The sequence below is a fragment of the Peromyscus leucopus genome, chromosome 2 (assembly GCF_004664715.2).
Source record: "Peromyscus leucopus breed LL Stock chromosome 2, UCI_PerLeu_2.1, whole genome shotgun sequence".
NCBI lineage: Eukaryota > Metazoa > Chordata > Mammalia > Rodentia > Cricetidae > Peromyscus > Peromyscus leucopus.
In genome coordinates, this window is record NC_051064.1 from 54,657,850 (window position 1) to 54,714,227 (window position 56,378).

At 45.9% G+C, this 56,378-nt stretch overlaps 2 protein-coding genes and 3 pseudogenes across 2 annotated transcripts; 2 read left to right on the forward strand and 3 right to left on the reverse strand.

The window, feature by feature from the left end:
- Positions 1 to 7,142: 7,142 nt before the first annotated feature.
- Positions 7,143 to 7,290, forward strand: LOC114703299 (annotated as a pseudogene).
- Positions 7,291 to 9,446: 2,156 nt separating this feature from the next.
- LOC114703278 (olfactory receptor 13C7-like) lies at positions 9,447 to 10,688 on the reverse strand. Its single transcript, XM_028884074.2, has one exon. The coding sequence runs from the start codon at positions 10,622 to 10,624 to the stop codon at positions 9,668 to 9,670; it is 957 nt and encodes a 318-aa protein (XP_028739907.1). The 5' UTR covers positions 10,625 to 10,688; the 3' UTR covers positions 9,447 to 9,667.
- A 9,005-nt stretch (positions 10,689 to 19,693) lies between these two features.
- Positions 19,694 to 20,263, reverse strand: LOC114703193 (annotated as a pseudogene).
- Positions 20,264 to 20,288: 25 nt separating this feature from the next.
- On the reverse strand, positions 20,289 to 21,244 carry LOC114703277 (annotated as a pseudogene).
- Positions 21,245 to 33,953: 12,709 nt separating this feature from the next.
- Positions 33,954 to 35,138, forward strand: LOC114703276 (olfactory receptor 13C7-like). The gene has a single exon (XM_028884073.1). The coding sequence runs from the start codon at positions 33,967 to 33,969 to the stop codon at positions 34,924 to 34,926; it is 960 nt and encodes a 319-aa protein (XP_028739906.1). The 5' UTR covers positions 33,954 to 33,966; the 3' UTR covers positions 34,927 to 35,138.
- Positions 35,139 to 56,378: the final 21,240 nt, after the last annotated feature.

Below are 56,378 nucleotides of genomic sequence, written 5' to 3' on the forward strand. Positions count from 1 at the left end.
TTTTTTTATTTGGTAACTGGTCACTCATGTATCTTCCTTTGGGCATTATCCACTCAGACCTTTTATGTCCATTATTCTCATTCTGTTCCTTGAAAAAACACGTTTTGTTCCTTCCATATTTTGCACCCTGACCTTCTTTAGATATGTGAGTTGTACATGTCCTCCCGGGTTGTAGCTTACGTTCCTTTTGGGTCGGGGTCTTGCTGTGTCATCCGGGCTGGTCTGGAGCCCTTGACTCTCCTGCCTCTGTCACGCCATGCCTGGTGTGCACTCATTTTCTTAATCATGTCTTCTGCTGAACAGATGTCTTGCATTTTGATCAACCCTATTGTTTTTTTTAGTTATTACTTTTCATATCTTCTCTAACAAAAAGTTGCCTTCTCCTAGTTGTAAAGATATTTTTCTATGTTTTAAAAGAACTCCATAGTTTTAGCTTTGGTTTAGATCTGTGATCTGCGTGAATTAATGTCTGTGCATGGTGTGATTTAGGCAGTGAAGATCATTTCCCCAAATGGATATCTAGGCATCTCAGCAACGTTTATTTATTATTTTTCTTTAGCAATTTTTAATTTTTTTTAAAATTAGTATACAAGGTAGGTATGGTGGTTCACATCCTAATCCCAGCACTCAGAAGGTAGAGGCAGAAGGATCTCTGTGAGTTCAAAGCCAGCCTAATCTACACAGCGAGTTCAAGGCCAGCCAAGGCTACATAGTAAAACCCTGAGTACACAAAAGGAAAAAAATCAACATATGGTTATGGCATTTCCAAACCCCAAACCTAAACCATGCATTGTGGTGGATTCCTCCCCATCTCCTTCGCCCCTCCGTCCCACCTGTAACCTCCCCAGTCTCTAATCCTCTTTCATGTCCCGTGTGTCCTTCTGCTCAACCTTCGTCCTTCCTTGTCACCTATTTTTACCTACTTTTCTCACCAGCAGTTTAGAGTTTCAAGTCTTATGTTACAGTCTTCGCTCTGACTGGTCCTGATTTTGCGCAGGGTGAGGGATAAGGATCTTCGGGTCTTCGACCTGAAGAGATCCAGGTTTCTTATCACCACGTGTTGAAGATGCTGTCTTTTTTCCCGTGTGTGTTTTTTGCTTGTTTACCCTTTGTAAACAATTAGATGACTATGGCTGTGGCTGTATGTGCTTATTAGAGATTTTTTTATTCTAGTCCATTGATCTGGATGTCTGTTTTGTGCCAGTACTCTGTCGTTTTCATTATTATTTATCCGTAGTATCAAGTTTGGTGATGCCTCCAGAATATTCTCTTTGCTCAGGATTGCTTTGGCTATGGGTAGGGGGTGGGATTCTTTTGTGCTTTCATATGAGTTTGTACTGGCTACTTCTATGTCAACTTGACACAAGCTAGAGTTGGCTGAGAGGAGGGAGCCTTAACTGAGAAAATGCCTCCATGAGATCAGGCTGTAGGCAAGCCTGTAGGGCACTTTCTTAATTAGTGATTTACATAGGAGGGCCCAGCCCTGCACTGGTGGTCCTGGGTTCTATAAGAAGACAGTCTGAGCAAGCCACGTAGAGCAAGCAAGTCAACAGCATTCCTCCACAGCCTCTGCCTTGGTCATGGTGTTTCATTACAGCAACAGCAACCCTCACTAAGAAAGTTTTAAGAAAGATTTTTCTATTTCTAAAAAATGATGTTACATTTTTTAATCTTTTTTTTTTTTGTTTTTTCGAGACAAGGTTTCTTTGTGTAGCTTTGTGCCTTTCCTGGCACTCACTTGGTAGACCAGGCTGGCCTCAAACTCACAGAGATCCGCCTGCCTCTGCCTCCTGAGTGCTGGGATTAAAGGTGTGCCACCACCGCCCGGCACATTTTTTAATCTTTTAAAAACATGTGAATAAAATAAAATCATGCACCAAATTCATCAGACCCAATATATATCACAATGAACTTTTAAACAGAAGAGCCATTCTGAAGCTGTGAGGTTAACATTGGATTTCACACTTTTCTTGGGAGTCTTGATGGGGATCGCATTGGATCTGTAGATTGCTTTTGCTAATATAGTCATGTTAGCAATGTTGATACTTCCAGTCTATGAACATGACGATCTTTGCATCTTATAATGTCCCCTTTCTAAGCGTTTCCTTCTTTCAGTGTTTTACAGCTTTCGCTGTTAAGGTTTTTTGCTTCCTTGGTTAGGTTTCTTCTACGGTAATTTTTTAGGTCATTGGAAACAGAATTGTTTCCCTGATTTCCTTCTCAGTCTGTTTTTCACGGGCATGAAGGGCAGCTACTGGTTTTGTGTGTTAATTTTGTATCCTGCCACTTTGCTGAATGTGTTTATCAGCTCTAAGGATTTTCTAGTGGAGAGTTGGGGTCTTATTTATTTACTTTTAGCTACATTTATTTATTCTGGGTGTACATATATGGGCACCCCTGTGCCACCACAGGCATGTGGAGGTCAGAGGATAACTTGCAAGCATTAGTTCTCACCTTCCACCTGTGGGCCCCAGAAACTGAACTCAGGTCATCAAGCTTGGCAGCAGGTGGCTTTATTCATCGGGCCTTCCTGATGACCCACACAATGGGGTCTCTTGTGTATATAATTATATCATCTGCACACAAAGATGTTTTGATCCTGCCCTTTATATTTGTATCACTTTAGCTTCTGTCTCTTATTTTGTTGCTGTAATAGAGACTCTTAAATTTTCCTTCTTGGTTTCTTCAGTAATCCAGTCATTACTCAGTAGTGAGTTGTTTAATCTCCATGAGCTTTGGATTTTCTTTCTGTTGATTTCTAGCTTTGCTCCATAGCAGTCAGATAGAATATAAGAAGTTCAGTTTTCCTGTATTGGTTGAGACTTCATTTGTGACCTCCTCTATGATCTATTTTAGAGAAAACGGGCTTCTGGGAAGAATGTGTACTCTGAAGTATTTTGATGGAATCTTCTATAATGTCTGTTAAGTCCATTTGATGTGTGATGTCATTTAACTCCTGATGTCCCTCTGTTTCTTTTTTGTCCATATGACTTGTCAACTGGTGAAATCGGGGTATTGGACTCATCCACTATTACTGCATTGGGGTTCATCTGTGGCTTTATTTCCAGCAGCATTTGTTGATGAAATTGGGTGCATCTGAGGACATATACATTCAAAATTATAGCGTTGTCTTGACTGACTGTCCACTTCATTAGTATGAAATGGCCTTCTTTATCTTTTCTGACTAGTTTTGGTGGGAAGTCTGTTTTGTCAGATATTAGAACAGTGATACCCACTTATTTCCTAAGTCCGTTTGCTTGGAACACCTTGGCCCATCCTCTCACCCTGAAGTAGTGTCTGTCTTTGATGGTGAGATGTGTTTCTCAGAGGCATTAGCTAGCTGGATCCTGTTCCTGTTTGTTTTGTTTTTTAATCTAGTCTGCTAGCCAGTATCTTTTGATTGTAATTGAGAGTATTAATATTCAAAGTTATTATTTAAAGGTTTGTATTAATTCCCATCATTCTGTTGATTTTATAGCAGTTGGCCCTTTCCTAATCCTCATTTGCTTAAAACCATTGTAGCACACCCTCTCCATAGCCTCTTAGAGGAGTTTATTCTTCTCTTTACTCCAAAGAATTCCTTCCAGTAACCTCTACAATGCTGGCTTAGCGGTCATAAATTCTGTGAGCCTGCTTTTATCACAGATATTTTTCTTTCTCCATCAGTGATGACAGACAGTTTTGCTGAGGGCAGCTGTGTGGGCTGTCAGCTGTGGTCTTCCAGAACTTCCAGAATAACGTCTTTCCATACCTTTATGGATTTCATTGTTTCTGTTGAGAGACTGGCTGTTATTCTGCTGGACTTGCCTTTATATGTGACTTTGTGCTTCTGTTTTGTAGAACTCAATGCACTTTTTTGTTGATTATAGTTAGTGTTTTAATTATTCTACTGTGGGGCGGTGTTCTTGTCTGCCATGTGTAATTGGTGTCCTCTGTGCCACTTCTGCATTGATGAGCCTCTCCCCTTAGGTTCGGGAAATTTCATACTATGATTGTATTGAGAATATTTTCTGGGCTTTGGGCATAGAATTCTTCTTCATCTATGCCAATATTTCATAGGCTGGTTTTTCCATGGTGTCTCAAAGATTTTGCCTGTATAATTTAAAATTTTATCAATGTCCTTGACTGAGTTTACTAATCCCTCTACCTTATCTTCAAGCCCTGATATTTTATTTTCTTCATGATCAACAAAATTGGTGAAACTTTCCAGAGGGCTTTAAAACTGACTTTTTGGACATTTTGTTTGTTTGTTTCTAGCTTGTGGTGATTTTTGTGTCCCCCAATATACTGTGTCCCCCAATAAAATTTACCTGAGGATCAGAGAAAAAAGCCAGCCACTATAGTAAACAGAAATCAGGCAATGGTAGCACATGCCTTTAATCCTATCATTCAGGAAGCAGGGATCTGTCTGGATCTCTGTGAGTTCAAAGCCACACTGGGAACAGAGCCAAGTGTGGTGACACACGCCTTTAATCCCAGCACTAACCACAGAGTTCTGGAGGTCTGTACAGACAGACAGGAAGTGACGGAGCTGGGCAGGAAGAGAAAGTGATATGGCTGGGCTGAGAGAGCAAATGAGGGAGCAGAACAGAAAGGCATATAGGTGTGGGTAGACAGGAAGTAGCTCTCTCTTTGGAGACTGAGGTGTCAGTGAGGTAAGGTTAGCTGTGGCTTGTTCTGCTTCTCTGATCTTTTTATCTTTTTCTTTTCTTCTTTTTGTTGTTGTTGTTGTTTTGTTTTTTGAGACAGGGTTTCTCTGTGTAGTTTTGGTGCCTGCCTTGGAACTCAATCTGTAGACCAGGTTGGCCTCGAACTCACAGAGATCCACCTGGCTCTGCCTCCTGAGTGCTGGGATTAAAGGCGTGCGCCGCCACCGTCCTGCTTGCTTCTCTGATTGTTCAGAATTCACCCCAATATCTGGTTCTGGTTTTTTTTTTTATTTAATAAGACCATTTAGCAATTTGTCTACACTAGCTGTTTAATTAATCCTGTTATTGTATCATGTAGTGATTTTCTTATTTCATTCAGCTGTGTTCTCTCAGAGTCGATTCATTAATGCACTAATCCAACATTTACTCAGTTCTCTCTCACTGTTTTGAAAATATTTATCATTATTCTTTTGAATTCCTTGTCTGGGGTTTCTTCTGAGCTACTCTCCTTGGGGTCGTTATTCAGTTGGTAGATTTTGGAGGAGATGTGTCTCTGCTTTTTATGTTGCTTGTGTTTTCATGCTGGGACTTGTGCATCAGGAATTAAATCACTGTTTGAAATTTATTTCAGAAGTTAGGTCATGTTTCTTCTTTCAGCTTGAAGAGTTTCAATGTTTGGGAGAACTAGGTTGTCGTGAAGTTCAAGCGTCATTTTCCTCTGTGAGGTTGCGGTTTAAGACCCCCGGTTGCCGGGCGGTGGTGGCGCACGCCTTTAATCCCAGCACTCTGGAGGCAGAGCCAGGCGGATCTCTGTGAGTTCGAGGCCAGCCTGGGCTACCAAGTGAGTTCCAGGAAAGGCGCAAAGCTACAGAGAAACCCTGTCTCGAAAAACCAAAAAAAAAAAAAAAAAAAAAAAAAGACCCCCGGCTCTATGAGTCCTTCCCTCAGAGGATAACACCGTCTACAGCATCAGTCACTATCTAGGGGCAGACTCGCCGTGAAAATAATACAATAGTCAACTATACAACATCATCCCTAAGTGCAAAGGATTTTAGGGGGTAAAATTGTTAGCACATTGATAGTACTGTGTGAACAAAAAGAAGAAGAAAGCCACAGTAAGACATGGTTAATGTCGGGAAGACAGAGAGAAAACTAGGGAGATATAAATAGAAGCGGAAACCAGTTGAGGTGAAGGAGTGTGGGGGTGAGGGAATTTGGGCTAAAGGCAGACTGAAGACAGGTGAAGGTCAGTTAACAGATAACGTAGACCAGCCCCTTCTCTGAGCTGAGGCACAGACCCTGAAAAGCAGCCCAGACTAGGTTCTTTGAGAGAGGAAAGGAAAGAGGAGACCACTGGGCTGTCCTGCTAAATGACATTGAGCATTAAACAAAGATGGGTAGAGGAGACGGAGAGGAGCACGCTGGGAGGAGCTCTGAGGTGATAGGGTTACTCATGCTGTGCCGTTGGGCATGTTTCACCGGTGGAGTCTGAAATCTGGTCACATCTCTCACTTCCTTCGGGCTCTATTCTGAATGCCTGCTCTCCGCCTGTGCTGACCTTGCCAGTGTCCTGGGCACCACTTGGAGTCACTGTGAAAGTTCCAGGGGTGTGCTTTGGTTCCCACCAAGTTTTTCAGCTTTCTGGATGCTGTGCAGATCGATCTGCCCAAAGTTTCTTGTCCTTGGTCTTTCCGTGTTCAGTTTATCAGATGAGAGCCTACCATTCCGGCCGCTTTGTCTGAGCCCGACAGTGTGATGCCGAGAGAGCCTTGGGTGGCTAAGCCAGCAAAGCAGCAGACTTTTTTGTTGTTTGCTTGTTTTTATGTTTGTTTGTTATTTTCTAACTTTATGTGTATGTGCACTCTTATGTGTGGAGATCAGAGGGCAGCCTGCAGGAGGCCATTCTCTTTGTCCACCTTGTGATCCAGGAACCAAATCCAGATTGTCAGGCTTGCTGGCAAGTGCCCTCACCCACAGAGCCGCCTCAGCTGCCCAGAAGTCTTTTGGAATGGCGTCTTTCTTCTGTTCGGTCAGCCAGTTCCAAGCACCCCGGCCAAGGGAAGAGTTTCCCCAGCCTTGCGGCCCCCCCTCCCCCCGCACCTCTACCCCTTCCCTGCTTTAGGTGTGGCCTTTCCCTGGCAGTTTGGAGGGTCTGCTGCTTTCGGGAGATTTGTTTTTCAGCTTTCCCAAATTATTCTCTTGAGACTCTGGCCACCCGCACCTGATTTTCATCTGTCTTGAATCGCCGTAATTCTTTTTTTAGATTCTGAAAAAATGGCTCCATGGTGAATAGTGCTTCCTGCTCTTCCAGAAGATCGGAGTTCAGTTCCCAGCACCCACATTAGGTGGCTGGCAACCTCCTGTGACTCCAGCTCCAGGGGATCTAGTACCTTCTTCTGGCTTCTTAAGGCACCTGCAGTCATGGGGTATGCAGGTGAGCATGTGCACACGTGACACACACACATATCAATAACATATCAACAAAATGAAATAATACTTATCTGCAGGGGAGCTACCATGATTACAGCCATGTTTGTCCAGGTCGAGGCTCTTCTAGTGCGCTCCGGGTGTGCTGACCCTGTGACAATCGGGACTCAACTGCACAATATGTGATAGTGGGGAACTTCACCTATGCCCCCCCCCAAAGGTTAACAGAAAATAAACCCCTGCTGTTTGTTCAGCATCATTATGATGCTGGGTTAAAACACCCAGACAACAAGAACCTGACGGGACAAAGCGTCTGTTTTAGCTCACAATTCTGGTTACAGTCCATTTTTTCAGGGAAATCGAGGGTGGCAAGAATTTGAAGCAACTAGTAACATCACATCCACAGTCAGGAGAGAGAAATGAATGCACAAACACAAGGTGCTTGTCAGCTCTCTCTATTCTCAGACCGTCCAGAGCCCCGAGCCAGGGAAGGGCGCTGCCCGCTTCCAGACTGGATCTTCTCACGTCCTTTACAGACCTGCCACAGGCAGTCTGGTCCAGACAGTCTCTCACTGAGACTCTTCCCAATTCATCTGAGGCTGTGTCAAGCTAACAGTTAAAACTGAACAATCGCACCTACAAATCAAACAAATGGAGTGATGAATTATTACTGGGAAGACAAGCATGGCTTGATCAAGAAACAGAAGGAGAATTATACCACCCAGGAGCCCCCTGTGTCCCATGCTGACCCCAACTCCTTCCCTCTACAATAACTGATGATTGCTCTGCCTTTGCAGTAGTCAGCTCTTGGTAATTTTAATATTTTAACAATGTCCCTCAGTGGACATCTACAAACACAATACTTTGGTTTTACAGTAGATTTTTTTATTACAATTACATTTTTAATAAAATAATGTTTTACCAGGATAAACCCAACTTGATGATATATTATCTATAAAAATTACACAGATATGAATACATAGACCTTTTTGAAGTCTTACCAAATTCGGTATAGTTGTTTTAAGGTTTTTGTGGCAGTTCAGGTCTGGTTCTGCCTCTTCTACTCTTAACTCCACCTTCTGTCTGGAATTCGGGTTCTTTCTCCCTGAAGTGATTGATATAATTGACCACGTCTGGGCGTGGCGGCACACTGCTGTCGTCACAGCTCTTAGAAGGCTAAAGGAGAGGGTGGCAGCCAAGGCCAGCCTGGATTACAGAGGAAGAACCTGCTAATCATGACAATTACGGCAATAATGCACTAGAAAAACCCATCTGGGCCTGCAGCTTCCTTTGTGGCTTTGTTCTAATAATAAATCCAGCTAGCTTAATAGGTATAGAGTTGTTCAAATGTTCCGCTTCCTCTTTTAGTGGTTTTTGTAAACTGTATTTTTTCAGAGGACTTAAGCATATCACTTAAATTGTCCAAGTTCTAGTCCCTAAAGTAATTCATAATATCCTTTTATTAGTATCGCCTTAATATCTGTAAGTCAGTAGCAACTCTTTTTAACTCTTGATAGTTCATGTGCTCTCTGTCAGTCATCTGGTTATCTGTCTACCCTCTTTCTATTGCTGTCCGAAACATGCTGAGGCTTTATCAACTTTGTTCCCTTTTATAATGCCTATCAGATTTGTTAATGTTTTCTATTGTCTCTTTTCCATTTCCTTGTGTTTGTTTATAGTTTGTATTATAATTTCCTTTGTCCCCACATTACATTTACTTTGTTCTTTTCTTAGCTTGTTAAGGTGAAAAGTTATAAATTCTAGCATATATTTAAAACTTTAACATCCCATTGGAACTCGGCTTTAGATATATCACACACTTGTTAACTTTTTGAGAATTTCAGACGTGAGCACACTGCATTTGCATCTTATCGACTCCTCCCTCTTCACCCTCCCATGTCTTCTGGGCTCCCCTCTGGAATTCATGACCCCTTTTTTTGATATATGTTACCACTGGCTAACCATCTAGAACATGAAAGAGGAAAAGAAAAAAAAAAACCCAGACATAAAAATAAATACACATTCTATTTGTCTGAAATTTCTAGAGAAACAAAACTTTCTAGAAATTACTTAGGAGTTCCCTGGGGTTGGAGTGTGGACTGATTGTAAGAGGAGGTGAGGGAGCCTTTGGAAGTGATATAAATGTTCTAAACGTGGAGGGAGATTGTGTATTCCAGACCACCTTGGGCCACACAGTAAGACTCTTTCTACATCAAAATAAAATAAGAAGTGAATTTTTCTCACACTGTGTTCCCAATTGTACAGAGAATAAAAAAGACCAAACACACTGACCCACACATCCCAACTAGTTTTCACTGAAGAAGAAAGAAACATATTTTTCACCAAGTTTTTATTGCTTTTTTAGGCATACAAAGAATGTTTGATTTTCATAATATTTTTCTTTTTTCTAGGTCATTTAGTGCAACCACTGTCTTTAGTCTAAAGAGTTGATGATCCAGCCTCAGCCACTCAAGAAGAACTCAGTCCAAACTGATCTGTAGGACCAGTGAGCAAGTCTATGCTTAATAAGTGGTCATTCCCAACAGAGCCCTGCTGTGCACAGAACCAGGAAATAACCCATTTCCCTCATATCAATGAATGAGGCATTTCCAACCCACCATGTTCCTTACAGCAACCTTCACATCCTTGTTTCTGAGGCTGTAGATGATGGGGTTCAGCATGGGAGTCAACACTCCATAAAATAAGGACATGAGTTTGTCTGAAACATCCTGTTTGTCTGCCCCCAGTGGGTCCTTGGACTTGGGCTTCCCATACATGAAGAGAATGGTCCCATAGAAGACAATCACCACAGTGAGGTGGGCAGAGCAGGTGGAGAAGGCCTTCCTCCTCCCCTCAGCAGAGGGGATCCTCAGGATGGTGGTGAGTATAAAGGTATAAGAGACAAAGATGAACAGAACTGGGACCCCCAGGAAGATCACATTGGCCACCCCCATGCTAATCACATTGATGGAGATGTCAGCACAGGCCAGTTTCAGGACAGCCAAGATCTCACAGGTGAAGTGATTAATGACATTGTCCCCACAGAAAGGCAACTGTACTGCCAGAGATATCTGTACCAAGGAGTTGGCACCACCAGCCACCCAGGAGCTGATGGCCATGGGCACATAGGCAGCCTTGCTCATGACCACTGGGTACCTAAGGGGGTTGCAGATGGCCACATAACGGTCAAATGCCATCATGCCCAGGAGCACACACTCTGTGGCTCCCATGGCAAAGGAGAGAAACATCTGCACCACACAGCCTGAGAAGGAGATGGTCTTCCTGGGAGTGAGGAAACCATCCAGGACCAGGGGAATTGAGGAGGTGGTGTAGCAGATGTCCAGGAAGGAGAGGTTCCCCAGGAAGAAGTACATGGGCGTGTGCAGGTGGGAGTCGAGGATGGTGACCAGGATGAGGACCCCGTTGCCCAGCAGGATCACCAGGTACATGGACAGGATGAGCAGGAAGAAGGTTTTCTCCAGCGTTGGGTGATCTGACAAGCCCAGCAAGACAAATTCAGCTACCATGGACTGGTTGCCCACTTCCATTTCTCATATTCTCTTTCTCTTTCATGAAAACAGGAGACAACAAGCACTTACGAGGACCAGTATAGGGGCACGTTTCTAGAATGTATAATTAGATTTACTCTTTAGATACCAGTGTGTAAAATCAGTGCTGAAGGGATAAAATTCACTATCAGGTCAGGATGCATTGGTTCAAGCAGGAAAAAGCCTCTGATAGAAGCTTAACCAAGCACGATCCATGGAAAACCATGATATAGCCAGGCCAGCGGAGCCGGCATGCCTGAAGGAAGGGATGTGTCTCTTTCTGAGTGCAGGGCTACATGAAAACCACAAAGAGGAACCTTTAGAATGCTACAGGGTTCCAGAAGAGGGCAGGGACATGGACTTCTCTGCCTTGGTCCCAGATCCCTCCCTCTATTCTCCTAGTCTGCTGTCACTCCTGGTAATGTTAGCTATTGGCGTCATCTCTCTCCTCTAGCCTAATTCTGTACCCTTACAATAATGTTATGATAATAATTTAGCTCCACAGAGACAGACCTGAGATTCACGTAGGCAGCTCTTTTTTCTTGCTTGTGGTTTTTGGAGACCCAACTGGGTCAGGCAGCTGGAACAGCATTCCAGAACCTGGACTATTCTGTTATGTACAGTGAGTTTTTCCCCTAATAAATCCTTTACCCATTTAACAGACTCTGTGGATTTCTTGTTATAACCTCAGTTTGTTCTTAGGACCCATACGATGGAAAGGGAGAATTAACTCCTTCAAGTTGATCTCTGACCTCTACATGAGCACTGTGGCATATGTGTGTGCATGTCACATACAAATGAATAAATGTTTTAAAACAACGAGGAAACCGATGCTCTGAGAACCACAAGGCTGGGACAGAGCCAGGCGGTTCTCTAGTCTCCCCTAGACTCCATCTCATCATAGATGTTCTCGCCTACCATTTGTACAGAACGTGTCTACTGAAGACAAAAGGGCCCAGTTATGATGCTTTGCTCATTCTCACCCTCCCTAGGACACTCACAGACAGTAGATGTATGGCCCTGTCCTCTAAGACAGTGGTTCTCAACCTGTGGGTTGAGACCCCTTTGGGGGTTAACGATTGTCTCACAGGGGTCGCATATCAGATATCCTGCATATCTAATATTTACATTACAATTCATAACAGTAGCAAGATTACAGTTATGAAGCAGCAACAAAAATAGTTTTATGGTCACTACAACATGAGGAGCTGTATTAAAGGGTTGCAGCACCAGGAAGGCTGAGAATGTAGAAATCTAAGAAATCTGCCTTGTAGCCGGGCTTGAGGGGGATGAGTGGGGCCCCGGCTGCACCAACTGTTGCTAGGGAACTGGGTGAGAGAAGCCAAGCCCGGGCTGAAGCTCTCCTCCTGCAGTTATCAGAGAGGCTGAGCTGGAGGCACTGGGAGTAACTGAAGAAAAAGAGATCTGGTTTTAGAGATGTTAGCTCTATGCAAAGGAGATGGAGCCTTGGCCGGGATGCTGGGACGTAACTTCTCGTCCTCAACTGTGCGAATCTTCCAGGAAAAAATAAACCAGACCTAAAACCGTTTCCCAGTCGTCCCGACACCTGATGTGCAGCTCACATCTCTCACCTTTCCGCCAGGCAGCCTTGATGATGAGAAAGTTTGCCCTACATTAGACAGACACTCCTTCTTCTATTGTTGCTCTCCACACATGCCCCCATCCCGCCCTACCCCTGCACCAGCCAGGACTCCCTGAACTCCCTGCTTCCTCCCTTTCCTCTGTAAAGAACCCGAGGGGTGTGGAAGCCAGGACCAAGTCTGACCTTGGATGCCCTCTGTCCTGGAGTCCCTGCTTGGCTCCTCCTCTCACCTACCTGAAGAAGATCTGGCCACAGAGAGAAGCCGGGCTGTGTCCCCCGGGCAGACAAGTCCATGGTGGGGAGGGGAGCTCCCCCAGCAGAAGGTCCCCCGGTGAGGAGGAGGCTGGAGCTGTCTGGGCTAGGAAAAGGATGGTTTCAGCCCCAGCCTGGTCTGTCGGCCTGGGACACACAGCAGTTCTGTCTCGCTGTCTCGGGCACAGCAGAAGGAGGAAAGACACGGTTGGCTGTAGCTGGGGGGGGGGGCAGGGGTTGGGGGGGGCTCGTGCTGCTCCCAACTCTAACTGCCCTTCCCCATTCCCAGGGAAAACATAAGATAAGAGACACCTGGAGATGCCACTTGCCGGCTGCCCGTGTTCTGTGCTTTCTGCCCTCTGCCCTTCACCTGGCTCTCCAGAGGGCTTATCAAGGATCCTGGGAAAGTTTAGAGTCCTCGTTGTTTGGGAGCCGGTCCTAAATCCCAGAGGCAATTTAAAGTTTGCTGGGAGGGCTCCCAGGAGTTTCAGACCTGTGTTCCACAAATCCAATTAGACAGCAGCAGACAGGCCTGTGTGAATCGGAACCCTCACTGTAAAGGAATGTTCCTTAGACAAGGAAGACCCTGCCCTGTGCCCGGTGCTCGCTGGCCTTCCTGGGAATGGGGGATAACAAAGGCCCAACTGTGCTTTGGCCACAGAGGATGATGGTCCCCATAGCTGAGACAGGCACCCTGGTCATCCAATGCTCCCAAGCAGCTGTTGACAGTAGCATTAGAGACTGAGGGTTGTTTTGTCCCAATGTCCCCACCTAGCCTCCTGCTTGCAGGCCCTAGGGTGGCTACCAAGGATTTTGGGGTAGAAAAGAGGCCTTCCCACAGTCAGGGAATATGTGAGTAAGGGCACAGGAAGGCTTGAATTCACGGATGGACACTCCATCAGCAGCCCGCGTCTCCTCTGGAGAACTGTGGAGGTGTTTCACTAGTCTCCCTCCCCATTTAACTAACTTTACCCCTCTCCCCCACCACATGGGGGCTCAGCATCCATGTCAGATGGCTGGCTGGGCGGTGCAGATGTCCTCCCTAGCTGCGAGCAGCACCAAGAGGTCTCCTCAAGCCAGAGGACCGTCCTGAAGTTACCTCAACTATGCAAACTGGAGCTGGGGAGACGGGTTAGTCTATAATGTTCTTGTCTTGCAAGCAACAAGGCCTGCAGAGGTGTGCACCACCATGACCCCGCCTCCTCAGGGCTGGCCTCACAGGTGTGCACCACCATGACCCCGCCTCCTCAGGGCTGGCCTCACAGGTGTGAACCACCATGACCCCGCCTCCTCAGGGCTGGCCTCACAGGTGTGCACCACCATGACCCCGCCCTCACTGCTCACAGGTGTGTATTGATGTAAAACCTCTTATTAAAAAGAAAAACAGAAACAAAAAAAGAAACGAGAGTCAAGCTCAGAGCTAAATCCACCCTTCACCGGTGTCCTAGTTCTGAAAAGGCTATTCTGTCTGTTCGTTTTTTTTATATATGTTGTTCTGCTTCTCATTGGTTGTAACCAAACACATGATGCTCATACTGTCTGAATGTACAGCCCTAGGTCTTAAGGCATATGTCTCTAATGCTGGCTGTATCCTGAACACACAGAGATCTATGGATTAAAGGCATGTGCACACCGCCCACTCTGTCTATGGCTCTAATAGCTCTGACCCGACACTTTATTTATTAACATACAATCAAAATACATTTCAGTACAATTAGAAAAAGTGTGCACCACCATGACCCGCCTCCTCACTGCCTCACAGGTGTGCACCACCATGACCCCGCCTCCTCAGGCTGGACTCACAGGTGTGCACCACCATGACCCCGCCTCCTCAGGCTGGCCTCACAGGTGTGCACCACCATGACCCCGCCTCCTCAGGGCTGGACTCACAGGTGTGCACCACCATGACCCCGCCTCCTCAGGGCTGGCCTCACAGGTGTGCACCACCATGACCCCGCCTCCTCGGCTGCTCACAGGTGCCCCCCCCTCCCCCCCCCCCCCCTCCTGGCCTCACGGTGTGACCACCATGCCCCCTCCTCAGGGCTGGCCTCACAGGTGTGAACCACCATGCCCCCCCCCCCCCCCCCCCCCCCCCCCCCCCCCCCCTCCTCAAGCTGCTCACAGGTGTGACCACCATGCCCCCTCCTCAGGGCTGGCCTCACAGGTGTGAACCACCATGACCCGCCTCCTCAATGCTGGCCTCACAGGTGTGCACCACCATGACCCCGCCTCCTCAGGGCTGGCCTCACAGGTGTGAACCACCATGCCCCCGCCTCCTCAGGGCTGGCCTCACAGGTGTGCACCACCATGACCCTGCCTCCTCAGGGCTGGCCTTACAGGTGTGCACTGCCATGCACCAGGTTACTGGTACACCTTTTTTTTGGAGAAATATTCAATCAAATCATTTGTCCATGGGGCTGGAGAGATGGCTCAGAGGTTAAGAGCACTGACTGCTCTTCCAGAGGTCCTGAAGTTCAGTTCCCAGCACCCACATGGTGGCTCACAGCCATCTGTAATGAGATCTGGTGCCCTCTTCTGGCCTGCAGTCATACATGCTGTATTCATAATAAATAAATAAATAAAATTATCTTCCATTTTTAATGGGACCTCAGAGACCCTAAGACTGAATTTCTTTTTTTATTCTTTAGGATTTTTATCTGTTTATAATTTTATACACGAACACAATGTATTGAAATGATATCTAAGCCTTGGGCTCCCCAGATCAGTTCTTCCGGGATTCCCTGTACCATGTATCTTCCCAATTTAACCTCTCTCCTCCTCTTCCTTCTTATTCTTCTTCTATAACCACTCGAATCTAATTAGTGCTATGTATATGCCGTGGCTGGAGGGACCTTAGGAAACGTGCCACGAGCCACATGGCTGAAGGAAATGATTCTCACTTCAGCGTCACGCTGTATCAGATGTACTTTGTGGCGTGGCTCGAGAGCCTCTCTGTGTCCTACGATTGTATCAACCTTTCCACCCCACCCTTCCCTGATGTTCTCTGAGCCTTAATGTTGACGCTGGATGGGGGAGGCCTTGTTGTGGTGCCCAGATGCCTCAAGGTGAGTTCTCCACAGTTCTTTACTCTCTGCACTTTTTTTTTTTTTTTTTTTTTTTTTTTTTTTTTTTTTCGAGACAGTTTCTCTTGTACTTTGCGCCTTTCTGAGCTCACTTGTAGCCAGCTACCTCGAACTCACAGGATCCGCTGCCTCTGCCTCCGAGTGCTATTAAGGCGTGCCCACCCCCGCTACTCTCTGCACTTTAACCAGACATGAGTACTGCATAAATCACCATCGGGTCCATAAAAACACTGAGTCAGTTTTTATTGAAATATTTTTACTAAAGTTATATTTGAATCATACAAAACTATGTAAAAGTGGACAATTTGGGGACATACAGCACATTTACAATGTGGTGCAGATCCCACCTGTGTCCAGCTTGAGACACTTTCATCTGCCCCAAACAAATGTCAAATCCCCAATCAGTTTCGCTTCCTCCTCATCCCTAGTTCCCCAAGAACTATCGATTTGCAATCTGATTTTGTCACATTCACCGAGATCCCACTGGACTGAACCAACTGTCTCAAACGAGCCAATATCAAGTGTGAGGGTGATGCGGAGTTACACAATAGAATGTGTGCAGAGGAGAGATTTGAACTGTCGCTACAAGCGACCACACACACATATGTGTAGAATAAAGGCATGTTTTCTCTCTAGGACATGTGAGCATTTTGAAATAAGTACTGCCTTTAGCAAAGCCTATTTCCTCTTTAACTATGTGGTACAAAGGGGCAAAACCTTCCTTTGAACCATTGCTTCAAAGTCCCCATCTGGGCTCCATTTGCTATGAATGGGAAACCATACTGAGGTGGGGTGGGGAGCCAATCACACACCTCCTCTGGGATTTGCTAATTTGGAACCCTCTGTATCCATGAGTTATAGCCATAAATAAGGCTGAAGTAATATTCAGTCCCTTTTGCCAGCCTTATAGAAGAAGACAATTTGAGATAAGGAATTGGGATAGAAGGCCTAAAATGAAGTATTAGATTTGCAGCAAGGATGAACCTGGATGCCATGAAGTAAAATAACCAGGTAGGAAAGGCAAATACTGCTCTTCCATGTGGCGTCTATAGACCTCAAGTCCATAGGAACAGCACATCCGTTCCTTCTCTTGTTGCTATAGCAAATACCCGACAGAAGCATCCCAAGGGAGGAGAATTGTGCTTTGGTTCACAGTTCACTGGGTCCATCGTGGCAGGAGACAAAGGTTTAGAGAAGCAGTCTAGCAGCTAGGTCCAGGCAGCAGGAGCCTGAGGCAGTTCTCACATCTTAGCAGACCAGGAAGCAGAATTTGGACCAGAGCCAGAAGCAGCCATCACCTCAAGCTCCATTCCCAGGACCCACTCTTGATAGCTAGGTGACAGTCCCAGAGGCTCCAAAATCTCCCAGAACGCAACTGTTCAGACACACGGGCCTGTGGGACACATTCATTCAAACCCCAACAGAGTAGTATAATGACCAGAGGTGGCCGAGGAAGGAGGAAGTGTTGATCAAAAGATACAAGCTTTCCACTCAATGAGACAAATGGGTTTATTTCTCTACAGCACATTATGGTGACCATAGTCAATGACAATATATCGTATACCTGAAAGTTGCTTAAATAGTTCAATGTAGCCATTCTACAATGCAAAGAGATATCATGTTGAGCGACATATAAGAACTTGTCAATTAAATTTTAAATAGGATTACTCCTTGTTATGTCTCTTGCAGAGAATTTAGATAAATCATTTCTCCTAGAAGAAAGAAGGAGGCGGCAGAGGATCCCTGTGCAGCTCTCGTTTTATGGCCCTGTCTATTGTAGGCCAGCATCTCTAACTTCCCACTGTTGGTCACACAAATTAACGAGATTACAATTATAGTTGGGCATCACGATGCATGCCAATAATCCCAGCACTCAGGATGTAGAGGCAGGAAGATGGAGAGTTCAGGACAATCTGGGCTACATAACAAGACTCTATCTCTAATCAAAGAAAATAACACAAAATAAAATAACGGATAGGGACAGGCATGATGGTTCAGTGGGTAAAGGTACCTGCTTACAGGAATCCTCTATGCTAATAACACCTTGGTGAGGAGAAGGAAGGAAGCTGGCATCAGAGTTTTTCATCTCTGTCACCTTGAGAACATAAGTACCACTGCCCACGATGCCACAGGAGAGGTGTGCCGAGCTCCCACAACACTGTGTGATTCAGCTTGACCAGGGCTTGACAATTTCTCTAAAGGCTGAGGAGATGAAGCTCTGAGACCCTCTGACTGGGGCCCCTCAGCCCAGACCACTCAGGCTCAAGCCAGAGACAGCTTTACTTTCTTGGAGGCAAATCTTTCACCCATCTGAGCCCTCACTTAAGCCCAATACAGTAAGGATGTCCCCACATGCAACACATGTCTCCAAGCAAGGTGAACACAAGAAAGTTAAAAGGCAGCATTGGACAAAGGCATCTGGGTGTCTGTAGCATGAATCTTAAAAGCTCTTATTAATAAAAACAAACCTGAAGCCAGGTATTGGGGTGAATGCTGGAAGATCAGAGAAGCAGAACAAGCCACAGCCACCTCACCTTGCCAATTCCTCAGCTGATCTTTTTTCCTTAGACTGGCTGCCTCTCAGGTGAACGGTGCTACTCAAAAGCCTAAAAGCTTAACTAGGCTCTAGTTCCTGGTCCTCATGCCTTATATACCTTTCTGCCTCCTGCCATCACTTCCTGGGATTAAAGGCGTGTAGTCACCATGCCTGGCTGTTTCCAGTGTGGCTTTGCACTCACAGAAATCCAGATGGATCTCTACCTCTGGAATGCTGGGATTAAAGGCATGTGTGCTATCATTGCCTAACATCCATGTTTAATATTGTGGCTGTTCTGTTCTCTGACCCCAGATAAGTTTATTAAGGTGTACAATATATTGGGGGGGGGCACAATATCACCACAGGTGTCTGTCCTAAGAGTCCCTATGTGGGCACACTTTTAAACTCTGAACTGAGGGAGCAGAGGCAAGTGGACCTCTGTGTATGATGGGCCAGCCAGGGTTGTATCACAAGACTCCATCTCTAAAAACATTAAAAGAGGCGTGTGCATCGGAGCAGATCAGGCGATCTCTGTGATCAGCAGCTGGTCCAAGGCACAAAGCTACACAGAAAACGTTGAAAAAAAAAAAAAAAAAAAAAAAAAAAAAAAAAAAAAAAAAACATTAAAAGGATTTAATGCAGTAAATGCTTTTTAGGGGGTGATTTTTTTCTTTAAGCAAAAGGAAGTCCCGTGTTTCTCTCTCCGGGAGCCAGCAGAGGCAATGGCTGTAAAGGGCACACACAGGTGACATGCACACTATTCACACACCTGTGCCGACATGGTTGTTCGTGTCAAAGGCTGGCTTCCCCTGGGGCTGACTGTGATTTTCATGGAGGATGTTTTCAGTGGGAGCTGTTGAAGGCGGCTGAGGACCTGCGCAGAGAGAGAACATGAACCTGCAATGAGGCTTTTAGAGACAACCAGGAGGGCTACGGCTTCATGTCACCACTGGAGGGTTACGGGTGTGGGCTGACCTGAGAAGAGCCTGTGGCATTGGGTGTGGTAGCTCTCCTTAGTGAGGGGCAGTGCTGCAGAGTAATCCACCGATGCTGTCAGCCACCAACAGGCCCGGTGGCTGAGCGGATGAGCAATTCATCTCTGGGCAGGAGTGGGGATCCAGACAACATACCGCAGCATCCATCCACACTCTTTTTTTTTTTTTTTTTTTTTTTAATATTTTGTATTTTTTTATTTTTTTTTATTTTTTGGTTTTTGAGACAGGGTTTCTCTGTGTAGCTTTGTGCCTTTCCTGGAACTCATTTGGTAGTCCAGGCTGGCCTCGAACTCACAGAGATCTATCTGGCTCTGCCTCTCAAGTGCTGGGATTAAGGGTGTGCGCCACCACCGCCCGGCTTGTATTTTATTATTTTTAGGGAAGACACACCATTTTACCAGAAGCAATGATTTTTTTTTTCCTCACACAGTAGAAAAGGGGTCTTTAAAAAAAATCTGCTGTCCCAGATGAAAAGTCGATCCAGAGAGCAGGAGGAACCAGTGTGGTGGAAGTTATCTACAGGAAGTTGAGTGCAGAGGTCTCGACAAGTCTTGTTTAGTTCTGTGAGGCCCCAGGTCCTCTGACTAGGATGGGGGCTGGTCACTCCCCAGGTGGCTGCATTTGCTTACAGAACTCATCAAACTGCTGTTGTTCCAGCTCCGAGGACTCTGCTGAGATTACAGATCTCTGCTCTTTGTCTTTGCTTCAGCTCCTGCTGGGCAGATTTCTGCTTAGCCTTCTCCACTCTGAAGACAGGTTCTTTAATTTTGGATTTTTCTTTCTGGCCAGGTGGATCCGTGACTTGGATTCTGAATGCTTCTTGGTCGGCTCTGACCCGGCCTCGGGCCCCTGGCCTCTGCCCCGGTTCAGATCAGCCCCCACATGGGTTCACCCTCCCCTTCCCCTTCTGCAGGACCAGAGCACCCAGCCCCACTGCCCTTGAACTGGGCGGGCCGCGCCCCATTCCACACTCTTAACCAATGCTTCTCCAGGTTTAGCAGGCAAATAAGTCCCCAGGAGAATCATGTTAAAATGAGGGTTCCCAGTCAGTGAACCTGCTGTGGGCCCCAGCACTCTGTACGCCAATAAGCTCCCAGAGGATGTCAGTCTGTGGACCACACTGATTGGCTCTAAGGCAACTTGTCCCTCAAGTGAGAGCCATCGGAACATGTGGGCCATAGACTATGTTCCTCCTTCACTGGGTGCGGCATCTGTGACATGCCAGATCCCTTACAGCAGTCTTAACATCCTTGTTCCTCAGGCTGTAGATGATGGGGTTCAGCATGGGAGTCAGAAGTCCATAGAAAAGGGAGATGAGCTTGTCTGCAAGGTCATGTTTGTCTGCCCCCAGTGGGTCCTTGGACTTGGGCTTCCCATACATGAAGAGGATGGTCCCATAGAAGATGATCACCACAGTGAGGTGGGCAGAGCAGGTAGAGAAGGCCTTCCTCCTCCCCTCAGCAGAGGGGATCCTCAGGATGGTGGTGAGTATGAACATGTAGGAAACAAAGATGAACAGAACTGGGACCCCCAGGAAGATCACATTGGCCACCCCCATGCTGATGACATTGATGGAGATGTCAGCACAGGCCAGTTTCAGGACAGCCAGGATCTCACAGATGAAGTGATTAATGACATTGTCCCCACAGAAAGGCAACTGTACTGCCAGAGATATCTGCACCAAGGAGTTGGCACCACCAGCCACCCAGGAGCTGATGGCCATGGGCACATAGGCAGCCTTGCTCATGACCACTGGGTACCTGAGGGGGTTGCAGATGGCCACATAACGGTCAAACGCCATCATGCCCAGGAGCACACACTCCGTGGCTCCCATGGCAAAGGAGAGAAACATCTGCACCGCACAGCCTGAGAAAGAGATTATTTTCCTGGGAGTGAGGAAACCATCCAGGACCAGGGGGACTGAGGAGGTGGTGTAGCAGATGTCCAGGAAGGAGAGGTTCCCCAGGAAGAAGTACATGGGCGTGTGCAGGTGGGAGTCGAGGATGGTGACCAGGATGAGGACCCCGTTGCCCAGCACGATCACCAGGTACATGGACAGATAAGCACAAAGAACGTCTTCTCCAGTTTGGGATGGGCGGAGAGGCCCAGCAGGACAAATTCTGTCACAATAGACTGGTTGGATATTTCCATTTCAAACTCTCTTCTTTCATCCCAAGTAATACTGAAGGCAGAAAATGCATGCTAATGATTTGACTTGCTGGATTTAACAGACAATGCCTTTAATAGCGTCCAGAAACTAGCCCCTGAAGTAGGTATGGTGGTGCAGACCTTTAATCTCAGCACTCAGGAGGCTGAGGCAAGACGGCAAGTTTGAAGCCAGCCCAGACACCATAGTCATAGTCGTCCCAAACCAAAACAAAAACTTACCCTCTGAGATTCAATTGTAAAACCACGTTATCTAAAAGCCAATCTGTGTGGCAGACCTGGAAAAAAAAGAATTAAATTTAATGACGTAGATGACATATTTCACTACAAGCTAAAGCAATGTGATATGTTGATGTCCGGTGTTTCCGGCACTTTATAGGAAAGCAGGACCCTGTGAGTAATTCTATGTGCCACATAGTTGGAGGCTTGGGCGATCACAGCTCAGTGACCTTGGTCATTACATAGCTCATCGCCTATTCTTCTGAACCTGGGTCTTTACCACCCACCAAGTTTAATTGTAATTTTAATTCCTACATTGAGATGTACTTGTTTAAAAACATAAAGTTTCCTACCTTCTTAATGGTTTTATTTCTTGATATGTGTGCGCGTGTCTGTGTGTCTGTGTGCATGCACGTGCACACGCGTGCACATGGGTGCCTGTGTACATATACCTTGTGCCACAGAGGCCAGAAGAGAACATTGGCTCTGTTGGAACTGGAGTGACAAGCAGTTGGGAGCTTCCTACGGTGCTGGGAACCAAACCCAGGTTCCCCGGGAAAGCAATACGCGCTCCTAACCATCGAGTCTTCTCTCCAGCTCTTTTACCTCTTAGTCAGTGTTTGGCTTCTATTTCAGTCTCTTGTGAATTTAATTACTTTATCTGACCATAACTATTTTTTCTGCACTTGTGAGTTTCTGAAACTTCCAACACAGAGTCCCCACCCTCATCTCCAGAAATGCAGTCTGGAGAGAAGGAGTCTCGTGTTTCCCCCATGACCATGCCTACCTGTACCTTGGCAGCTCTGAAATGTGGCTGGAGATATAGAATCTTACCTGATTGTTGGGGCCGTCTCAAAATTCACATTTCCAGCTTTAAAAAGGTGGGGCCTTGAGTCACACTCCCATCAAAACTGGGGAGAAAAAGCTCAAGCAGGCCTATCCACGGCATTTGGAGGTTTGCAGACACATCCATGTGCAAATCTGTTCTGCCTCTGGGAGCCAGCGCCTGTTCCACAGATGGTCACAACCCTGCTTCCAAAGAGGTTCGTAGCACCAAATGTCATAAGACCCTGCACAGGATAGACAAAGTGACCTGTAAGCTGGCTGCCTCGGGCTGCCTAGTACTGATTATATGCACTGATTTCAAGCATGGTACATGCCTGTAAACAGCACTTGAGAGATGGAGGCGAGAAGCTAGCATGGTCTACATAGAAGGTTCGAGGCCAGACAAGGCTAGTAAGACCCTGTCTCCAAAAGGCTAACCAATAACTAACTAAATAAATACATTTCTGAAAACTGATGTTAATGTGGTACATACATATAGTAGAATTTTATTCACGCATAAAGAAAAATGAAATTTTCAGGAAAATTGATTAGTGCACAAACATTATTTTAAGCATGGTAGCCTAGGCTCAGAGGTAAATGCCATAAGTTCCCTCTCATATTTGAATACTGGCCTCTGATTGTTAAATATTCATGTCCAGCTGAGAGCAAGCATGGGGGAATGGCCAGGAAGCCAGAAAGGGGCCCCTGCAACTTGGGGTGGGTGGGTGCTTGAAGGGCAGAGGCCTGGGGTAATGGTAGAACAAAGTGGAAGTGGGGAGAGTGTAGGGGTACAGCGTGGGAAAGGAGACAGGGAGATGAGTGGGAAATGGGGGGGGGCAACCAAAATGAAATGTGTATTCAAAGATCCACGTGGAAATCTATTACTTTATTGCTAATTTTAAAAACAAATAAGAAATTAGAATAAAACTGAAAAACTTAAAAGCAAAAGAGGAAAAACCCACCTGGTTGCAGGAGGGTATGGTGGCACAAGTTTATAATTCTAGGGGATGGAGCAGGCAGAAGGATCATGAGTTCAAGGCCAGGCCAGGCTGCAGAATGAGGCTTGCTCTCAACAAACCCAAAGGAGCTCAGCTTGGTGGCATATGCTTTTCATCCCTACACTTGAGGTTTCTGTGAGTTTGAGGCCAGCCTAGTCTACAGAGTGAGTTCCAGGAGAGCCAGGGCTATGTAGAGAGACCCTGTTTCGAAAAAAAACAACACCCACCACCAATTAAAAAAGAAAAACAAAACAAAACAAACAAACAAAAACACAAGAGAAAACAAAGCAAGCAAGCTCACCCAATATAAACAACAAAACTCGTGGCTTCTGTACTTCCTTTACAGGTCATCTATGGCAGTCTGTTTCTATTTTGTTTGCTTGTTTTTTAAAATAAATTTCCTAGCTAAGCATAGTGGTACATACCTGTAATCTCACCATTCAGGAGGCTAAGGCTGGGTCACGAGTTTGAAGACAGCCTGGGCTACATACATGGTGAGAAAGTGTCTTTAAAAAGCATACACAGCTGGGCATGGGTGGTATGCACGTTTAGTCCCAGAACTTGGGAGGCAGAGTTAGGTGGATCTCTGAGTTTGAGGCCAGCTTGGTCTACAGAGCGAGTTCCAGGACAGACAGGGCTACACAGAGACATCTTGTCTAAAACAAACAAACAAACAAACAAACAACCCCACACACTGACAGATACCAGCCCTAAAAATGTCTCCAATCTGTTTCAGCTCCTCTCAGTTCAGAGTTGAAGCAGTTCAGAGGTCAGGAGAGGTTTGAGGTTAGCATGTGGTCCTGAGGATGGTAGTTTTTTTTCCTAGTTGGTTATGGTAGTGTTCAGAATCTCAGAATATCGGTGGTTTGGGGACAAGGAACGGTATCCAAAGAAAAGCTCCCTTTAGTATCAGAGAGCAAAATTTCCTCAGACTGTATCAACCCCGGCACTGAAGCCTCCTTCAGAGGGGCTTCTCCTTGCTGAGTGCTTTTGCAATCTTGCTCAAATGTCTGAGAGGTGAGGTGCAGGCGTGTGGTCAGGCAGTCAGAGTTCTTTGGGGACATGAACTATGCCCTGCTCTAACTTCTTCCTTTCACTGGTCCTACGTCAGCTTCCCAGGCTCTTACAAGCTACCTACCTGTTCCTTGCAGGCTGGAGCCTTCAGAGCTCTGCAAACCGCTGCCTTCTCCACCCAATCCTGTCCCAAACCACTCCATACACCTTTGCTCATGTCCTCCCTTCAGCTAGAAGAAAGTGGACGTCGAGGTAACCTAGAACTTACCCAGTGTGGGATCCAATCCACGCTGTGTCCATTGCTTCCAGGAGCAGACTAGTGGAATGGCAATGTGGCCAGTGTACCAAGGTGAGCACAAGTGACTAGCTCTGGGTCACCTGCCCCTCTGGGAGCTGGCTAGCCATAACCCAGCAGGCCAGGCAAGGCACATTTCTCAGAGGTGTCCCAGCAACAGCTAGCTGTGTGGTTTTATCACAGCGTATACTGCTTAACGACTGTCTCCCCTCCTGATTCTCTACATGACTCTGAAGGTCAGGGACTCCAAGATGCAATCTTAGCCTTACGAGCTCATGCCTGAGCTTAGGGCTCAGCAACAGGGAGAGGGGCATTGATTGTCAAGCCTGAGGCTCCCTGGGATCCCCAGCCCAGAAGAGGCTGTGCCTGGGCCAGCAGGTAAGCCACCCAGAGCCACCATACCCAGCGGCTCTCCTCTGCGCCCCATCCTGCTCTCCAGGGCTCCAGATTCTCCGAGGAGCTTAGGCTGGGGTTGCTGTGGGGCTAGGTCCCATCCCAGAAGCAATTTAAAGTTTAGTGAGAGGCTCCAAGTGGAGACTCCACCCTATAGGCCCAATTAAACAAGGGGAAACCTACCCGGAGCTTCCTCTAAACACAAAGTTCAGCTCAAAAAGTTCGCTGGGGCTATGTTCCCAGAATTCTCCTGGGATTTATCCCAAGGACTGATTCAAGGTGGCTCTGTCACCTCAGAGAAACTACATGTAAGAGAAACTGAGCCTCAGGGATCTCAATCCAGGTTCCCCGGCCACCCAGGCATCGCCTCACTCCATCCACTGACCCACGGACTGTCTCCACTAACCTTCCCATTACCACAGACCGTCTCTGTGCTACAGACACACGAGGAGGGATGGAAGACACAGTGACCGGAAGTGGGTTGCTGTCTTCAGAGAAGGACCAGCAGAGTGGTAGACCAGATATGACTGAGCAGGCCATAAAGCTGCGCAGGAGGCCGGACACTGCAGGGTGTGTAGACCTAGTCCAGGATGAAAACTGATAGGCAGGGAAGCCATAGTCGCCTTGGGAAACACTTGGAAATGAGAAAGGTGAGATTTAAAGAGCCATCTCGGAAGCAGGTACAGGGGAGATATGAGTCAGTGAGGGTTCATATCACACCTGCTAGGTTTAGGACATGTTCCCCAAATATGGCGACTTGGCTGACTGAGTATTTTAAACCGGAGATGGCACTTACAGTTTGGATCTGAAAAGTCCCCCAGAAGACATTGCTGTTAGCTTTGTCTCAGCTTGGTGCCATTGAGATGGTAGAAACCTGAAGAGGCAGAGCCAAGTGGGAGGTGTGCTGGTCACAGGTGTGTGCCTGGAGGAGAGCCTGCATCCTGACCATGGGGTGAATGGCTGTCCTCCACCACATCCTCCCCACCATGGCATGCTGGCTCACCACAGGCCTGGAAGCCAAACAGCCATGGACTGAAACCTGTGAGCAAACACCAACATTTCTCAGGGGCCAGTGATGTGGCTCAGATAGGGGAGTGCCTAACATGTGGGATCATCGCTTCTGGCCTTTTGGCTAAGATCAAGTGTAACATGTAGGAATCCCTGGCTTCATTCTCCAGCACCACCTAAAGGGTCGTGACGGCTCATGTCTGCAATCTCAGCACTCAGAAGATGGAGGCAGGAGGATCAGAAGTTCAAAGTCATGCTTGGCCACATAGCAAGTTCAAGATCAGAACTGGCTACATGAGACTCCGTCTCCAGGCAGTTTTCTCTTTATAAGTGAACCTTCTCGGGCATGTTGGTCAGTTAGTAAAAGCTGATCAACAAGAATTCGCAGGAAGGCATCTTTCACCTTCCCTTACTCTTCCTTCTGTTGAGACACAGGCCTTTGATCCCTGAACTCCAGAGGATGAGGCAGGAGGATCACATTTCAAGGCTAGCATGGGCTACATCACAAGACCTTGTCTCAGAAAAAAAAAATTAAAAAGATAGGGGTGGAAACCAAAAAGATGGCTCAGTAAGTAAAGGTGACCTGAGAGAACCTTCTTCAACAAATTGTCCTCTGCTTTTAGTGAGGCCTGTGTGCGCAAGTGGGTACATGTACACACACACACACACACACACACACACACACACACACACACACAAAAAAAACAAATTTAATAAGAATGCTTTTAGAGAGCCTATATATATAGCATGGAGGCCTAGATGATGTGGATAAAAATTTCAGTTTTACAATTATTGAAAAAAAAAATAGCAATGAATGGAAACACATAACTATGAACCAAAGGCTGAGGCCCAGCTGATCAGCCTCTGATAGGTAGACAGTTGATGGCTTGATCAGTTTGGGAGGCACTAGGCAGTGGGACGGGTCTGTGCTCATTGCATGAGTTGGCTGTTTGAAACCTGAGCTTATGCAGGGACACTTGGCTCAGTCTGGGAGGAAGGGACTGAACCTGCTGGACTGAGTCTACCAGGTTGATCGCAGTCCTCGGGGAGGCCTTGCTCTGGAGGAGGTGGGAATGGAGGGTGGGTGGGGGTAAGGGGAGGGGGGGGAGGGGGAGAATAGGGGAACCATGGCTGATATGTAGAATGAATGTATGTAAAATAATATATATATATAATATATATATAATAATAAATAAAAAAAATGCTTTAGAGCATAGGCTGTGTCTTAGTTAGGTTTCTATTGCTTAGACAAAATGCCATGACATTAAACAAACTGGAGAGGAAAGGGTTTCTTTGGCTTACACTTCCGCATCACTGTTCGTCATCAAAGGAAGTCAGGACAGGAACTCAAATAGGGCAGGAATCTAGAGGCAGGAGCTGATGCAGAGGCCATGGAGGGGTGCTGCTTACTGGCTTGCTCTGGCTTGCTCAGCCTGCTTTCTTATAGAACCCAGGACCACCTCCCAGGGATGGACACACCCAGAATGGGCTAAGCCCTCCCCTATTAATTGCTAATTAAGAAAATGCCTTACAGCCAGGTCTTAGGGAGGCATTTTCTCAATTGAGGTTCCCTCCTTATAGATAACTCTAATTTGTGTGTCAAGTTGACATGAGACCAGTCAGCACAGGTTGCCAAGAGGAATCCAAATAAACAGATCTGGCTGTTTTCCTAATTACTATATTAGTTCCTCTTTCTACCGCAGGGTAACTCGCAACTACTTTCCATTTCTACCAAACTTACTAAAATGAACATTCAGATTAAGTCTTTCTGCCTCTTAGAAAAAGCTCCTGAGGGAAGCAGGGTGGTGGTGTCGCACACCTTTAGTCCCATCACTCGGGAGGCAGAGCCAGGTGGATCTTTGTGAGTTCAAGGCTAGCCTGGTCTACAGAGTGAGTTCCAGGACAGCCAGGACAGCCAGGGCTACACAGAGAAACCCTGTCTCAAAAAAAAAAAGCAAGCAAACAAACAGCAACAGAAACTCCAGAAGGGCTGGAGAGGTGAGGTGGCTCAGTGGTTAAGAGCACATGCTGTTCTTCCAGAGGACTCAAGTTCAGTTCCCTTCATCAGGTGGTTCACAGCTGCCTCTAAGTCCAGCTCAGGGGATTGGACACCCTTTTCTGGCCTCTGAGGGCACCTGAGCTCACATGCATGAGACATATAATTAAAAATAAGGATAAAAGCTGTTTAAAATGTATTTCTTTCATGTGTATGGGTGTTTTGCCTATATCTATGTCTGCATGGCATGCAAGCCTGGTAGCCATGGAGCCCAGAAGAGGGTTCCAGTGCTCTTAAACCACTGGACCATTTATCTAGTCAATAAAGGCTTAAAAAAAACCCTTGTGTGTCAGGAAGTTAAATTTATAAATTAGTGTGCTTTTCTTTCGTCAATCTGTTTTATGCTCTAATAGCTCTATCTGATGAATAGAAGAGGCTGCTTTCTGTCCTCCACAAACCAGACCCTGGCTTAGAAGATAGCCTCAGAGCGGGTGAGGAGGAGCATCTGTCTGGACTGGCAGGGCTGTGGCAGCTACACAGTTGATTCTGACTCTTTAGTACATGATTTCTGTACTTCTGTTGTGCCCAGCCACACTGGTAGCTGTGAATAAATAAACGACTAGTAAACAGTTCTGTGTTTGAGGAGTTTATATACATTGGATTTGTGATGCTTGCGATATTAGTGAAGCATTGGTGTCAGTGAGAGGGACCATTATAATGGTTCTCCAAATCTTGGGGTATCTATTGTTCCCAACAAGCCTACGAAGTGGGCTTGGGGGTTATGGTGACATGGTAAGCATAGATAGATAGATAGATAGATAGATAGATAGATAGATAGATAGATAGATAGATAGATAGATTATAGATAGATAGTTGATAGATAGGTAGATATAGATAGATGATAGTAGATAGATAGATGATAGATAGATAGATAATATTTAAACTCGTAAATGTAAATTTTCCTTGCATTCTGTGAGCCACTCTAGTATACTATTGAGGCCATGATGGGGGTTGTGGGAACACTATACCTTCACAGCAGGCTAATCAGAAGCTGGGGGACCAGGCACCAATAGATGACCCATCTCTGTATTAATACAAATATAGACAGTGTGTTGTACACAAGTTAGCCAAAGATGACTTTTTGTTTTATGTTTGAGCAGGTAAAATATATATTACATGTTTTGTAATTTTTCTAGGTTTATTTCTTTGTGTCTGTAGCCAGGATTTTAAGGGAATCTTCCCTGATCAAATCTGATTCCTATCAACCTGGAATGAATCCATAGCCTCTCATTTCCTGTGGAAATAAAAGCATAACCTCTTCCCCAAAGCAACACACCTTTTGACTTCCATTTTGAAGTCAAGATATTTTAAAATATATATAGGTTGGTTTAATCTAGCAGTTTTCATCCAGTGTCTCTTAGCATCTATCGCTCATTCATCAGCAGTCAAAAAATTCAAAAACAACACAATAACACACAGGACCCAGACTCTCTGTTGTATTTCCCATCTTTATGTGGCTTCTTTTTAAATTTTACTTTACACCTTTTTTAAGGACTTTACTATTGCTTTTAAACTATATTTTAATCTATGATTATATATCTTTTCTCTTTTCTCTCCCAAGCCTATGTATATTTTTTTAAGATGTATTTATTTGTTATGTATACAGTGTTCTGCCTGCATGTGTCCCTGCAGGCCAGAAGAGGGCACCAGATCTCATTACAGGTGGCTGTGAGCCACCATGTGGTTGCTGGGAATTGAACTCAGGACCTCTGGAAGAGCAGTCAGTGCTCTTAACCACTGAGCCATCTCTCCAGCCCACCTATGTATATTTTTAAACACACTGTAACCTGTTTAGAGTTTTTTCCCCCTCTGGATCTGTCTTTCCTCAGCCTCTGTATTGTTTTTTGATCGCATGAGATGAATCTTAAATTGTTATGCGAGTTGCCAGCACTGCTCAGCTTAGTGCATGGTGCTAGTGCATGGTGCTAGCGCATGTCAGTTGGTGGCTGCCTCCATCCCACAGGCAGTGGCCAGGAGATGCCCCTCTGTACCGAGGCCCACATGAGATACTGTGGGAACCTGCCAGGTGGCTTAGTTCATGCCATGCTGGGAGGGCTCACACTGGCAGCTCACACCTGCAGGCAGCGACTGGGAGATGTGTCTCTGTACCACGGCCAGCATGAGGGACACGAGACTAGGAAGCTGTGTTTGGCTCACTTTTGTGTGCTTAGAATTTTTTTAAAGCTTTCTCAGGTTTTATGTGGATGTCGGTGCCATATGCAGGCAGAGGTTTTTGCTGAGACAGCCAGCCGGCTCTTTATTAACCAATGAGAGCAATACACATTTACAGAGTACAAATATTATTCCACAGCAATGAGCCCATTCTCTAGACCCTGTCCTGGGTCACACTCAGTCAGTGACTCCTATAAGGTTAAGGGATATGAGCCAGATGGACAATCGTTTTATTAGACGCCCAGTGAGGACTGAGGGAGATTATAGCTGTTTGTTTCACAGTGCTTGAATCAAGAGGATAAAAATGTAAAGATGTAAGTTTTTCACTCAGACATCTCCCCCAGACCACTGCATAAGCACAGACTAGGTAGGGCTAATAGGACTTGGCCAGAGCCCTGAAGAAGACTAGCTGGGGAGAGGGTCTTGAAGAATCCAGCAATCACTAAACAGCTATGGACACCATTGGTCCAATTATGTTGTTCAGAGAGAGACAAGAGAGGGAAGAAAAGCATGAGAAGAAGCAGTCAGCAAACTTCTAGTTCTTCCGTATAATTGGATCGTAGGGATGATATCCCAGAAGGATAGGAAGTTTCTAAGCTGAGGACAACATACTTTCCTGAGCTTTAAATGACTTCAGGGACTAAAAGGGTCCCAGAGAACTAACTGGAACTTAAATTGACTTCTAAGGGTAAAGTCCCAACCTTTGGAGGTTGAGCCCTGAGCGCAAGAGGTCGGTAGAGGGGAGAGGTCCAGCCTGACCCTTTGGGTGCCACACATTCTGGGCTCTCAGCCTAGTTCTTTTCCACTCTGAGAAAGCAGCTCTTCTTGGTCAACACGTTCCCGAGAAAGGTAAGTGCAAGCTTTGATCAAAGCCACAGCAAACTTTCATTAGCAGGGCAACATTTCAGATCAGCTTGTCTACAACAGAGGGGCCGGAGGCGGTGTGGTGCTGTTCTCACAGAATCACTAAGACCCGTGAAGGAAGCTGCAGGAGTCCCTAAGAACAGAACCCAGGAAAGGGCTGGCCAGCCATCCCCCTCTCCAGCAGGCCCTCACTCACCTACAACCACTGGGCATTTTCTCATTTTGTAGAGTCCACAGTCTGATCGTACCAATGAGCTGGATTTCTCAACTTGGTGCTGGTGACATTAAAGGAAATGTCTCCCTTACCAAACCTGGATTCCTGGGGGAGACATGAGGGCTGGCCAAAGGAGAGAGGAAAACCAGCTGGGCACTGCCCTGCCCAGCCCACATGCGACCCAGACAGCATGCTCCATGCTCCTGGGCTGTCTTCAAGCTTAGAGACTATCCTCACTATCAGCTTCATAGTTGATTCCTGGGCGACATATTGCCTCTAAAAGATATTTTGTATTTCTAAAGCCCTAGGAGAAAAAGGTATATTCTTGCTTATCTTCAAGTTGACACCCAACCATTCATGAATATTTGGATTCTCGGATATTCATGGATGTGTAGAGAGGGATTAAGTGCCTTGGGGATGGATGATGACAGAGCTGGATAGAGGAAATGAGAAGTACTATCACCCTGACAGTCTAGCCTGGGCTCCAGGGTTATCAGGAATGTAGGAAGGAAAAATCACTGATGGCAGGTGAGCAGGTTGCTAAGTACATCCAAGGCCTGTTTTGACCCCCGGGGTAATAAGTTTGATGTTGATAACAATGTTATGGATGGCCATGTAATTATTTAATTTCACAGCTATCTCCCTACTAGAATCTTCCCTTAGGGTCAAGGACTGTGCCTTTTTTACTGCGATGTCCCTCAAACCTAGTAGCCCAGAGGAGGTGTCCAGTAAGTTAACCCAGACTGAGTCGCTGTGGCCCGAATGTGGGGACAGTCACTAAGTCTAACTACAGAGCAGCGACTTGGCTTCACAGTAAAGACCAAGAAGGGACTGAGTCGCTCTCTGCCCTTGGAGGGATGGCTGCCTGGGAAGTTCGTGATCGTTTTTAGAGATGATGGTAATGAGACGCTCAAAGTTGCAAAAAGGTTTTTATTATTGTTTCTAGGGTTCTTTTGGTTTGGTTTGGTTTTCTCTGCTGTCCCAGAACAAATCCCAGTGTTGAGAGGAACTTAAAATTCTGAGGTGCCCATCAAGCGTCTCTAGAATGACCAGCACAGGCCGGGGCTCAGCGGCTTGTCAGGAGGGAAGCAGAGACACTGGTGTGAGCAAAGTGAAACAGAGGACGGGAGAGAATTTGGTCAGAGCTCTTGGGCCAAGGGCTGCCCTCACCGCCCTCCCTCACAGTCCTCCCTCACAGCCCTCCCTCACAGTCCTCCCTCACAGTCCTCCCTCACAGCCCTCCCTCACAGCCCTCCCTCACAGCCCTCACAGCCCTCACAGCCCTCACAGTCCTCCCTCACAGTCCTCCCTCACAGCCCTCCCTCACTGCCCTCCCTCCCCGCCCTCACCGCCCAATGGACAGAACTGTCACCAGGCTGCTGAGCCTTGGCACTGTGGTGTCATTGTGGTCAGGGCTGACCCTCAAAACGGTGTGTCACAGGGCCGTCGTCTTGACTGGCACTGCCCCGTGATGGGTTTCTGCTGGCTTTCATTTGTGTTGTCTACTTAGAGACTTCTCTCCCTCTCTTGTGGTGTGTGTTATGCATGTGTGTTCATGTATGTGGAAACGCATGTGTGTACATGTCTCTCTTTCATGTGCTATGTGTTAAACATGAGTCCACATGTGGGGGGGCACATGTGTGCATGTGTACGTGTGTGTGGAGGCCAGGGTTGACATCAGCTGTCTTCCTCACTCATTGACTGAGGCAGGTTCTCCTGATGAACCTGTGGCATGCCGATTTGGCTAGCCTATCTAGTCAGTTTACCACAGGGATCCCTGGTCTCTGCCTCCTGAGCACTGGGATTTCTGTGGGCCATTGTGAATATCTGGTTTTCTATTAAGGTTCTGGGGACCTGAACTCTGATCCTCATGGTTGCTCAGCAAGAACCTCACCCACAGGACCATCCCTCAACCCACAGCTTTTTATTCTTTTGAAACATATGGCAGCTATTCACAGGAATGATATCAGACCAGAGTGACGCTACCTTCCTTCGGAGAAGTCTGGATCTGCTCCTGTTGTGGACTCGAGAGCACTGAAAGCCTGTGATCTCCTCAGTCCAGTCCTGAGGCTTAGAGGACCCGAAGGTGAAAACCAGCCCTTGTAAATGCCTGCACCCTCCTGATTTTCCTTGTCCTGTGGTGCTGCCCTGGGATCCCGTCACAAAGGGGAGGGAGTTTGCTTTGGACCGGCGCCCTGTACACGGGCCCTTGTGCCTCAAAGCCTGTTCTTTCTCTCCTCTAGGCTGCCAGTGAGTGCCAAGGCCTCTCGGTGACTTCCAGAGGCTGCAGAAGCCTCAAGAGGCAGGCTGACTCCTTTGGATCCTCATTCTCCCCCCAGTCTTACCCGCATAACTTCTCTTACTTGCTCTCCAATGCTTCACAGAGATGTTTAATACATTTTGTCGTTTTCTGAATTGTCCTCCGCGGAAAGGATAGTCCAACTTAACTTGTCACTAAGTTAGGAAGTTAAATATCTATCCCCACTTCATTTCCTAGAAGTGAACAAGGCCACAGAGATGACAGGGCTCTCAGGACATCTCCTGCTGCTTGGCAGGACAAGGCTTTTGCTTGGCTGCCCAGGAGCTTTTGGAGTCAGAGGTTGTTGATGCTCATTTCCGAGTTCCCGCAGGTTTCAGAACAGATGTACCATGGACAGATCCAATGAGACCTCCCCTGTGACCGGCTTCATTCTCCTGGGCCTCTCCGCCCACCCAACGCTGGAGAAAACCTTCTTCCTGCTCATCCTGTCCATGTACCTGGTGATCCTGCTGGGTAACGGGGTTCTCATCCTGGTGACCATCCTCGACTCCCACCTGCACACGCCCATGTACTTCTTCCTGGGGAACCTCTCCTTCCTGGACATCTGCTACACCACCTCCTCGGTCCCCCTCATCCTCGACAGCTTCCTGACCCCCAGGAAGACCATCTCCTTCTCAGCCTGTGCAGTGCAGATGTTTCTCTCCTTTGCCATGGGAGCCACGGAGTGTGTGCTCCTGAGTATGATGGCGTTTGACCGTTATGTGGCCATCTGCAACCCCCTCAGGTACCCAGTGGTCATGAGCAAGGCTGCCTACGTGCCCATGGCTGCCGGCTCCTGGGCAGGTGGTGTCACCAACTCTGTAGTGCAGACATCTTTGGCAATGCGGCTGCCCTTCTGTGGGGACAATGTCATCAATCACTTCACCTGTGAGATCCTGGCTGTCCTGAAACTGGCCTGTGCTGACATCTCCATCAATGTCATCAGCATGGGGGTGGCCAACATGATCTTCTTGGCAATCCCTGTCCTCTTCATCTTTGTCTCCTACATCTTCATCCTCGTGACCATCCTGAGGATCCCCTCTGCTGAGGGGAGGAGGAAGGCCTTCTCCACCTGCTCTGCCCACCTCACTGTGGTGATCATCTTCTATGGGACCATCCTCTTCATGTACGGGAAGCCTAAGTCCAAGGACCCACTGGGGGCAGACAAGCAGGACCTCGCAGACAAGCTCATCTCCCTCTTCTATGGGGTGGTGACCCCCATGCTGAACCCCATCATCTACAGCCTGAGGAACAAGGATGTGAGGGCTGCTGTGAGGAACCTGGTGAGTCAGAAACACATAACTGAGTGACGGTCACTGAATCCAGGTTGCCACAACACAGGACTTCCAAAGCCCTCACTGTGTTCGTGGGGAAAGGGTGAGACAGCGAAGAGGAGTAACTTCCCCAAGATCTAGTCAGGACCTCAGGACCGACACTAAAAAAAGAACCCACTTTTCTGTCAGTGTTCCGTAAGCATTGGAGGCGTCTTTTGACAGGCTGGAAGGAAAAGCCTTCACATCTCTGGAGATGCTGGCTGGCTGGCGGGCGGCTCTGTGCACAATCTCAGTGTCGTCATAGCACAACTCTTTTAAGACCGGAAGCTGCTGCACATCTCTGTAAAGACATTGACGTGCACAGTTAGGAGACAGATGCCGAACCCGGTTCTTACTGTCCAGCGTTTGCCCTGCATGGAACTGCTGACTGTGATGCGTGCCTGGGCATTACCCATGAGCTTTGGTCTTCTGAATGCTTGTGTTTGACAGGAAAAGGGCCAGCGAGATGGCTCAGGGGGCAGAGGGGCTTGCATGCAAGCCTGATGACATGAGCTTGGGCCCTGGAGCCCACCAGATAACAGAAAGCCATCTCCTAAGAGTTGTTCTCTGACCTCCTCAGGCAGGTTGTGACATGTGTGTACCTGTATACACACACACACACACACACACACGCACGCACGCACGCACGCACGCACGCACGCACACACGCACGCACGCACACGCACACACAAACACAAACACAAAGTAAACAATTTTATAAAGACAAGCTTGCAAAATGCCACACATGCCACCACAGTGACCAATGGCACCACTCTCACAATGCGTCTTGAGGCTCAGCATCAGGAAAAGAAGGCTGCCCCTCAATGGTGGGACTTGCCTGGGAGGGAACACGGCAAACTGTGTGTCCTCGCTCTCTCTGGCCAGGCTCCAGTCACTCAGTGGCACAGGTCTGCATATCTCGGGCTAGCAGCTCTTACTGCGTTCTTTCCCATACAACCCACAACACACACGGCCTTAGCATCTTCCAGCAACTCCGAGGTCAACCAGGTGATAAGGAATGTTTTTATAGTGTGTGTGTGTGTGTGTGTGTGTGTGTGTGTGTGTGTGTGTGTGTGTGATGTATATATTATATATAGAATACTTATATATAGCATATACTTATAAAGTAGGAGAAAGCAAATGGCTGTAATAATCCTCAGATCAGTCTAGCACTCTCCCCACTGGCTCCAGCACAGATGGGTCATGGTTTGCAGGTTTGGATACTTGCATGGTCAGCAGAAGCCTCAACAGCATTAAAGATGGGATCCCATGACAACCAGGAGATCTTTGGTAGGAAAAAGAGAGAACTCTGCTCAAACTCATTTAAAAAAAAATCATTCAGCTTTATTCAAAAGCCAGGCCAGACTCCAGCCTGCTTAGCAGCCACAGCTGCTCAGTTCTGAGGTAATTTCACACTCTCTCACATCGATCTCTTTCTCAGGTTGGCTCCTTGTGGCTCTTGTCATCTGTGGGGTTTCCATTTCCAGACTCACTCATGAGATAAAGCCTTTGGTTCCCACAGCCAGAGAACAAATATCTGGAGTTCAGGGACTGATCTGGTGGGACTCCTTTGAGTCCCGAACCAAACGTAGTGGCGGACGAAAGCCTGGCTGTCCGGCAGGGCTCGCCTCTGATGCTGAAGGCGGGGCCAATGTCACCTGAGCCCTCTGGATGCTGTCCTAAAGGGGAAACTTAGAGTTGGGGACCACAGTGAAGAGGCCAAGGAGCTCTGAGAGGACAGTGGAGGATTCAACATAAAGTTTGGGAAGGTCTGGGTAAATCTTCCTGAGCTATAGAAATCCCTGGAAAGACAGTTCTTGACCAAGATTGAAGATTCCCACCAGCCTGCTCTGATAGAGCCTGTTCACAGGTATTCCATTAAAGAAATGAATGGATTTTTTATTTTTGTTCAACTGAGATTTTTTTTTTCCCTTGGGGCAGACTGGATGTCCTGGAACTCACTATATAGACCAGACTGGCTTTGAACCTACAGAGCTCTACCTGCCTCGGAGTCTGAAATCAAAGTTGTGCACCACCCCACCTGGTCTTGTAATTGTTATACTTTCTTTTCTGTTTCCCCTTCCCACATTTCCTCCCCAATCTGCCTTTACTTTGGGGGTCTCAAATGTATTTGGGGATAATCTTAATCCTTTGCTGGATGAATTGTGGCATAAATTGAAATAAACAAACAGAGCCACAAATAAGAGCCAAGGAAACAGATGGGTAGAGAGGAAGTAAAGGAACATGCCGGACAGGAAAGCAGGAAGGGAGCTGAGGGGAGAAGGAACCAGAGGGAGAAGGGAGGAGCCTGAGGGAGGAGTGTCGGAGGGGACAAATGAGACAAAGTATAATGAAGCACATACAGGACTGAAGATACCACGATGAAACCCACGCTAATCTAAAAAAATAACTTGAAAAGTAGGGTATGGTGGCACACATCTATAATCCCAGTACTCAGCGGGTAGAGGCAGGAGGATCAGGAATATAAAAAAGGCCACTGTCTGCTACACAGCAAGTTAGAGATCTTGTCTCAAAAAACAAAAACCAAACTGCACAAAACCCACAAAGAGACAAGTGAAGGCCGACAGGATGGCCCGTGTCCGTAATTCAAGCATCGAAAGGATTGATGCTAGATGGTTACCATAAATGTGAGGCCAGCCTGGTCTCTATAGTCAGTGATAGGTTATCCTGGGCTACAGTGTGAGAGCCTATCTCCCAAAATAAACAGAAGAAAGAAAGGAAAAGGGAAGAGAAGGGATCCAAACTCATGAACTCAGTTATCCCCTTTATAAAGCACTCAGCTCTGTGTATTTCATTATAGCAATGGGAAATTGACTGAGACCCCTGGTGTGGGTCCAGGACTGAGGAAATGGGACCATGTGAAAGTCGTCTTCGAGTATGATAGTCACTAAAGCATTCCTGACCTAAGGTGCCTGCACAATTCCTCATCCCCTAGATTTATCACATGTATTCTATGTCATTCATACAAGAGACAGGAATTATATTTAAGTACAAACTTATTTTTATTTTTTTTCAATTTATTATTATTGTTATTGTTTGTGTGTACACATGCCATGACATCTGTGGAGGTCAAAGGACTTCTTTGTGGAAACTGATTCTCTCCTTCCATCTTTATGTGGGTTCTGGGGGTCCAACTCAGGTCTCCAGGTTTAGGATTTCGTGGCAAGCACCTTTACCCACACTTGCTGGTTCCTGAGAGCACACTTCTGTGAGCAAATCTCTGGACCTCCGTCATGGACACCTGAAATGCATGCCAGCAGCTGCTTCCCAGGAGTCTGCTGTGCTCAACCGGATGGTAACAGGGGATCTGCTCATGTGGAGTGGCTTATGATACACTAAACGGTGGAAGATGAGGACACCATGTGGACTTTCCAGGGGGAGACAGGAAGGAGAAAGGCACGCTGTACTGAAATTGTCACCTGTCTCTGAACATGAGATCCACCAGAGCTCCCTTCCTGCGCTGGACCTCACTGTGTGGTCCAAGCAGACACCATCTTCCTGTCTGTTTCCTGAGTGCTAGGATTACAGGGATGAGCCACCACTAAAGCTCGAGGAAACTTTTTATTCATTCATCCATTCATTCATTTGTTTATTTGACTCGGGGTTTCCCAGCATAGCTCTGGCTGTCTTGGAACTCTCTCTGCAGACCAGGCTGGCCTTGAACTCACAGAGATTCATCTGCCTCTGCCTCCCAAGGCATGCATGTAGCACCATGCCCAACATGCACAGGGTAATCTTTAACACGAGGCCCTTGCTTTTCGAGATTGGTGATCTAGCATAGTCCTAATCACCTCACCACTGAGAGGTGGCCCGAGGCCTCTCCGAAGGCGAGGAAAGTGGTCATAACTCAGAAGCGAGCGAAGGGAGGTAGGAGGGCCTGGGCTCTTTGCTGGTGTCCTTGCACATCCGAAGTTCTTTGCTCTGTCTCGCTCCTACCTGTCTTTGCAGGCTCAGCTTCTACTGACTTGCTGTGTTAAGGCAAAGTCTTGAAAATAGCTCCTTTCTCCTGGCTTAATTGACGAGTAAACACTGTGTCTGTCAAATGTGTTACAGTAAAGAATGGAATCTGCAGGGCAGCAGTGGTGCACACCTTTATCCCAACGCTCGGGAGGCAGAGGCAGGTGGATCTCTGTGAGTTCAAGGCCAGCCTGGTCTACAGAGTGAGATGCAGGACAGGCACCAAAACTACACAGAGAAACCCTGTCTCAAAAAAACAAAAAAGATGGGGGGGAAAAAAAGAATGGAATCCACACCTCTAGGTAGAAACAGACCCTTGCCTCCTCCCTAGTAAATCCAGCTGGGCTAAGGGAGTGAGTCCTAGGAAGGCAGATTCCCTGCCCCGCCCATGATATTATCCTTTCCTTCTCCCAAATTCATGCCTCCGAGAGCCGTCCCTAGGAACACCATTGGCTGAGTCTGCCTGCTCTGAGTCCTGACTCAAGAGAGAGTATTCCTCTTCTCTTTTCTTCCGATGTACTTTACTAAACCCTCTGATGCTTTGGGCTTTCTTACTTCCTTTTTTTTTCCTTGGAGATCTATTCAGAAACATTGCTGTGCTGTACGGTGGCTCTCTCTTTAATCTGAAGAACTGTCAGCACTCTATATGAACAGAATCTCTGCTACCATCTAGATCTGGGCACAGCAGGCTCCTGGGATGCGGCTGCTGGACAGCACAGACATACCTTTTCGGGTGTCTGTGATATAGATCTGGAGATTTGCTCACAGAAGTTGTATTCAGGGACCAGCTAGGTGACTCCCCTCTCTACCCAGGCGACCTGAGCACATGGCTAACTTCCACAGGTTTATCTTCTCCAGCACAGCTCGCCTGCCCTTTAAATTCATCCACATTGTCCCAAATGACAGGGTTTCCTCCTTTTTAGTGGCTGCGTAGTATTCCACTGGGTGTATATTCCTCCTTTTCTTTAACCGTTCATCATGCCTATTGTGAATAGAGCTGCAGTGAGGAGGAAGCGCTGACTTTGTTTCCTTGGAGATCTACTGAGAAGCATCGCTGCATGTTTGTTTGTTCTCTTCTTCATCTGGGGAGCTGTCACAGTTTTGCACAATGACAATTCTAATTTAGCATTCCTCCTAACAGCTGGCAATGGGATAGAAATGAAAAATGTAACTTTCCGCTTCACTTCTGTCTTAGGGTTTCTATTGCTGTGAAGAGACACCATGACCACGGCAACTCTTACAAAGGAAAACGTTTAATTGGGGCTGGCTTACAGTTCCAGAGGTTTAATCCACTATCATGGCCGGATATGGTGGCATGCAGGGAGACATGGTTCTGGAGAAGGAGCTGAGAGTCCTACATTTTTCTTAAGCAACAGAAAGTGAACTGTGTCACTGGGTGTAGCTTGAGCATAGGAACCCTCAAAGCCCACCCACACAGTGACACACTTCCTCAAACAAGGCCACACCTGCTCCAACAAAGCCACACCTAATAGTGCCATTCCCTATGGGGGCCATCGTCTTTCAAACCACCACCCCTCCCCAAAACAGTTTTAAATTCTTATAGTCTGACCATATATTGTTCAGACTCCACAGCCTCAGCTCCAATGAGACCTATACGATCCAAATGTACTCTCAATCAAGAAAGGAGAGAGAGAGAGAGAGAGAGAGAGAGAGAGAGAGAGAGAGAAAGAGAGAGAGAATTAACTTGTCCTTGTTTAAGTGACTGTTTTTAGAGTTAAAAGAGGAAATCAAAACATGTTGAGGGGGAAGCTATTGAACAGTCAGGAAACCTCGGCCAGTGTTAGCCATTGACTCAGAGGCCATCAGGATGCCCGGAGTACTCCTTGGGAACCAGAGCTGGTCCTGTGTGCTCCCCATTAAGTCTGATGTTTGGTTCCCTTAGAGACTAAGTCCAGGGCCCTGAGTCCTGAGCAGCCCATTAGTGGTCCAAATTGAGTGAATGTCAGTGCTTCCAGCACGCCAAGGAAACGAGAGAGCTGTTCAAAGAGTAACTGGGAGCTGGGAGAGGTAGGCAGACTGCCTGCAGGAACTGTTAGTGCATGCCTGCAGCCAGACACCCGCTCTCCAGGTCTGTCCAACAGTATTTCCGCTCTGAGCACGTAGCGGAGTCTCCTGTCTGGGGGCCTCAATTTCTGTGTAAAATGGGGGGTGTATGGCTATTCCACGCACTACACAACGCATGGGGAAAATATGGAAACTATCCACACGGGGAGAGTTGATGGGGGCGACCTGCCTCTCGTCGATTAGGGTTTCCTGTGCACATCCCCATCTCATTGGTTTCCCAGAAGTTCAAGGGCATGTTCACACCAATTCCACGATTGCAAGGAGCTTTGGCGCCAGCTAAGGGTTGCCTGCTGCAAACCTGCCACCTGGTGGACATTTTGAAAGTTGCCGGCCGGGAATCCTGCAAGCTCCTTTTATCAGCATCTCAAACTCGGAGGACCTTGTGCAAACCCAGATCGGGTCTCGGTGAATCTGACATGGGTGGGATCCAAGATTCTACATCTCTAGTACGTGTCCGGTCAGTGCCCATCCTGCTCCGCCTGCAGCACTCAAAGGGTGGTGGAGAGAGCCAGGGAAGACACTCCCAGGTGGACGTTTCCTACCGTGTGCCAAGCCCCAAAGCTTTGGGATCTAGATCCAGATTTTGCTGTGTGTGGGGCCTCCTGGGATCTTTTACTTACATTTTAAAAGATTCAAGCATCTACCATCTCTCTGCACGGAGTCTGGTGTCCACACTGCCACACAATAACTCTCTCACCGGGCTGGTTTATGTTTCTCAAATCACGTTGTCCAGTAGCTCCCCCTGTTCAGTCAATGAACAACGGGTTTTGTTCACTCTTTAGGGTGGGTAGATCTTGCCTCAAATAAACCATTGTTTTTCTCTTGAGTGTATGAGGACACTAGCACTACACAATAGGCTTTCTGAGGGCGAAAGGAGGTTTTGTTGTGTTGTTTGTATTTGTTTAGGTTTGGTTTACGGGTTTTTGAGGCAGGGTCTCATATGGGTCTAGGCTGCCTTCAAACTTGCTCCGTAGCTGAGGCTGGCCTTGAATTACTGAGCCTCCTAATACCCCCTCACAAATGTCAGTCCATGAGCCTGTCCTGAGCCATTATCCTGTACTGCTTTGAATTGTATGGACCACAAAAGCCCTAATACAGTCTGGTGATCCCCCCCCACTCCTGCTTCTGACTCCTGACCCAGCCTTGGTGCTCTCTTGCCCCTCACCCCATCGCTGGCAGTGGGTAGTGTGGTGCCTTCCTCTTGGGAAATCAAGTAATAAAAAGCATCCTTCAATAGCATTGGCAATCGGTGTGCCATCATCCAGGCACTTCTGTAAATTAAAATGCCCAGGTACACCGACGTGAGTACTCAGCCAACAGAAACGGCCAAGCGTGTCCTCACACATACTCAGGAACAAAGGCGCAGAGAATCTTCAGTCATAACAGCCATGGCTGAAAATAATCAAATGCCCATAGGTAGGTCCAAAGAGACTGGGCATGGGTGGACGCTCTGTGCCCCTAGCATCCAGGAAGCTGAACTTACAGGGAAAGTCATGAGTTTGAAGCCAGTCTGGACCAGTGTGAGATTCCTTCTCAAAAAACATACTGGGGACCGGTGAGATGGCTCAGTGGGCAAAGACGCTTGATGCCAAGCTTGACAGCCTGAGTTCAATCCCTGGGACTCACGTGGGAGAAAGGGAAGACAACTTCTACCAATTGTTATCCTACCATATGAGCTCCCAGTCTCTCTCTCTCTCTCTCTCTCTCTCTCTCTCTCTCTCTCTCTCTCTCTCTCACACACACACACACACACACACACACACACACAAACACAAGCACACATACACAAACACAAACACACACACATACAAACACACACACTCACACACATATATACTCAAACACACACACAAACACAAGCACACATACACAAACACAAGCACACATACACAAACACAAGCACACATACACAAACACACACATACACAAACACAAGCACACACATACACAAACACACACATACACAAACACAAGCACACACACAAACACATATACACACATTCACACACACAAACACACTCACACACATACAAACACACACTCACACACATATATACTCAAACACACACACACACACACACACACACACACACACACACACTGTTTAAGTTGGCTGTCCATGGAGCGGAATGCTACTTAGCAAAAGAACTGATGAAACTATCCAAACAGGCTGTAAAATGAGATTCTCTCAAGGATATTACACTAAGTGAAAGAAGCCAGACACACAACAGTGCATAGTGTGACTGGAACCTAAGAAGTCACAACCAAGGCACAGGAGCAGGAAGCCCTGATGCTGCTGTCTGGAGCCGGGCTGACTGCTGCAGGACCGCAGGAAGCTTTGGAGAATAGCAGGAGTGTCTCGTATCTTGGCTTTTGTATACTTATTTCTTAAGACCTGGAGAATTGTACCTTAGAATGGTCTACTTAGCCGGACGGTGGTGGTGCATGCACCTTTAATCCCAGCATTTGGGAGGCAGAGGCAGGTGGACCTCTGCAAGTTCGAGGTCAGCCTGGTCTACAGAGTGAGTTCCAGGAAAGGCTCCAAAGCTATACAGAGAAACTCTATCTCAAAACACAAAAACGAAACCAACAAAAAGGTGCTATAGAATGGTCTACTGATTAATTAATTAATAATTTATCAATGTGTATAGAAGGCTGTAGAGATGGTTCAGTAGTTAAGAGCACTTGCTACTCTTGTAGAAGGTCAAGGTTAGATATCAGCATCCACACGGATGCTCACAACAATCTGTAACTCCAGTTCCAGGGGATTCAGTGCCCTCTTTCTACTTCTGCAGGCACCAGGCATGAACACAGTGCACATACACACACAAAAGCAAAACTTCAGACATAAAATCAATAAATTTAAAAATATTTTTAAATAACATGTGCATGGGTGTTTTGCTTACATGTATGTTTGTACACCACATGTGTGCCTAGCACCCTCAGAGACCAGAAGATTCGAGGGCCAGATCCCCTGGAATTGGAGTTACAGACAGTTGTGAGCTGCCATGTAGGTGCTGAGGACCGAACCTGGGCCCTCTGTAAGAACAGCTGGTGCTCTTAATCTCTGAGCCATCTCTCCAGCTCCAAAATGCTCTTTTTTCATGCAATTTATACCTAAAAGAGTTGATTTACAAATAAAATAAGCAACTTCACTTTTCAATTCTAATTTCTTTTCTAACTGGTTATGTACAATTGTGGGAAGGTCATTGTGATCACAAGCTAGACTCAAATTTGTTATGTAACCAAAGATGTCCCGGGAACTTCTGATCCACCTCCTTCTAAATGCTGAGATTACAGGGTTCTATGACCATACCCAGTTTATGCAGGGACTAAAAACAGGGCTTCGTGGGGCCTAGGGGAAGCGCTCTACCAAGCCAGCCACATCCCTGGCCCCTATACAATCTTTTTATTAATTAATTCCTTTAAGACTACCCTGACTCTACCCTAATTCTTACCTCAACTACTTCTAAAAGACGGCCAAGTGCAAATGATATAAACCATAGTCAAGCACAAAATAAGAGACGAAGCAGAGGAAGAAGCATATGGCAACTGTTGCAGGAAACACATTCCTCGTGTGCTGTCTCAGTCAGGGTTTCTATTGCTGGGATAAACACCAGAACTAAAAGCAAGCTGGGGGGGACAGGGTTTAGTTGGCTTACACTTCCATATCGCTGTTTATCACTGAAGGAAGTCAGGACAGGAACTCAAATGGGCAGGAACCTGGAGGCAGGAGCTGATGCAGAGCCCATGGAGGGGTGCTGCTTGCTGGCTTGCTCCCCCTGGCTTGCTCAGCCTGCTTCCTTGTAGAACCCAGGACCACCAGCCCAGGGAGGGCACCTCCACTAATCATTAATTAAGAAAATGAGCTGAGTGGTGGTGGCACACGTCTTTAATCCCAGCACTTGGGAGGCAGAGTCAGGCGGGTCTCTGTGAGTTCGAGGACAACCTGGTCTACAGAGCGAAATCCAGGACAGGCACCAAAACTACGCAGAGAAACCTTGACTGAAAAAAAAAAAAAAAAAAAAACAACAATAAAAAACAAAAAAAAAGAAAGAAAGAAAATGTCTTACAGATGGATCTTAGGGGGGCATTTTCTCAATTGAGGTTCCCTTCTCTCAGATACCCCTAGCTTGTGTCCAGTTGATATAAGACTAGCCGGCACACATGCCCAGATATTGGCCAGGAAACTATTATCATTCATGTGAGTTTAGAAAAGTCAGGAGATGGAAGCAACTTCCCCAAACCATCCATCTGCTGTGCATATACCTACACAGGTGTGAGGCATCAAACCAGGAAAAACCTGAAGCTGGGGTGATGATTATGATTGTATCTAATCACTACAGAGGCTAAATCAGGGAGAGCACAATGAGTTCTGGGCCAGCCTGGGCTACAGTGAGGCCAGCCTGAGCTGGAACCTGTCTCAAAAAGAATTTAAGACTGTCACAGAGTATGATGTAAGGTGTATACCTGTGATCTCAGCACTAAGGAGGTGGAGGCAGAAGGATCAGGTGTTCAAGACTAGCCTCAATTGCATATCGAGTTCAAGCCTTGGGTTATATGAGATACTGTCCCCCAAAATCTCCAAAACCTACCCAGAAAAAGGAAGACAGAGAGATTGGCCAGAGATTTGGGAGGAAGAAACTCAGTACAAATGATTCTAATCCCTAAGATGCAGGCTCACAAATGTAACAAACCGAAGAATTTCTTTTTTGAAAACAAGCTTTAGGGGCTGGAGGGATGGCTCAGTGACTAAGAGCACTGGCCACCCTTCCAGAGTACTAGGCTTCAGTTCCCAGCACCCACATGGCAGCTCACAACTGTCTATAACTCCCGTCCCAGGAGATTCCACATCCTCTCTGGCCTCCTCATCACTAGGCACACATGTGATACACAGACATACATGTAGGCAAAACACTTATGCACATAAAAAATTTTAAGATTTATTTTATTGTTTAATTATATGTATGTCTGTTGTGTATGTATGTGCCCCTCTGATGCAGAGGCTACAAAGGCACACACCTTTGTGCTTACGGACTTGCTCCTCCTGTTTTCTTATTTTAAGGGCTGGAGAGACAGCACCCAGGACTTCAGCTTCAGGGTGGCATCACCCACAATGGAATAGGCTCTCCCACATCAGTCACTAATTAAGAAAATGCCCTACAAGCTTAACTATAGCCCGATCTTTTTTTTTTTGGGGGGGGGGGGGTGGGCAGTTTTTCAAGACAGGGTTTCTCTGTGTAGCTTTGCGCCTTTTCTGGAACTCACTCTGTAGCCCAGGCTGGCCTCAAACTCACAGAGATCCACCTGGCTCTGGCGTGAGCCACCACCGCCCAGCTTTATAGCCTGATCTTATGGAGGCATTTTTCCAGCTGAGCCTCCCTCCTCTCAGATGACATAAAAACTAGCCGGCACAAATAGGATTCCTTCTTGACCACTGAGCTATCCCTCCAGACCCCAGAGAATTTCTTAACTGCTCATATCCTAGGCTCTACCCCTCAAAGATTTGAATTCCGTGATTTGAGGAAGGAATGAGAAGAAATCTGGCCTGATAAACACTTCCTTGGTATGTATGTATGTATGTATTTATTTGTTTGTTTGTTCGTTTATTTATTTTTGTGGTTCTGGGAGTGGAAGCCAGGCCTCACACGCACGCACGCTAGGCAGACATTCTATTGTTCAACTACACCCGAGTCCTAGTGCTTGGTGCTTTAAATCCTTCCCGGGACTACTGAATCCCACAAGTTACCAGCGAGGAGAGGGGAAGCATAAAAGTCCTCAGAAGTTTAACAGTGTCAGAGTCTTCCCATCAGATTCGAATTTATTTACAAAGTAACAATTTCTGAACCACTCGTGTTTAAAAGTTTTGTAATTTAAAAGTTTTGTAAAATCACAGCTGGATTTGGTGGCTCAGGTCTGTAATCTCAGCACCAAGGATGTGGAGGCAGGAAGGCCAAGAGTTCAAGGTCATCCTTAGCTTCATAGTGAGTTTGAAAGTAGCCTGGACTATGTGAGATACTGTCAGAAGAGAGAGAGAGAGAGAGAGAGAGAGAGAGAGAGAGAGAGAGAGAGAGAGAGAGAGAGAGAGAGAAAAGCTAGAAAAAAAGTTTTGTGATATCAGTGATATCAATACCAGAAATAAACTAAAAAATGTAATGATGCAATATACACGACAGATCAGAATTAATAGCATAAAGACGAACACTACTTGGTATAGTAGAACAGCAACTGTATTCGATTGGATGGTTTGCCTTTGAACCGTTCATCACACCATATGCTGCCATAAAATTCAAGTGGATTACAGCTAAATGTCACGATTACCAGGAGAGCAGAATGACATGCTTGTGCCAGCTGTGGAAGACAGTGTGGCTCACTCTTGGGATAGAGAGAGGATCTCTGAGGTAAGCAGGCAGGGCAAGCAGGTTGTTTTATAACAAGAGTGAAATTTCTACCAGAGGGAGGTTTGTAAGGCCCCATTTGTGTCTGACTTCTTAAATACTACTTTATTTATTTATTTATTTATTTATTTATTTATTTACTTATGGGACAGGGTCACTGTGAGGCCCTAGCTGTCCTAGAACATGCTGTCAACCATGGTGTCCCTCCACTCACAGAGATCTGTCTGACTCTGACTCCTGAGTGCTGGGATTTGCTGTGGAATAATCCCTTTGTACACTGTAAAGATTTGTTGCTGTGATTGGTTTAAAAAACAAGCTGACTGGCTAATAGCTGAACAGAATGAGGTTAGGCAGGACAACCAAACTAGGAGAATAATGGGAAAAAGAAGGACAGAGCCAGAAGAGACACTAGCCAGCCACCGAGGAAGCAGGATGTGTAGAAAAGTAGGTAACAAGACTTGAGCCATGCAGCAAAATATAGATAAGAAATATGGGTTAATTTAAATGTAAGAGTTAGCTAATAATGAGCCTGAGCTATCAACGGAACATTTACAATATTAAGTTCCCAAGTCAGTTATTTGGGAAGTGGCTGGTGGTTATTTGGAAGCAGGCAGTCAGGACAGAAAAACTCCGCCTACAAGTGGCACCCACCATCCAGCATAGATCCACATAAGACCTAAAAAATCCTTAAAAGGGTTTTAAACACACATAAACAGAGCCAGGGGCAGATTTCTAGTCTCACTGTCTCATGCCAGCCACATCTCCCAACAGCTGCCTGGGAGATGGAGCCAGCTGCCAACCACCATGAGCTAAGCAGCAGGGCAGGTTCCTGAAGTCTCCAACACGGGCTGCAGTACAGAGAGGCGTCTCCTAGCCACTGCCTGAGGGCTTGAGAGCTCTGCCAGCATGCTGCATGGCAGGTTTGGGGGTTTTGTTCATGCAGACAGAGAAGGTTACAGACACACAGTGAAGATAGATTTAGACGGAGGAAAAAAAAAAAACCTCTAAGCAGGTGACAGTGTGTTTAAAAACATACATAGGCTTAGGAGAGAAAAGAAAGGGGTAGACAAAGTCCTTAAAAAAGAAATAGAGTCATAAAAAAGTATAATAAGCCATGTAAAGATGGGAAACACACAGAGAGTCTGGAACCTGTATGCTATTGTGTTATCTTTGAAAGCTTTTGGCTGCTAAGAGACACTGGATTATAAAAACTGCTAGATTCAACAAATCTATATATTTTAAAGATATCTTGACTTCAAAATTTAAGTCAAAAGATGACAACTTTGGGGGAGAGGTTATGGTTTTGTTTCCACAGGAAATGAGAAGCTGTGGATTCATTCTGGGTTAAAGAAAATCAGGTTTGATTGAGAAAGACACCCTGAAATTCTCATTACAAACATAAAAAAATAAATCTCGAAGAAGTACAAGACATGTGATGTATATTTTACCGGCTTAGACACAACAAAAAAATCATCTTTGGCTAACTTATGTACAATATACAGTCTATACTTGTATTAATGCAGATATGTATGTTACCTTTAAAAGTATATGTATTTTCAGAACAAGGAGACCAGGCATATATCAAAATGAATGACCCAGGTGATCCAACATCCAGAACAGCTTCCAGACTGCTGACTGAGATGATCCAGCCTCACGGAATACTACAGCCAAGACTTAACAATTATCCTAAATTTTCTCAGGGTCCAAAGATTACCAGCACTCCCAGTCAACAGGAAGTAGTCTAGAGAATTATGCCCACATGACCAAAAAATGGGTTGTGGATATTTATTATCATTTAAGAGGGGTTGGTTACAAGTCATTATTGGTCATGATCAGGAAAAGAGCTAAACAAAAAAGTTAAATTCAAAGATATCTTTCTAAAGGCAAAAAGGGGGATATGATATAGAAATGATGAGATAAAATGGTAGATTATCAAATCTACTTTAATCCCAAAAACAACTATTTTGGGGTTTTTTTTGTTTTATTTTATTTTATTTTTCTTGGACATAAAAACAGGTTATAATTTAAAAGTTCAGGTTATTTTAAACAGTAAAATATTTTCTCTGTAGAAAATGGTATAAATGATAACATTTCCCAATAAGCCCTTTTAAGCCAAATGATAGTTGAATTATACATATAAATATTGATTAGATTCTGGGATACAGAAGAGACCTATCTTCATCTATTCAGAGAGCTATGTTTTACTTAAGTGAGATTCCTAATCATCTTCCCCTTCACTGTTTAATTTATGGCAGATTCTTATCCTAATAGTGAAATGTTTCACTAAAGCTTGTCCAGTGATTGGGTAAAACCAAAACTTATTATAAGCCACAGTCATCCTAGGGTCCCCCCTGCTATGTAGCCTCCCTGGTTCTGTGGGTTGCAGTCTGATTGTTCTTTGCTTATATCTAGAATCCACTTATGAGTGAGTACATACCATATTTGTCCTTCTGGGTTTGGGTTACCTCACTCAGGATGATATTTTCTAGTTTCATCCATTTGCCTGAAAATTTCATGATGTCATTGTTTTTCTCTGCTGAGTAGTACTCCATTATGTATATGTACCACATTTTCTTGCCAGGCGGTGGTGGCGCACGCCTTTAATCCCAGCACTCGGGAGACAGAGCCAGGTGGATCTCTGTGAGTTCGAGGCCAGCCTGGGCTACCAAGTGAGTTCCAGGAAAGGCGCAAAGCTACACAGAGAAACCCTGTCTCGAAAAACCAAAAAAAAAAAAAAAAAGGAAAAGAAATACAGGTTAGTAGTTAGTCATCTATAATAGTCAAACCTATAGTGATGTTACATATGTTTTCAAGGTCATACACAGATATATCTAGATAGATAGATGGTCTTCAAAGACTTACAGAATATGCAATTAATATGTTTAACAACCTAAGGCTTTTCATGACAGTGAGACACATCTGTTCCTCCTAGCACAACAATCTACTTCAGAGAAGATGATGGGCATCTAAGGAACTATGTATAGGGTTTGTTTTCTTTATGGTGAAAGCTAGCCATGTGGGCTAAGAAACTGCCTCAATTGTTGAAAGATACTGTCCAAATTGGACCAGCAGAATACAAGAAAGGTGATTGCCAAACTTTGCCAAGACAAGGTAGGACAGTCCTTCAAAATTCCCTGCTTCAACATAAAAGTCTGTCAGATATGCTAGACCTGTAGGCCAGAGTTGGAAGCCCCAACATTGCAAAGGAACTTTGGGTGGTTGTCCAGGTGGCCTGAGGTCCCTGTCATTAAGTAACATTTTATCCTTCTGGGTCTTTGATAGAGGTGAAGACTAGATAGTTATAGTTTTCCTTAGTTATGATAGAAGGCAAATTAAGTACAAAATGTTAGACTCACAAAGATAAAACAGATAATAAAATATTTTCTCTATTTTTGCCAAGTACAAATAGACTAGATATTATAACTGTAATTCTTACTTGAAAACTGTCTTTGTTGTATATAATCTTACTATGATAAAGTTAAAACCTTCCTTTTTAATTAGACAAAAAGGGGCAAATGCTATGGAATAATCCCTTTTTTACTGTGAAGATTTGTTGTTGTGATTGGTTTAACAAACAAGCTGACTGGCCAAAAGCTGAACAGAATAAGGTTAGGCAGGAAAGCCAAATTGAGAATTCTGGGAAGGAGAAGGACAGAGTCAGAGAAGTCAGCAGTCAGATGCAGAGGGAGCAGGAGATGAATATGCCATGCTAATAAAGGTACCACCATGTGGCAGATTGTAATTAAGGAATATGGATTAACTTAAAAATGTAAGAGCTAGTTAGTAATAAGCCTGAGCTATCATCTGAGCATTTACAATTAATATAAGCCTCTGTGTGGTAATTTGGAAGTGGCTCCTGGGACGGGAAAACTCTACCTACAGGGATTAAAGACATGTGCCATTACCCCTGGCCTGATGAGCCTTTAAACACCAGTGGCTGAGGAATAGTCATTTTCCAAGTAAATTCAAATCTAATAGGAAGAATCTAACGTTATCTTCAATGGGTCCTGTTCAATTACTCTTCACTAGCAATGTATACAGTTCAGTCATCTTTGGGGCAATTTAAAATACCAGATAACTAGCACTGGCAATGTGGTAGGGTGCTTGTCTAGCATTCACTTACTTAGAAGTATTACTACACATAGAGACAGATATTCTCCAAAGGATATTTAATATGTATTATGGACTCATGTAAATATCTTATGTTTTAGTTTTTTAAATACTAAACACTATCATTCCATGAGGAATCATGTTGTCAAATTGATTCACGTTTGTAGGGACCTTGGGATAAATCTTTCCCTGTCATCTCTGGACATTTATTTTATCTTTCTGGACCTTTGATTTGGAAAGCCAAGCCTAAGAATATCACTCTTACAAATTATTCAAGGGAGCACACCCATGCACTGTTCTCAGTTATGTGCTGAAAGGCTGGGGTTATCACAATAACAAGCGGAACAGTAACTACTTGTGTCTATGGTGGCACCAGGTTAAACCCTGTCTTAAATTTTATTGTGACAAAACACCATGACCAAAAGCAGCTTTTGGAGGGAGGAAAGGGTTTATTTGGCTTACACTTCCACATCACTGTTCATCACTGAAGTAAGTCAGAACAGGAACTCACACAGGCAGGAACCTGGAGGCAGGAGCTAGTACAGAGGCCATGGAAGGGTGCTGCTTACTGGCTTTGCTCCTCATGACTTGCTCAGCGCTGCTTTCTTACAGAACCCAGGACCACCAGCCCCAGTCAGCACACTGGTCTGGGCCCTCTGGCATCAATGACTAAGAAAATGCCCTACAGGCTTGCCTACAGCCAGATCTTATGGGGGCATTTTCTAAACTGAAGCTCCCCTCCTCTCACATGGACTCTAGCTTGTGACAAAGATGGACATAAAAAATAGCCCTCACAAACCCTAAGTTTTAACTGCTGCTCCTCTGCTTTACATCTATAGTAAAGAGATTTGGCACTTATCATATATTACTGTGTGTTTAATAGTTTTTGTTTAACTGACTTTTTTCTTAATAGGAAAGTTTTCGAGAAGCTTTGCTTCCACAGGAAAATTGGGCAGAAAGAATAGAGATTCCCCATACACACGATGCTCCCCACAATCAGTATCCTGTTCCAGAATGGTACATCCATCACAGCTGATAGGCTACACTGGCACATTCTTAACAGAGTCCACAGCTCACAAGAGGCCTCACTGTTGGTGTCATGCATACTGGGAGCTTCCATAAAGGTATAGTGATGTCTTGAACACTCGAATACATTACAGAACAGTCCTACCACCCTAAATCTCCTCTATGTGGGCCTATTTATTCCTTCTTTCCCTGACCCTGGAAACCACTAATCTTTTCAGTGTCTCTGAAGTTTACCCTATAAAAAAAGGCAAATAATCAGAATCATACAACTTGTGTCCCTTTCAAACTGACTTCTTACATTAACGCTATACATTTACATTTCCTTTTCATGATTGGTAGCTCATTCCTTTTCAGTGCCGTATTCCATACCCTAGGTCAACCATAGTTTATTTATATGTTTGCTTATCAAATGATGTCTTCTTGGTTCCAAGTTTTGCAATTATGAATACACTTTTCTGCTCTATGTCTCTCCGCATATGCTGGGATTTGTGTGCACAAAAGTTTTCATAAATCAGTCTTTGCTGCTGTTTGAAATAGGCTCTCACTCTAGTCCAGGCTGACCTAGAACTTACTTTGTAGCCCAGGGTGTCCTCAAAATCCTGGTACTCCTCCTGCTTCAACTTCCCAAATTCTGGCAATATGGGCATGAATCAATCTTGGGTCAAAAATTTCACAGTGCTTTTTTACCCCATGCTGTCTTAATTAAGTTGTTGAGGTTGCAAAAAATGAAGCTATTGAAAACAAAGCATGACCCTTTGCAAACTATTCCTGTGTGTGGATCAACAAAACAAAACCAAATACAGGAACACTTTGAAAGTTCAACCTTGCGTGGCTGCTTTAGTCATTTGTAATTCCAAATGTCGTTTTCCATTCATCCAAAGCTTACTTATTGCCTTGGAATTCTCCTTTCTTGTCTTCGAACTGTTTGAACTTCTTAATTTGGTTTTTTATTTTATTTTACATGTATGGATATTTTTGCCTGCACATATATCTGTTGCTCCCCGTGTGTGCTCAGGTGGAGAGGAGGCCAGAGAAAAGGACGTTAGATCCCTGGAACTGGAATTACAGGTGGTTGAGAACCACCATGTAGATGCTTGGGATTGAACTCTGGTCCTCTGGAAGAGCAACCAGTGCTCTTAACCTCTGAGCCATCTCTTCACCGCCAAGTTTGAAATCATAACATAAATCCAGCCTGGCATGGTGGCACATGCCTGGACTCTCAGTACACAGGAAGCTGAAGGATCAAGTTCTAGGCCAGCCTCTGCTTCACAGTCAGATCCTGTCTCAGACTCTTGCCTGTATGTGGATTCTATTGCTAATAAATAACATACTTTTTTTTTTTTTTTCAGTACTGGAGAGGAACCCAGAGCTGCATGCTAGGCAAATTCTCTAATACTCATATCTCAGCCCTAAAATTAAAGTTGTCTTAAAATGTTTTTAAAGGTCAGGTGTGGTGGTGCACACCTTTAATCCCAGCACTCCAGAGGCAGAGGTAGGCTGATCTCTGTGAGTTTGAAACCAGCCTGGTCTACATAATGAGTTCCAGGACAGCCATGACAGAATAGTGAGACCCTGTCTGAAACACAGAAACAAAAAGCAAACCCCAAAAAAACACAACAAAAAATGTTTGTAACTATGTGTATGTGTGTGGAGGGGGGCAGGGGGGTGGAGATGTGTGCAGTGAGTGCAGATGTCTAGAGATGCCAGAAGAGGGCACCAGATCCCCTGGAGCTGGAGCTATAAACAGTTGTGAGACATGAGTGCCAGGTACAAACTTGAGTCCTCTCCAAGAGCAGCAGTGTATGCTCTTAACCACCGAGTCCTTTCCCCAGCCCCTGAAGTAGCGTAAGTCTGAATGTCGTAGAAATGAATAGGCAAAGGGAGTAGTGGACAGGAAGAAGTCCAGGTGTCCGTCTTCACGTCTTTGGAGAGCTCTTTGGAGGCTGGCAGAATAGTGTCCAGGCATCTCAGGTCGGAGAGTGAATTTTATAATACGTTAGTGTTGGATGCTGTGGGGAAAGACTTTTCCTGTCTTGGGAGTTCACTAGAAGAGTTAACAGGCCTCAGTTATGCTGGTTCTGCTCCAAGGCAACAGGCAGGCTTTGTTCTCCAAGGCCCACATTCCCAGTTATTAAACTAATAGTAAGCATGATGCACAACTGGAAAATATTGTGCCTGGCTAGGAAGCTGCTTCCTAGCAACAAGTTTTAGACGGTATGCTCTGATCTTTAATGGATAAACAATTGCCTCTGCACATCCCGTTCCCAGTGATTGATTAAAACTTAACCTCAGTTCAGGAGATCCTAATTTAGTCAAGGCACTCTCAAACATCTTCCCCGGTTTTGAAAGAATTTTTATAGAGCCAACGCCAGCAGTGGCCTGGGACAAGGCAGGACATCTGGTCCTCAGCTGCCACTGTCAGCGGCTGTTGACACCTGCGCTCTCATCTGGCTTCCAGCTGTGCCAGCCACGACACACAAGCTCTGGGCTTCCCTCCTTTCTGAACTTGAGGGCTCTTCAGGATCTTGGCTTGCTAAACTTTTACATTGCCCTTTGTGAGGGGCATAGAAAACGCCCATCGGCTCTTCTGTGGGGAGCAAGGAAAAACACACCCTGGAAGCTGCCCTCAGGTGCCGTGCGCAGAGAAATGTCCTAAGGTCTGCCACTTCCTTGAGTCCCACATAGCAAATGAGGCCCAGATCTCCTTCTTAGGGTTTCTGTGACCCACCTGGTGCATCCCTCACCAGCAAACCCCTTATTCTCCTCTGGACTTCTCTTCCCACACTAGAGGAATCATATCATTGGAGACTGATAAGGACGTGAAGGGCTGTGTCTGACTGATGGAAGCATTCTTCCATGCCATGTCTTTTGTTATACACACACCACACACACACACGTCATGCCCTGACCAATGTGTATAACATGAACCCTGAACAATTAGAACTGATCTAAGAAATTCTACACTAGAATGAAGAAAGCCAGAGGAACAGCAACTCCCAGGGAAGATTTCTCACAGTTCCTGTAATTGCCTCACAGCTCAATCTATATATGCACATCCTCTGGCTTTTGTTCCACCTTCTTTTTTAAATAAATGTGTGTGTATGTGTGTGTGTCCATGTATGTGAGTCTCCCCATGTATGTGATTCTTCTCTTCACACAAAGGCCAGAAGAGGGCATCGGACGTTCTGCAAACGATAGAGAGCGAAGACCTTTCTCCCTCTTGTTCTGGCCAAGACTGTAATCAATTTTCTTTCACCAAGGAGAGGAAGGACTGTGCAAAGAACCCGAGCCAGGGTCTTGTGGAGAAATTAAGCAAAGGCACAGAGCAAGATGTGGCTGGAGAGTGTGGGTGAGCCCCAGAGACAGTGAGAAATGAGGTCAGAGAGGTAAGGAGGCAAGACTTGGAGAGATGCTCTACCACATCTGATCCTTGTTTCTGAGTGGGATGGAAAGGCTTGAGAAAGTTCTACAGAATACCAACCAGGCTGCTTACAAGGGTCACTTAATTTGTTGAAAAGAGACCCTAGAGGTTAATGGACGAAATCAAGGTCAATTAAAGCTACTTCAGCAGGCCAGGCCAGGCAGAATAATGGAGTAGGATGAGGCTGTGGGGTGGCTGAGTGACCTCATTGTTTCTGGAGAAACGTCAGCCGTCTTCTCTGTGATTATTATCTCCCTATAAGCAGTCAGTCATCTTATCCTTATCCATCAGCTTGATTATGATGTCTAGGGTGAAATTTCTTGGAATTTGTCCTTCTTAGGGTGCACTCAGCCTTCTGTGAGCTTCCCACTGCATTTGGGAGGTTGTCAGGTACCAGTCTCTCAATCATTTTTGCTCTCTAATTCTCTTCT

Bases quoted from the DNA above. Each gene is read 5' to 3' on its own strand.
- LOC114703278 (XM_028884074.2), bottom strand. From the start codon at position 10,624: ATGGAAGTGGGCAACCAGTCCATGGTAGCTGAATTTGTCTTGCTGGGC.
- LOC114703276 (XM_028884073.1), top strand. From the start codon at position 33,967: ATGGACAGATCCAATGAGACCTCCCCTGTGACCGGCTTCATTCTCCTG.